The sequence below is a fragment of the Adiantum capillus-veneris genome, chromosome 14, assembly GCF_014529385.1.
Source record: "Adiantum capillus-veneris isolate H3 chromosome 14, ASM1452938v2, whole genome shotgun sequence".
NCBI lineage: Eukaryota > Viridiplantae > Streptophyta > Polypodiopsida > Polypodiales > Pteridaceae > Adiantum > Adiantum capillus-veneris.
This window is the reverse complement of record NC_140944.1, coordinates 43,595,032-43,667,120: the sequence shown is the minus strand read 5'-3', so window position 1 is coordinate 43,667,120 and position 72,089 is coordinate 43,595,032. Positions and strand designations below refer to the sequence as shown.

Genomic DNA, 72,089 nt, shown 5'->3' with positions numbered 1-72,089 from the left:
ACTCAAGTCACAAGTATGAAATCATATTTTCAAATGGCTCCGGTCTGTTTTCAAAAATTTGCAAAGATCTGTCCAAATGCAATTACGTTATCATGTATGCAAATGTGGTCCACTTCATAAACACAAAAGTGCTTGAGAAGATTCTATCGAGATGGTACCTTGAAATGAAGTGATTCTGGGATTGCCCAGATGCTGATATGGCCAAAGAATTCACGATGATATGGTTAGTCAGTGGTTGCTGAAGGCAAAAAATCGTGCTTGACTCTGCCTTGCTCGACATGTATACTAGATGTGGTGCACTTCATTAAGCACAAAAAGTGCTTGAGGAGCATCAACTTGCATTCTTGTACAGGATGTCGTCTCTTGGGTTGCACTGATTGTGTGGTGGTGCCCAAGATGCTGATATGGCCAAAATAATTCACCATGATATGTTAGTCAGTGGTGTTGAAAGAAAACGTCATGCTTGGCACTGCCTTGGTCGACATGTATGCCAAATGTGGTGCACTTCATAAAGCACAAAAAGTGCTTGAGGAGCTTCCTATCAGGGACGTCGTCTCTTGGAATGAAGATTGTGGGATATGCCCAACTTGGGCAGGGCCAAGAAGCTCTGGGCTGTTTTCGACAGGATACAAAGCAAGGGTGTCTTTGCAGATGCAATCACATATGCTTGCATCTTGAACAATGGACTCGAAAAATCAAAAAAGGAGAGCTAAGCGAGAGAACTCACACTAAGAAGTCATCATCATTTTGGACTTAGGTATAAAATTTTACCCCCTCCATATGACTTTCCTTTGGAAGGCCAAAAATAATATCTTCATAAGATATGGATGTGTTACCGAGACAGGAGCTAGCTCGGTTGGTTGAGTACTTGTCCTCCGTCACCCAGGTGATGGGTTTAAGTGCGTTCGAATGATCTAGTGAATGCTCGAAGGCGTGTTTGTACCATCGTCTACAAGAATGGTGGGTACGACTATTAAAAAAGATACAGATGTGTTAACATTATATATCAATGCGTTAAATATGAAAAAACAAGTGAAAGGGTCACGATGGCTTTCAATAACAATAAGAAAGTGATAAAATTGCTAGGTTGAATTAAACTGGTATTAGTGTTTGGGAAAGGATTGCCTTAGCTTAGTCTTGAGCCGATTGAAAGTTGAGACTAGCTAGCTGCAAACCATGATAAGCAGAAGAAAAACCGATGAAATATGTGAGAAAGTCGTCCAAAAATTTTACAAATTTCAACATTTTTGCTAATATTTCCGGTTTTCTTCTTTGTGAGGAGGAAACTCAACCAACAGCCGCATAATAAAAGAGACTTTCTCGAATGTTAATACTCACTTGAATCAAAATATAGAATGCAAGAAATGCAAAGCCATGTGAAGTTGTGAAATGAAAGGTGAAGTAAAAAGAACTAATTAATATATGTGTGTGTATAGATTTATTAGAATTATGCAAGGTGAAGCTTCACTTTAGCATTCTAAAACAATGACATGCAAAAAAAGGTAAGATTTTACGATGGCTTTTCAAAAATAAAAATACATATATATATATATATATATATATAGAGAGAGAGAGAGAGAGAGAGAGAGAGTCACAATCGCTTGTTCTTATGAAAAAAGCTCTTTACTCTTTAAAAGATTTAAAAATAAAAAGGTACACAAAATAAAAGCAATGTAGTCCATCCCAAGAAAAAAGAACGAGTATAAATTGTGTTCATGTTGAAAATAATATAAGATGAGTAAGGACAAAAAAAAATAAACAAGGCAAAGTCTTAAAAAGCATTGTAAGGCTATGAGATGAAAGGGACCCATTTGACAAACTCCATCAACATTTAAGATGAGTCTCCATCGTTGTCATTGAAAACATTGGAAGGATGCTTAACTAGACTCAACACTAAGGCTTCTTTTAGAAAGCCAAAAATCCATTAGCTATGCTTTGGACGGAGAAACGAAGAGAAAAGCACACTCCTTAGAAAATTGATAGACCCCCATACTATATAACTGTTGGTACAATTACTCAAAGGTGGAGAGTGGGCCACCGCTTTAAAGCTAGAGAGAGAAAAGTGAGCATCTTAATTTACAAGTTAGAAAAGTTAGAGAGATAAGGTAAAGGTAGAAGAGGATGGTTGGTACATGTTTAAAGAAGTAACTAAAGAGAGAGAGAGAGAGATGAGTTCTACCCTACGGTGAAAATATTAGATTTGTAACATGCTAGTGTTGAACCATGACATCATCCAAGGACCACAGTTACATCGGCTATATGGGCAACCACCCCTAACGAACTGCCGCGTGGTTTGCATTTTTACCACTATATAATGAACTATCAAGGGGTTGTTGAATTGGGTATAAAGATTTTCGTAAAAAATTGTTGCATGAATGGAAAAAGATAAGGATGTTGCTTAGGAATCACTATATTTTATGAAAGAGAACAAAAGTGGAGGTGGTTATGAGAAAGAGGACAAAGGAAGGACGACAATAAGATTATAGGTCCACGAAGATAAAGTTAACGAGTACTACAAAGTGAGGAGAAGGTAGGAAAGGAAAAGGGTGATTAGCCAAATTGTTTTTTAATTTTTAATTTTTTTCAAAACTCACCACCGTGAGTAGAATTGAATAAATCAAAAAAACTTACATGGCAAACCGTGCTCACATGTCAAGCCAAGGCATCAAGTAAACATCAGAGAGACCATAGACAAGGAGACAAAATATCAACACCGATCGAATAAGGGAGGCCATCCCCAACATCACATACCAGTTAGAGCCGATAGGGCGGGGCCCAAGGTCCACATCACCATAAGACCCCTCACAGGGGAGGAAAGCATGGGAGCCACCACAAAAACGGGGCGATGCAAGGATTACCAAAGCCCACTCGAGAAGCTTGCCACCGCAGGAGGAAGGATGGAACGCCCATCCCCATCCGCCAATGAGCCAGTCACCAAACAAAAAAGGGTGAAGAGAGGAGCCAGTACGCACTCTATAGAAAGCTGTTGCAAGAACAAGACAATACCATCATACAGGGCTAAGAGGAGAGCCCACCCCACCACGAGAAGCTTCCGGTGCCACCATGGAGGGAAGAAACTGCCACTTTCCACCCTGCATGCCGGAAAGATCTCAACACGACCACAGACGCCGTTTAAGTCAAAGCCTAGAGGGGCGTCCTTCCTATTCCCAAAAATAGAGTGGCTCAAGCGAGACGCAATCAAGGAACCTAGCAAGATGTAGAGGATGGAGCAACCCGGGCTCTTCCCCCGTTGCTCCACAAGACATGCCCACCTCTCCACTACCGAGCCCACCAACCACCCTCGAAAGCTACCCTGTTGTAGCATTGACTTGAGCCTCCCTCTCAACGGCCTTGTAGGTAGCAAACCCTAAGGAGTCTCCGCTCCGGCTCAACCTTACACCTCTCATAGTGGAGATTTCTTAATTCATTTTAAATAGCGTTTAAATTTTAAGAAATCCATAAACTATCCCTCAAATTTTTGAAAAATTCTTGATACCCTTGTGTCAATTTTGGAGGGTTTGCTCCAATTTTTCTCTTTGTCATTCGCTTCTATAATAGAGATCTATTGTTTAGTGTCCTAAACAAAAGTTTTCGCCAATGAGCTCATAGTTAGTGGCATTTTATGTCTATCTATAGTGAATCACCTTGAGAGCGTGTAATGCCATCATCAATCGTGGTTTTATTGAGGAAGATCCAATCTTTTCATGAGTCTCTTGCCAAAATTTTGAAGCTTTGGATATATATCAAGATACTATGGCTCTCTCCCTCTCTCTCTCTCTCTCTACGCTCCTGATGCATGGCAAGGAGGAGGGGCTGGAATCCCTCCCTCCATTCTCTCTCTCTCTCTCTCTCTCTCTCTCTCTCTCGCGAGAGAGAGAGAGAGAGAGAGAGAGAGAGAGAGAGAGAGAGAGAACTTGCATGAAAATCGAGAGAGAGGCAGGTGGAGCCCGCCGACCACACTAGTATATATAAGACCTTATCAAATCGTGGAACTCTTAGGGACTATTGTGAACAATCAGAGTTGGATGAAGCTTATAGATTATTGCCACTTGGAAAGTTAATAATAGAAAACCTTTTTGGCCTAAGGCCTTAGTAAAGCATGGAGCTCTCGGGAGAAACTGTGTGGACTGCTAGAAAAACCTTGTGGGTCACTGCCACATATTTGTGTTCCTCCTCTTTCTTCTTAGGGAGGGTCAATAACTTGGCATCGTCTTCTATCTATACTTCTATCTACTAACATAATATGGCGAAAAGGAGAGCCCTTTACACGTGTCGCAATTTGTGACTTGAAAGCTAAAGTCCAAAAAAAAAAAAAACCCTTTTGCACGCGATAAAGAGGGGAGAGAGGGAGAGGCTGTCAAAGGCGATCGGTCGTATTAGTACTATATCTAATGAGAAGAGAGTCTCCACGTGTCACTCATTAGTTAATTTGAATTTTTTTACTTACAAAACATATGAAGGGGTGGGACGGATGGAATGACCTTTTGACAATTTTTTGACCGTGAACGTCAAAAGACTTACTTTCATTCTTTTGCAAAAAGAGTTTTCACTCTCTACATAGACTACATAGGCTAAATGTATCATGTTAAATCAAAGCCACTAACCAGTAGAATCCCTCAAACTGACATCATTTTTTACCCGAAAAGAAATAAACTTAGCATCATCTTTTTTGTTATAGCAAAACTCACAATTGTGAGTGGATTATATTGAGCAACCCAAAAAATTACAAGGTTTTATCACGCTCATGTTAAGCCATGACAACATCCATGGATCAAAATTACAACGGCTATCAGAACAGCCACCTCAGCTACCACCCCGCCTCCACATCCTTGATACACAAAGCCCATACTCTTGTCTTTTATTTATCGATGGCCAAGGTTTGCCCCCATCCTAAACATTCCATCTGCTGACAACAAGGCACAAGTAGTCCTAGACCAATCCTCCGAGTGATGCTTGTGCCCGAGTGCCCATATGAGCACTTTGCTTTCTTGTATAATTTCTACGAAGCTTGCTACCTCAAATCCTGCATCATCTTATGTATATGTTGCCCAGCATGAGAAATATTTTTCTATTTTTGGCCTGCTAAAATCTAATGATAAGACTTGAAATTGATCACTTGTACTGCCTTTACACCCTTGTTTAGCATTCTTGTACCTTTTACTATATGCTCATTTGAAGAATTATTCATCTTCCTCTCAAAAGTCATTCATTCAAATGATGCATAGATATAACCTAGGTACAAGCATGCATCTATAGTCATCAATGGCTTGTACAACACTTAAATTTATTTTGAATTTGATTATGGTTTAAGTCAACATCAACATACATATTGCCCCCTTATATCCACTATCATGGCATGAAACTAATGCTTAATCTAATCAAGCTCACGTATCCTTTTTTTATTAAAAAAATCCTCCATATAAGTTTAGAAAATTAATCAAGTTCCTTGTTGCAAGAAAGCCAGGTCATGAAGGTCCAAATGTGGAGTTGGGTGAAGATCCAATGAGAAAGATGAAGGTGTATGTATATGACATGCCAAGCAAGTTCAACAAGAGAGTGGTACAAAAAGACATGCGGTGCCTAATGCACATGTTTTCAATTGAGATACATATGCATCTTTTCTTATTGTCTAGCACAGTACGCACACTTGACCCTGAGGAGGCCGATTGGTTCTACACCCCTGTCTACACCAATTGTGACCTCACCACAACTGGGCTTCCCTTTGTCAAATACATGCCTCGCATGATGCGTAGTGCAATCCACTACCTCTCTACCAAGTGGCCCTATTGGAATCGAACAGACGGTGTTGACCATTTCTTTGTTGTTCCCCATGACTTTGGAGCTTGCTTTCATTATCATGTAAGATGACCCTAATCTTAAAGTACTTTTGCACAATGTAATTATAATTTTGAATTTGAAGGTTCACATTAGTTATCTCCTTTACTCTAGTTCCTTTATTTTTATATTTATGCTTTGTAAAAATCTAGACACAAATATATAGATCCAAGCATACATTAGTTCACCATACGATGAGCCGCGGTGTATTTGCAAACACTAATCTAAACATCTTGTCATGCAGGAGAAGGAAGCAATCATGCGTGGTATATTTCCTCTTCTTCAACACGCAACTCTTATACAAACATTTGGGCAGGTAAATCACTCATGCTTCAAAGATGACTCCATCATTATACCTCCATATGTCCTGCCCAGGAGGATCTCAAACCACATCTTACATGCTAGCACACCTCGTTCAACTTTTGTCTACTTTCGTGGAGCCTTCTATGATGTTGATGGTCCAAAAGGGGATTACTATGCTAGGTGAAACTCTACACATGTTATCCACTAATTATTTCCTAATTGAAAGTTTGAGAAAATTTCCAAATAAAGATATAAAATGTATACTTTTTTCAAATAGAATCATGTCAACACGTGATAAAAGCAAGTGTAGTATACTAGCACTCAAGAATATAAGTATAATCTCTGTCATAAATTTCATATTGTTTATCTCACCTGTTTTATTTGTTCAATATACTTGTAGGGGGGTGAGAGCAACCATATGGGAGATATACAAGGACAATGTCCTCTTTGACATATCTTCTGAACATCCAACAACATACTATGAGGACATGCAAAGATCCATATTTTGCTTGTGTCCATTGGGGTGGGCGCCATGGAGTCCACGCATAGTTGAGGCAGTGGAATTTGGGTGCATACCTGTCGTCATTGCTGATAACATAGTGTTGCCATTTAGAAATGTTATACCATGGGATGACATGGTAGTGTTTGTTCCCGAGAAGGATGTGGATATTTTGGAATCCATATTGACAAACATATCCATGGAGGAGGTAACAATGAAGCAAAAGATGCTATCTAGCCCAAGTATAAAGCAAGCATTGCTCTTTTCAAGGAAATCAAAGTATGGGGATGCATTTCATCAAGTGTTGAGGGCTCTTGCTAGTAAGCTTCCTCATAGTAGTAGCATATACCTAAAAGAAGGCCAACCAACCACCCTAAATTGGACCAATGGGAACTCAAGTGAATTTATACCATGGCAAATTTAGTTGTAGTTGAAGGTCCAAGTTCCTTAAATGATTAAGTGATCTTGTAAAAAGTCACAACAATGAGTGTACATAGAACCTCACTTCACCACTATAGAAAATGGTCCCGGAATCCATCATATTTGCCTCTATCCTCCAAATCTTGAAAATTTTGGGCCTTTGTTGTTTTGTAACCTTTTACCTATTCTTTGAGTTCATATTTTGTTGAACCCTTCTACATTTATCAATACTTTGTATCGTATGAAGATTTAAGAAGATTTTTTGTTCTACCTCATTATTTGAGTGCACCATATTTGGCAAGCAAGGAACCGCCGCGTGTTTGAGGGGGATCTAGCTGTGGCAAGCTTTCGTGAAATCACGCAAGAGAGCAGATTGATGATCCCCATGATCGGATGCAAACAAGCCTCAGAGGACTGGTCTAGAACAATACATAACATCTTGTAATAAGTAAAGCCGAGGAGTAGGAGTGGTTTCTCTGCCAAGCAGATAACTTGTAATCCTTTGACCCTCAAGGCTCGGTCCGAGCTCGGGGATTGGTGTATATTTTTGTTCTTAATACTATCCACTCACAATTGTGAGTTTTGCAAAAAAGAAAGATTTTTTTGTTCTCTCCTTCCTTCCATTGAGTTGTCAAAGGTAATGTTCATCAACAGAGTTCAGGTTCCATTGAGTTTTCAAAGATAATGTTCATCAACAGAGTTGAGGTTCATATCTTTATACAAGATCTTGGTTTCCAGCAAGACGTGTAAATATGCCTAGTGATTTGACTTTTCCAATTATCAATTGGTTTTACACGATAAATACAAACAACACCTCAATGAAAAAATTAGATTATTGGATCCTAATGTGAGAGCTAGTGCACTTATTAGCTATTATTACCCTTTGTGATACTTCAAGAACACCATTTACACTAAGGAAATGTAAACATTGTCCCTATTATAACTAGAAGAGACCTTACAGCTATGAAAGGGGTAAATCAAGAAGAATTATTCCTTATGATGGCATCTCTCTCTCTCTCTCTCTCTCTCTCTCTCTCTCTCTCTTCTCTCTACCCTATTCCTCCCACACACCTTGGCTTGTATTGGTATGCCGAAGGTCACTCAGCGCATGCAAGTGCAATATATATTTGAAAGATAGCGAGAATGAGGACGAACCAATTAATATCTTTCTTGGGCATGATAGTGGTGAGCGTTGGTTGATGAAGATAGCTTTCTTTATTGATAGTGTGTGGCAAAGGGAGTCAATGCAAGATTGAGATAGAAGCCAGAAAAACAATGAACAATGATGGTTATTGTGGGTATGGTTTACTCCTTATAGAGAGTGGTTCTCTACTTATGATGGTAGCAAGGTTGGATGTGTAGACTCGGGTAAACTTTGCTTGTAGCATAGTTAGTGCGGTTGAGATGCATTTGAGTCTTACCAATGGTTCTCCTTTTGTTCTAAGCAATGTGAAACATGTGTCAAATCTCAGAGTGTCTATTGGGCAACTAGATGATTGTGGCTTTCATTCAAGTTTTAGCAATGGCTTGTGGAAGATTCAGAATGGATCTTTTGATCTTGGCTAGATTGTTGGAATTAGGGTTGCAAGAAAACACACACATCTTGGAGAAGACGAAGGAAGCTCAAGGTACACAACAAAGAGTGTATTACTTAGTGTGCAATGGAAAGATAAGTTAGCGCTAGAGTGATGGGTGTATATACGATGCATGGGAAAAAAACCTCCTAGTGAGGGGAAAAATGCCTCAGTAGTCCTAAGTGTGTTCATACACATCACTACCACATGTATATGGTAACAAATCCCCCTGGGAGTGATGCGTAGAGCTGGCACATAGAGTATAGAAAAGTGCCATGCCCTGAGGAGATGATTAGTCCACAAAGGGGAGTAAGCCCAAAGCTTTGCGGAAAGCTTTGAACTTCTCACGAGACAATGCCTTTGTGAAAAGATTTGCAAATTTGTCCTATGTTGGCACATAAGCCAAATTGATCTCTACTGCTGAGAGCCTCTCCCTGACATAGTGGTAATGCACCACAATGTACTTTGTGCGAGCATGAAAAACTGAGCTCCTTGCAGTTGCCAATGCGCTTTGACCATCAGTGTATATAGTGTTGGCAGTGTCCTATGCAACACCCAAATCAACCATAAGGCGTTTGAGCCATACATTCAACCGTAGTTGTGAAGACGTTTTACTCAACCACACAATTGGAAGTGGCCACAGTAGATTGCTTCTTGCTCAACTATGAGATACATGAACTGCCTAGCATGAAACAAAAACCACTCGTGGACACTCGCGTGTCAAAACAACCAACCCAATTTGAGTTTGAAAAAGCATGTAAATCTGGCGGCAACGATCTCCCCGTAGGATAAAACAAGCCAAGATATAAAGTGCCACTCAAGTAGAAAAAAATCATCTTGACAGCCTGCCAATGCTTAGACCCTAGGCTATGCATACATACAAGATTAGCTTCTACCCATTTTCTATGGCAAGAAGAAGCTTTGTCTAGCGCATTCAGATTTGTGTACTAAGTCACCAGGTGGTGTTGCTTACTTTCTCATTTTCATAGGCTATTTGCAACGCATGAGCTTTGGCCATATCCTTTGAGGCATGAAGATGAATAACTATATGTATCACTCAAAAATGGATTTTGGAGGTCCAAAATCAGTTAGAGAAGAATCTTAAGTGCTTGAGGATTGACACTTGTAGAGAATATGTCTCCCTTTAACTCCAACACTTATATGATGCCCATGGCATTAAGAGAGCTTATCAATCCTCATGCACTTGCCCAAAAAGGAACTACAAGAGGATGAATTGCATAAATTTTACAGTATCTTCGCATGCTAAGTTGAGAATAGCACTTGGGCTAAGGCTATGAAAATTGCAATGCATGTGAATAAGGGAAAACACCTTTGGCACATGCAGAAAGGTGAAAATCTTTGTTTATCAAATTTTTTTGCATGCACCAAAGGTGTTTATGGCCATAGTGATATAGGTCTGCACTAACCAGCTAATCATGTCAATGTAAGAAGCATCGCAGGCTCCATTATTGCTTCACTTGACCTACTTACTCACTTAGAACTCAATGGGGGCCCTTTTCTACTAGTACAATGATCATTAACCCAATGCTTTATGAAATCTCACTCAATGTAGCCTCAAGACTATGTGTTATCTTCGTGACATCCACAATTATTTGCTTGTGGGGTTCTTCCATTTTTGCTTGCTTTTTTGCATTTTCTTCAAGAAAGCATTGATAAGATTCTTTTATTTTCTTCTTTATCCATAGATCTTCTCACACCCTATAATAGCCAAGCTCTTTTTTAGTAAATAGTAGGTCTATCTGGCCGCTATATTTGTTTATGGCCAACCTTAACAGCTTTGCTTGTCGGGGCAAGCTTGCTCCCAGATTTGCATTTACATGAGTCAACAATAGAAGGCATTGCTTGTTATGTCTGTGTTGTAGAGAATTTAGCATCTTTAGATTGAGAAATAACATTAGCATGATGTAGTTGTTGTTGCTTGGCAAATTTTTTAAAACACTATTCAATAGTGTGACCAAGCTGTTTACAAAATTACACTTCTTGAGCTTTGTACGAAACTTATACTCTAGCTTCCATAAGAATGGCAAAATTATTTCTTCATACTTCATTTCTCTAGCAACCTTGAAGAAAAGGGCGATCTCCACAAACCTCTGCTTTTTGGCAAGTACATCCTTTTGATGTCATCGTTCAAGAGCAATTTAGAGTAGCTAGCTACTCAAATAAGAGACTTAGTACATCTAAGTGAGTTTTGAGAGTATTTGTAGATAGATAAGTGAAAATTTATAATTGCATTTAAGGAAATTTCCAATGTATCCACCAAAAGTAACCTAAAGAGTAGACCGTACTTCCTTGCCTATCTTGGTTGTGTTTTGTGAGTGTTTGTAGGTTGATAAGTGAGAATATGTAATAGTATTTTAAGAAACAGTTTAGAATTGTTAATGTGCCACCAAAAGTTATCGGACTTCCTTGGCTTTTGCGGTTAGACAATGAAGCAAGTTATTGGCTAAGTCAAGAACAACGATATGCAATGTAGATTCATTCTTGTTCACCCAATCAGAATGTTGAAGTGGATTAGTACAGACATTCTCTAGCTCTTCTTATGTAGCTTTTTTTTAGGCACCTTCCTTCATCATAAGTAATTGCATCTTGGTTTTCCACGGTTTAATCTAAAACTTTTCAATTGTATACCATATTCAAAGGAACCAATGCTGATCCTGTTGAAACTTAATCTGATTAAACTCTTTATATTGAACCTTTAAAAGTCTCTTTATCACATCAAATATCTCCCTTTATTCAAATTATATAGTGTTGAAAACATCAAACAGAGAACGTCCTCGTAAAGCTCAAGTGCTTGTAAGTATAGCTAGACACAAAACACGTGCTAATTGACATCATTAAGGCAATGCCAAAGAGTTGTCTTGATTGGCAAGCATTGGGGGGGAGAAGCACTTTATGAGTGTGGAAATAAGAGAAATGAGGGTGCTAAGGCCTGGAGGTGATGCCCCAAATCTTGAGGAGTGACAACACTAGCAATAGGGTGACTCTCTCTCTCTCTCTCTCTCTCTCTCTCTCTCTCTCTCTCAAGCACTCGAGGAAATCAATAGCTCTACGTTTTAAAGAATGTTAAAAAGGCAAGCCTTCAAAAGGCTTTGTGAAATAAAACATGGGTCGGACCCTTGATGAGAGTTAAATGAGAGTAATCTCTTAAAGGTTTGGAGGAGACGAGAGAGAGAGAGAGAGAGAGAGAGAGAGAGAGAGAGAGAGAGAGAGAGAGAGAGAGAGAGAGAGGAGAGAGAGAGAGAGAGAGAGAAGGGGGGGGAGGCTACTCTGTTGGAGGGAAAGATGGCAATGGACGGTGATGGTAGGAGTAGGGGCGGCACATGGTGGTAGCAAGATAGAACCACCAACATCTAGTGGTTGGCTAGGGTGGTGGTGGTGATGGGTGCTAAGTGGCGGCAATGGATGGTAGTTGTGGTGGGATGTTATAAAACAAGGCTCGCTCCATAATTGCCCCCTTGTGCAAGGTCCTTTCATTAGGAACTGAATGGGGTAGAGAAGGGCCTCTTTATTTGGAAGTTTAAGAAAATGTTTAAAGCTTAAGCCAAGTTTGACCAAGCCTAAAAGAGTGGGCAAAATGACCTATGTTGGGATTTTTAAAAATGCCATTTCTATAAAAACAAATTTGAAAATAGACTATTTTAATCCAAAAGAGAGGTGGTAATTGAAAAGTTTTCTAATATATATTTTTGAATTTTAAAATGTCTTTTTCCCATCCTTGTCCACTCTCTTTTACATATAAACCACTCTCTCTCACTTAGATCTCATTAAAGAAAGCACTTTTCAGCCCTCCCCCTATTAGAAAAACAGAATTTTCACATTCTCTCACTGCATTCTCTCTCTAAAATGTCAGCCAACTCTCTATCTCTCCTCTCCTTCTCTCTCTTGTCACATCCCTCTCCTAATCATTGAAGGGACATTTTTTGATGTATTCTCCTGACAAAAACTGCAGATCCTCCAAGGTTACAGATATGCTCTCTCTCCCACTCTCTCTTCCTTTATTCTCTCTCTCTCTCTCTCTCTCTCTCTCTCTCTCTCTCTCTCTCATGCTTCTCCCACTCCAACTCCAGTTGAGAGCAATGGAAAACTCTATTACCTCTGTGTGCAGCAACATTTCCCTCTCTAAAACATTCATGATCAATGGTTTGAATTCAAAGGAGATTAAGCTGCATTCCAGCTCTTTCTTCCCTCCACAACATAATCCTTTTCTCATATCTCTAAGTACTCTCCATTTCTTCTCTCCATAGCTAGCCTCCTATGCTTGTGGCAGTCACCATTTCACCTCTCTCTTGAATTTTCTTGATAAGCTAACACAAATGTCATCCAATCCCCACTTCAAGAAATTACCAATAATTCAAGACAATATCGAATTAAATACTGACTTGGAGCAGGAGTACAGTGCTGTGTGACTTGGCACATCTAATCCCAATGCTACATATCAGCTATGGAACATTGGGTGCAAGGCAATTAACTTATGGGTCGATGGCCATATTTACCTAAGCGATCCTCTAACCAATGTATCACCACCCTTTTGGAATGTCATTGAGCTAACGCGTTTTGTACAAGGTGGAAGAGATCGCCTGTTTGGCTACTACTGGAGGATACATTCATATTATTTCAATGAAAGGGAAGCAAGAAAACAACTCTTTGCTGCAAATTCATTATTGCGGGAAAAGTACGTGAAGGACACTCAGGAAGTCAGAGAGGAAGCCAATGAGAAGAAGAAGCAGTTGAATGATAAGATGGCAAAGCCTAATAAAAAATTAGAGCATCAAAAAAAGAAAGAAGAGCGTTGGCTAGACAATTACGTTCAACTACAACACAGTGCACGTAATATGCATCGGTGAATCGATCATCTCACACTTGTTCCCCTTGGCTACCACATTTGTAAACGCAAGAAATAAACAATTTTTATTCTATCTTCAAGTGGTGGAGCTCAAAAGAAACGTATCATTCAAACTAGGTGAGGGTAAGAATGCAAGCTTTCAATTTGCTACATTTCTTGTAGGCTGTTGTAATTTTATTTCAATCTGCAAGAATTTGGCTTGAATGATGATCGGAATCTATTTCGATGTTCAAGCGGCATGACGTACTCTACTATAGCACATCATCATGCCAAAGGAGTCGGTGGAGCTATTGGATGATCCATCCAATGCTAGCATTGCCAAAGTTTTACGTTAGAAGTACTTCAATGAACTAAAGAACTTTGTGTCGCCTCAGGAGATAATGGAGGTGTGTAATAGTGCAAGAATTAGTTTCAAGGCCTAGGAAGCCTTATACAGAATTCTAGTGCTAGGGCACATAGCAAAACAATTGTTTGGGTTGTTGCCAACACCTTACAATGTCAGCGTTGTGAAAAATGCACCAAGCTTGTTAGGTGGATTTCAATATTTGGAGGATGTTATGCCATTAGAAGATAGCAAATCCTTCCGCTACAACGAGTTCAGCAATGTGTATGTTTACTTGTTGAAGCTCCAGGAGTCAATGATTAGATTCTATTTGACACAGGAAGAGTGTGATGGTAAATTTATATTTTTCATGAAGCTTGATGAGTGTCAGATTGTCAAAGATCAATGGATCAAAAGGGTAAGCATAACATAGATGAACAGTGCCTTGGTGGACGTCTATGTTGAGCTAAATTCTAATGAGAAGGGAAACACGTGTTTAGGTGTTCATTTTAAAAAGAATAATTGGTGGCTAGTAGATTTTTATCTCTCGCATGACATACATGAGTCCCTGAAATGGTATTTTAATCACATGTCAATTGTTGACATCATCTGGCAACAGCAGAAAGGAAAATGATTGCAGGTTTCAGGTTTAGGTACATTCCAAGTTAAGTGGCATTTGGCAAGAAACTTGAAAACTCTCAAGTGTATGCTAGGGTGCAAGCAAGGTGCAATGACCCTCTTTCCATGCATTTATTGTTGCTACAATAAAGTCTCCATGGGAATTGAAGCCAAGGGTGCAAAGGGCAGCAAGTTAAAGGGTGATAAGGGAAAGGGTAGCAAAGGTTTAGTCAACTCTAAGAAAGGTGTTCTAGTTGTGATCAAAGTCTGCCCTCTAATCGAGACATGGATTATCAAAATTGGGATCCTATTCTACTATTCCACTAATACAAATGCATGTGTACACCCTTCATGCCCATCTACAAATTCTTGACAAATTGCTAATACTCCATATTAATTATGCTTGTAATATGGAGCATGTAAAAAGAATAGAATAGTGCATTAGAGAACTCAAGGCTATTCTATCAAGTGTTGATCTCCATGGTGGTGAATTTGAGCTGTCAAAGGATGAGAAGGCATCTGGAAGGACATGCGATAGTCCTAATAAAATATGTATGGGTGGTAGTAAAGCTATGTATTTGCTTTTTGACTATTTTGACTCACAAAGTCCCACTGAGTTCAATTGTGGAAAAAGGTTGTGACATTACCACCTACAGAGATAACGAAGCAGCCTTTGGAATTAAGAGTACCCGTGTGTGGCAGTTTATTGATGAAATTTTTCTTCTCCTTGAAAAGGGAAAGCTAACCTCTGATGAGATATCCACTTCGAAGTTTGTAATCAATACTTTCACATCATCGCAAATGGTTGATGCTTGGGGAAAAACACACATAAAACATTACATGGTGGGTTAAACACTTGGTCTCTAGAGTTAAAATGTATATGTGTTTGAATGAATTATGTTTTTTTTCAGAACATTCTTTTTGCACATGGTGCATTTTTTCTCGACACCTATGGTTCATTGGGCATCTAGAGTAGCCAAGGAATGGAACGTTCAAACTATCAAGATAAAGTAGTATACTTCAAAAATAAAATACAAGTCATGGAGGTGGAATAAAGAGGAGAAATGCCCTACATGAGATTTTCAATTGGTTCTACAGAGTTTTATCAAGGAGAGAGCGGAAGAAAACTAGAGTGCAAAAAACTCTAAAATGCAGAATAGTGAAAATAGTTAATGTGACGCAATTACAATCATATCATGCTTCGAGTGCAAACGATCGTTTTCGGCAATGGTTAGAGACAAGATGACGAAATAGCAAGCATCGGGTAGAAAAATGATAAATTTCTAACACTAACCATTTCTATTGTAAACATGCATTTTAATGCCAAGTGATTTTATGACAGTGGTGCAAGCCAAGTTGTTCGATGCCTGGAAGTGTGCAATGCCAGGCTAAGGCTTCATGCAGGTACATTGCAGAAGGCTAGAGCACGTATGAAGGCCATGGGCATGCAAGTGGCAGCAAAAATGTATGTATGATGCGGTTTTTAAGGCTAAGAAGGCTCCAGAAAGGTCCACTTGGGATGCCAAGTCAAAGTGTCTCAAGTGCATGGATATTGCCTAAGAATTTGATGCTTGAGATGCTATAGAAGCCCATCTAGATGGCTCATCAAATGGACTCATGGTGAGCAAGATACGGGTATCTAAAGTTGGAATGCGTAGCAGATCCCTGACGGATAGGGAAGACATGGACAGATGGCCATAGCTGGGGTAAGTAGATAGGATTGAAGTGCTCAAGCTATGGAGCATGTCGGTCTTTCTATATTGTCAACGAGTCTCGAATGAGCAAGTTATGGCATGTGGAAGATATACCGGGGGTTGTCGATAGACATGCCGAAAGCGATTTTTATAGATCGCCAAGGTTCTCAAGAGCTGCCTGCAATGTGGGGAGTGAGCCAAAATATATAGCTTATCAATCAGAGTCATGGGCACCTTGATTCATCCGATTCAATTTGGCAGACAATTGTGACAACGACGAATCGAGCTTTTTTCCCAATTTTACGACTCGTTGTTCAAGGCCATGGGGCGGTCATGATGCAACAAAGTTCTTGGGGTTCGATGATAGCAAAAATGAAATTCCAAAGTGGAATGGCACAATAGGTATCTGGTGAGTTTGAGTCGGTGGAAGCACTAACCATATGGGAAACGAACGCCAAAAACTCTTTTGGTTATGAATTCGGAAGGGAAGTGGTGGCTGGAGGTTTTGAATAAGCCAAAGGAGTCCAAAGTTGACTTAAGGAGAAGAGGAAGGGGAAAACACGTTTGTGAAGGCAAAGAGCACTAGTGCGCTTCTGCTTGGCCTTGTTTTAGAAAGTTGAAAAAACATGGGGAGTTCTATAAAACACACTCATTTTTTTGGGGCTCTCTCTGAAGCTTTTGTAGCCAAACATTTGGGGTTTTTTTTGGAGGCCATTCCCACGAAGGAGTGTGCCTGTGGAGGCGAGTTCATTGGTGAAGCTAGCAGAGCAACGGCGGGGGAGTCAATGAGGGCTCTCCCTCATGAAGGTTTTTACATAGTAAAGCTTCAAAGGATGTGTCTGTTCATTGAGCCGGCCATGCTTTTGCACTCGTGCTTGTGTAAAGGGTTTTCAATGAAGAAAGAGAGCATTCTTTATGCCGTGTTGGTACCGATTCTCCACTCTCCCCTTCTCTTTCTCTGCTTTCATCTTTTGCTTGCGATGTCGGTTTGTGGAAGTGTGTGGCCACCCTAACCGGCGGTTTCTTGTGTTGAGAGGGTGAATCAGAATGTTGATGTGTGTGTTGAGAGGGTAGAGATAGACAACGGTGGAACGTCAATGTGGTGTGGTGTTTTGACAACACGTGGGTGCGTCTGTTGTGCGCAAACGATGGTTTTCATGTGTGAGTGTAGAGTTTCAAAGGTGAACTCTAGTGGATTGGGATGTTGTGTATAACCTGGGCTATAGAGAGGCAATCTGTTTGTGTGTCGGGTGTGTTCCCCCATTTCCCCTCTCCATCTTCTGGTGCCCACATGAAGGAGTGCATTGGTGCTCCTGTTTGAAGACAAAGCGGTGATTTTGGTGATGCCAAAGGTGCAGCCTTTGAAGAGCAGGTGATGCTAGAGATGGCCTCGATAGGGTTTCCAATTTTCTCTGGGTCAAAGATGCAAAAACCAGCCTTCAAGATTATGGATTGTTGGTGTTGGAGAGCGGTTTATTGAGAGAAGAAGGTGCGGTGCAGGTGTTCCCACTCCTGGTTGGTGAAAAAGCGAGGCTATGGTTTGATGGCCTATGTGAAGAAGAAAAGACCGATTGAGAAGCCCTAGAAGCGGCTTTTCAAAGCAAATTCATAGCAGATGTGCAGCTAGAGGAAGTGAAGCATAAGCTGGACAGGTTGAAGTAGTGCTTGGAAGGGGATTTTCAAGCGTTCGAATGGGAGTTCAAGGTTCTTTGGGAAAAGCTAATCAAGGTAATTGCTGCTAAGAATGTTGGGTTTTTAAAGTTGAGTAACTTTTTGGATTTTCTGCATGAGTAAGTGTGCGACAAAGTGGAGATGAATGGCATGGTGTCATACAAAGAAGTGATGGCTCTAGCAAAACGGCGGACCAAGAAGATTTTGATGAAGCACAAAGCTAGAGAAGGTTTGCTAGGTGTTGTGATGCCAAAGCAGATTGAAGGGGTGGTAGCCAAGCCAAGACTGGTACAAAGGGATGTTCCTGTGCAAGACGAACCTAGGGTTCTATGGTTGCAGAGACACAGGGTGGTTCCTATGCGAAGGATGCTAGCTAGAGAGGCTCCAATTGTGGAGAATGTACAGGTGGTTCCAGATCAAGCAAAAGATGTATTTTTGATTCAAGGTATGGCTGTTGTTGAAGAGTGCTAGAGGTCAAAGGGTGTGGTTTGCAGATGAGGTCAAAGCGGTGAAGCTAGAAGAGATTCCTTAGCTCGAGACAGAGGAAGAGGTTGAGCTGAGTGATAGAAGCTCTACTGACATGAGTCGGAGACTGAGTTATCTTGGTCAAGCTATGATGAGCTTTATCTCTTGTATGTGAGTGGAGATGCCGTGAATATGTGCGAGGAGCACTATTTGGAAGTCAAATTCTAGCAATGATGAACCATCTAACAATACATCCTATATTGTAGGGTTTGTTCCAATAGATATAACAATGCTTGATGATCTATAAAGAATGTGAATTGGGTTTTCAATAAATATTGTATGTACTTTATTTATTGTATAGATCATTCCAACTCTTCTTTTTTGGTGGTGATATAGTTTCTTTTAGCATTATTTAATTTCCTACAAGCATAGTAAATGGGGAAGTACCTGTTACCTTCACTTGATTGAGCACACATGATAGCACTTCTCAACACTTTCCTTAGATGCTCTATGTGGTCCTTTTAGTAAAGAATGAATGCAGAGGTCATCCATACAATTTGAAAATATTCTTTAAATGCATGACTTATCAATCTCTAGAAAGTAGCTAGAGCATTGGTTAGGTCAAATGGCATAGCTCTATGAGCATAGATATCCCATTCCATGACTAAGGTTTTTTTTTTTGTGTTAGCCTTTGCGTCTAATTGCTAGTTGCTATGCAGATTTTAATTGTAGATTCATTAAAAAATATGCCAAAATTGATGTTCCTATGACAGACCAAGGGAAAATCATTTCATTGGGGAGAAGCTCAATAGCAAATCTTTGATGCACTTAAGATTGTTCTAACTACTACACCAATTTTAGCTATTGTGGATCCAATGAAACCTTTTGTGCTTGAGGTAGATGCTAGTAATTGAGCGATTGGCGAAGTTCTCTTGCAAGAAGAAAGGCCAATCTCATTTGAAAGCAAAAAACTAGATTCTACACAATAGAATTATTCTTCTTACAAAAGAGAACTCTATGCAATAGTTTCGGCTTTGGAAACATGGCGACATTATTTGTATGGTTCACATTTTGAACCAATTTTTGACCGTAAAGTATAAAATGGTTATACAACAATCCGACTTGAAGGGTCAAAAGGCTAGGTGGGTGAGATTCTTTAGGATTATGATGCAAAGCTCTAGTATCATAAAGGACGAAACAATGTGGTAGCTAATGCACGTAGTTCAATGTTTGATCTCAATCTCATCTATTGAGTTTTTTGAGTTCTTAAGGATACATTTGAGCATGGTCAAACATACTCCAAGTGTGGAGCCATGTAAAAAAGAGGGATCCTTCTCATTCAATGTTGGCAGTGTGTCTACTTCCTCCACACCCGGTTCTCCGCTTTTGAGTACTCTTCTTCATCATCTTGCTCATCAAAATCAACATCCAAAGATTTCTTGTTAGCCATGTCAAATCTCTTCTTATCACCCCTTCTACTGTAGAGAGTGATGGTACTGTGCCCCCAATCTTGTATGGATTTGGTTGCCTATAACCATGGTCTTCCAAGGATGCGAGGGAATGCACCAATGCATGTGGAGATAACATGGCAAGTGACCAACACTTTAACATCAAATAAATCCACCTCCAAGTCCTTTATAACTCTCAAACACTCACCCTTGATTGGTTTGCAACTTTATACAAAAACCTGAATTCCTCACCATGTTGAGTCCCAACTTTGATACACAAGCTTGAGTGATAACGCGTACTTGTGCACCTCTATCAATATATATATGCCTCTTCAATGCACTTCCTCTTATGCCATGCATCCACAGTAGGGCATATATCAGGTAGCTCATTCAAAGATAGGACTCTCACAGACCCCCTAGAAGTCTCCTTCTTCATAGGATTGACCACATACTTCCATTGCCTCTATAACTTAGGATACATCTCCATGATTTGTCCAAAGGTAACAACCTTTCTACTGACCAAATCAACCCTTAAACTATAATTTGGTTGCCCTTCTCCCAAAGGAAAATTGGGTGCATTGTAACTTTGCTTGGGTTTTCTCTTCCTCTTCTCTTTACTAGTACTTGTTTCAATCTGTTTTCCTTTTTTATGGCTAGGACTTGCATCGCTCATTTCGTGATCTCTTGTAGCCCTCTTACCTACAAGCACGAACATATCTCCCAAATCATCCTCATTCTTCTCCAAATGGATCATGCTTACCACCTTTGTTTTTCCCTTCTCTTCAGCTATCAAACCACTTAGCCCTGCTTCCCCTTTGATCTCAATACCATAATCTTGAGCTCGAGAAGGAATCTGTGAAGGAAGAGGAAACATATCACCACACATTCTCTTTGGTTTGTCACATTGAAGGCTTTTATGATCACATTCACCATAGTTGTAACATTGAAACATATCCCCTCTTCAAGCCATGCCTCTTCCTCTACCCTCTGCAAATCCCTCACTGCATCCGTAGCCACAACCATAAACATGTCTTTGACCTCTTCCACTTTCCATCATATGTACACTGAGGTTCTTCATAAGACCTACCACCTCTTGCATCTCCTTGCAAAAATCATTCATATCTTGAGAATCTTGTTGATCATGTCTTGGCTCCCTAATGAGGATGCTTAGCTGCTCTACAACTTTCCCTTCAACGTTTTCGTCTACATTGATTCCAAGTTGATTAAGTGCTCTACCTTCCACTCTTTATTCTTTGCAATTTCAACCATCTCTACAAAGGTCTTTGCCTGCTTGAGCTCCACCTTCAAGCGTAGGCCTCTTCTCAAGCTTGCAAGGAACGTGTCCTTTTTTAACATGGCTGGAGGAATTTCATCCCCCAAAGATGTACACCACTTTGTCCATAATACATTGAATACCTTCACAAAATCCTCTATGGTGTGACTTTCACCATGCACTAAGATTTTGATAGATTTTCATACCTTTTGTGGGTCTTCTACATGTTGAAAATGTGTGAAGAAAGCATGTCTTGCCATTTCATAGGTCATAACTTAAGGAGGTTGGGCTGATTGCAACTCTTTTTTGTAGCCTTCTAACCACTCTCGAGCATCTCCCTTGAAACAGAAGTAAACGATTTATAGCACCAATGCTGGGTCCTACTTGTCAGCAAGTAGGCAAGCAAACTTCATTTGCTCAACAAAACCTTTGGCACTTTCATTTGCTTTTCCTTTAAACTCTAGAAAACTAAATGCCATGTCTTCCAAAACCTGTAAATTGAAGGTAACTTGAAGCAATTCCTCAACGACGGGCACCAAAACACTATTGGGTATAAGAAAAAGGAGGACACCTCTATAGGTATATAGCCCAAAAGCGTTCAAACTTCAACCTAATCACCAAACGTATACCAAAAATACCTTCAATAAACCCCATACAAAAGACATATGCTCCCTTGGGAATTTACAAGCACACACCCACCCAAAGGACCATAGCGCATAGGAGCAAAATCCTATCAGAGCATGGATTTATAGCACACACCAACCAACACACAATTCATAGATACATGGCATCCCAATCTTTCCTCACACATTATGCAACCACTTAGCTGACATAGCCATAACCCTACAGAGAAGTAGTCGTAACTTGAAGAGCATAACTCCAATTGGGGCACTTTAAATCTTGGAGGAAATTTGTAAAAATGACTAGCAAGAATGCTGAAGATGATCAAAATTGATTCTACACTCCAATACATAAAAATTTAGTGCAAACAAAGAGCTCCCTCGATATGACTACACGTAGAGAAGGCTAGTTGAGGGCAAAAAACTGCATCCAAAAACATAGAGAAGCCAAAACGACCCAAAACCTACGAATTTTGAACTTTGGCTGAAATTTTTTATGTTTTTACATAAGTTTTACTTTTAAACAAGTGACTCTTCAAAAAACTCACTAATGGGAAAACCCGACAGTTGGCACTACACTAGCGACTTGCACTCCATGTACATGTGCTTGCTAAAGCAAGCTAAAAAACCCACAAAAATAAATCCACAGACCCTTTTGACATCGTGCATTATGTCCATATGTAAAAATTTACTGGGAACCCACGTCTTGCTTTCTATGCGGTGGAAAATCTAGATGCACATTAGACAAACCCGCACACAATCTCTAAAAAGAAGCACCTCAGGGATCTCTTGGGGATGGATTCTGAGAATCCCAAGCCTAATTTTTCTGCTACTTTCGCTTGCTGTTCCAAGCGCCTCATACTACTATAGACATAGCCAAGCTTTGATACCATGTTAAGATGTAGAGAAGGAGAGAGCTTGAGCTCTTGCAAGCGCGCACACACACACAAACACACACATACACGGAGGCAAAACCTTCTTCTTCACTAGCTCAAGTTAAGAAGCCTACAATGCATAAAATTGAAAATACAACATAAAGGGAAACTAGTATAATGGTCTAATGTGAACCACTAGTGAGTGAGATGGATGGATAAGTGTGCCTCACTTCAACAGGTAGACCGAGTTGATGTAGTTTAGTTGTGGTGACACTACAATTGGACTAGCGAAGATAAGTGTATCCGCCAAGGTGCGCCAATGATGATGATTTATGGTAATAGTTATCTAGGAGTAGTCCATGTTGAACTTGGCATATCAATAGGTCTTCTTTGACTAAATCTCTTAACATGCTCACAAACCTCTTGACTTGTTACAACAAGTCAACCTTTGTGACTTGTTGGGACTTACTTAGACCAACTGACACCTTGAACTATTACGACCAGCTAGCCTCTCGGCCTAATCTTGATTGACTAGTATACTAGTCTACGACTCACCATGCGCTGACTACACCTAGCTATGCCACTAGTTTGAGCAAGCAAGGCAAGACTTCAATTGAGGTCCCATCATGCATGCCAAAGAATGAGAGCACATGTGGTACAAAAACCTATTATGGTGCTTTGTGCGTAAAGAGTAGCCTTAGAGCAATATGCTCATAGTCTCACTCAAGCGTCCAACGACATATAGAAAAATGTGATAAACTATGAAAGAATAGAACTGGCGCATTGTAACAATGCAAACTGTGTAAAGGACAGAACTAGCACATTACGATAACACAAATTGTGTAAAGAAAAAAAATGAAACAATAGAAGACAGAAAACCCAAGGACTACCCAATCAAGCCTCAATATACTGCAAAGACCCCCAAGTACAAGACCTTGCTTGGTGGCACAGTCATCTCCATACCAGATATTGTGCTACTCAAATACAAGGGGGTGACGAGGCTAGATAATGCAAGGCCAAGTGTTGTGTGACTCTATATTTTGGCTTTATGACAGAAACTCGCAGAGCTATAATGATGATGATCTTGATGTCATAGAATCACATATGTACAATGATAAAATCGTTATCATCAGCGATGAGTGGATGAGGCAAATGGGTTCTACTATCACTAGTCCACCTCCTACCAAAGTGCTCGTACACAAGTAGCAACATTGGTAGGTCCACCAATCCAACAACATATGAAATTTCCCCTAGTCCAATGGTCTAAGCACTATTCCAAAGTAACTCTAGAAGCACCATTGTAGCTGGGGTACAAAGATTGCAATGACTAAGAACTTAATTACTATCCCCCATAACAATCCATGGCCTTCCCAAGGCCAATGCATAAGCGAGAGAAGCCACCTAAAAAGATTGTTCACGGGATACATTAGGTTCATACAGCTCGACAAGCTAGAGAAAATCATCTTAATACTAAATTTTAAGATAATGTATTATGGATGTGTGTCGTTTTGCACAAACATGGCTTGGAAAGAGGATATTAGTATAGATGGATTAGGGAAGGGATACAGAGGATGCCTAATTGAATCCAAGCGTACACACACTTCCAATGCTACAGTGGCTTTCTCAAGGAGGGAGGTGGCTCAATGGCTTGACCAAAGAACATGCGCGCACTTGCTTGGGCACGCAAATAGAAAAGAATCTAGGTGCGAATGTAAGTTTTGACGACCAACAAATCTTTTTCATGAGCATACTTGAATGAATTTGTATAAGTTATGTCTCCAAATGGTGTGAAGATCACAATGACATAACATGTTAAGGTCACAAGCCCTCTTCCATTTGACCCTTTGAATCCAACCTTGTAAACAATTGCACAAGACACTTCATATGTGGTTTCTTTTTAATTTAAAATATGTGAGTTCTCATGCAGAACACATAGAACTTGCATGGAGCACTTCCTTCAACTGAATGTTTTTTTTTTCTCCAAAAGAATTTAATGTCAAAACATTGAGTATGATTTCAATCATGCATGCTTTTCGGATGGTTTGGGCAATTTAATTTTCATGTTTTACCATTTTAGTTTGTCAATGTTATCCTTTTTTTAGTCAATATTCACAAAACAAAAAAAGAAATCTATTTTTTCAAGAAGTGGAAAAAGGACGATTTAAATTCCTTCCCCCATTTCAAGAAAATGTATAGATTTCTTCTGGTTTTCTTTAAGAAAAGCTTGCAATCTATCCAAATTTTTGGGATTTTTAATCAGTGAAATATACACTAATAGTCAGGTTTACTTTGTGAACATGTGTGTGATGTCACATGACCCCTAATCACATGCAAGACAATTGCTAATTAATGTGGGCTAAATATACTCTAGATCATTATCCTCCAAAGTACCTGAATCTAGCTTTCAGGCTTTAATTTCCATCAAGTTTGAGAAGTACCTATGCTCATTATTGTCGGCTAGCTCACAAATCATCTCTCCTCCACATCACGCCGGAACCCCTATGTGACCATTTAAAAAATGTTTTGGTTGATTTTTACACGCAATAAGTGCTAATATCTATCTCTCACAAATGTTACGGTCCCTTTTCTCAATTAGCTTTTTTTTGTTACCATTCTCATGTTCAATCAAGTAAATTTGTGCCAAGAAAAAATAAATTGCGGGAGCCTTTAAGTCTATCTTGAACACATCCCTCAAACCCCATGTTGGCTTTGGTTGGCCTCTCAGCCTGTCTAGTTTTCTGAAGTCCATGCTAACTAATGCTTCAATATTCCTACCAGGTTTATCCTTTTAAGTCGCTTTTCTTAGGTGTCATCTCGTAGGTTCATTTTACCTATGACGAGATGTTGGCTAGTTTTTCACCTACCTAGAGTCTATGCCAATCAAAACCCGCTCTATGCTAGCTCAAAATTCATTAACCAAAGCAATGATATTGTCTCCCTATTCACTTGGCTATAAAAGCCACCAATTGATTCTATGTTTCAACATGCTATCGATCTTGTGTGATCTCTCTCTCTCTCTCTCTCTCTCTCTCTATATATATATATATATATATATATATATATATATTTATTTATTTATTTCATGAAAAATATCTATGTTCATTTGACCATGGGAACAACTCCCTTAGAGAGTCATTATATACTAGGGTGGCATAACATATATAATGCATGGTGTTGTAAGATCAAAGTTTCAAGTTTAAAAAAAACAAGGTGAAAATTCACTATAGAAAGTGACACGAGTACTGTGAAACATGTGATATTATGGTTTTTTTTGGGGAAAAAAGTAACAATGAACTATTTATATTACAATATATTCCAAAAGCATAAATAATAATGATTGAAACAAGGTGAGGAGTCATGATGGCCTATTGAAGAAGGGGGAAGGAAAGATTTATCGAAAGTAGGTCTTAATCAGTGTTGTAGTTGTATTGTTTCAATATAAAATTGTATTGTCCATATAAACACAATTACAACTAGCGGTTCCAGAACGGCTTACTGATCGATTTGACGCCCACCATTGTCTTCAACAACGGATTATGCTATAAACACCCTACCTAATGTCTTGTTATTTAAGGACTTATTTTTTAATGCCTTCATAAAAAAAGCCAGGTTTAATAAACATAAGTACATATATGTGTGTGTGTGTGTGTGTGTGTGTGTGTGTGTGTATGTGTGTATGTATAAAATTTACTAGAATTATGTAAGGTGAAGCTTCACTTTAGCATTCTAAAAGAATAGAATGCAAGAGAAGTCAAGCCATGTGTGTTGGAATTAGGGTTGCAAGAAAACACACACAGCTTGGAGAAGACGAAGAAAGCTCAAGGCACACAATAGAGAGTGTATTACTTAGTGTGCAATGGAAAAATAGATAGCCCTAGAGTGACGGACGTATATACAATGCACGGGGGGGGGGGGGGGGACCTCCTAAAGAGGGAAAAAATGCCCCAATGGTCCTAGTGTATTCACACACATCACTACAACATGTAAATGGTAACAAATCCCCCCTGGAGTGATGCGATGAATGAGAGTTGGCACATCAGTGAAGGGAAGTACCATGCCCTGAGGACATGATCAGTTCACAAAGGGGAGTAAGCCCAAAGCTTTCCGGAAAGCTTCAAGCTTCTCATGAGACAATGCCTTTGTGAAAAGATCTGCAAGGTTGTCCTGTGTTGGCACATAAGCCAAGCTGATCTCTCCTGTTGAGAGCCTCTCCTTGACATAGTGGTAATGCACATCAATGTGCTTTGTGCGAGCATGAAAAACTGGGTTCCTTGCAACTGCCAATGCGCTCTGACTGTCACTGTAGATAGTGTTGGAAGTGTCCTATCCAACACCCAAATCAGCCATAAGGCATCTGAGCCATACACACTCAACTGTAGCAGTGAAGACTGCCCTATACTCAGCCTCACAACTCGAAGTGGCCACAGAAGGTTGCTTCTTGCTCAACCATGATATACATGAACTGCCAAGCATGAAACAAAAACCACTTGTGGACACTCTCGTGTCAAAACAACCAGCCCAATCTAAGTCCGAAAAAGCATCTAAGTCTGGCGGCAATGATCCCCCCTTGGGATAAAACAAGCCAAGATGTAAAGTGCCACTAAGGTAGCGGAAAATCCTTTTGTCAGTCTGCCAATGCTTAGACCCTGGGCTATGCATAAATCTGTTGACCTGTGAAACTGCAAATTGAATATCCGGCCTCGTGTTGCATACATAAATGAGGCATCAAACAGCATTTTGGTAAAGAGTGACATCTACAGGATCACTAGCATCATGAAGACTCAATTTAAAACCTGTTTCCATGGGAGTGGCAATAGGTTTGCAATCCTCAAGTCCAAACTTACATACAATGTCTCTATGTAACTTTTCTGACACAAGGCAATACCACCATCACACTGCTTAAACTGTATACCCAAGTAATGATGCAACAACCCCAAATCTTGCATCTTGAAAGTAGCATTCAAATCAGTCTTAAACTCAGCAATATGTCTCTCATTTGGTCCAGTGATTAGCAAATCATCTACATAAAGAACCACAATGAAAAGTACATCACCCTCACGCCGCTTTACATACAATGTGATTTTTGTTGGACTGTTACGAAATCCTCGTTTGACCAAATGAGTGTCATTTTTCTCATACCAAGCACAAGGAGATTGCTTTAACCCATACAAAGCCTTCTTACATCTGCACACTTTGTCCTCTTGTCCTTTCATGACAGAACCATGAGGCTGCATTACATAAACTTCCTCAAATATGTCACCATTCAAGAAAGCAGTAACAATGTCTGATTGATGTACATCCCAACCAAAATGAGCTACCAATGCACATAGAAAACACACAGTAGTCATACGACAAGTGGGAGCAAAAGTCTCTGCATAATCTATGCCTTTTTGTTGTGCATAACCCTTTGCAACAAGTCAAGCCTTATGGCGATCGATCTCACCATCCGGCTTGTGTTTCAACTTGTAAACCCACTTCGTACCAATGACCTTTTTTCCAGGAGGCAAACCACATAAAGTCCATGTGTCATTTTCTATAAGTGCATCATATTTTGATTGCATGGCAACCATCCAATTTTCTCAATTCTATGCTTCATCAAAAGATAGAGGTTCCTCAACATCATGGAAGCTAGACACAGCCAAAGCATAACAATCTGATGCATAGATGCATGGCCAGAGCCTGAATGAGTACGACTAGACAAAGGTGCATCCAATTTACTGTCACGCAATGTATGCACCAACCATTTTGGCCCTTTCCTTATCATGTACATCTGCAGTAATAGGCTGATCTATAACATTTTCGAAAACCCCCATAGGCTGTGTATTTGCCTCATTGGAATTTACATTCGAACTTCCACCACTAAAAAGAGGCAAAAGAGTGTCATAAATGTCCTGTGAGCTTACATTACTGTCTCTAGTACATGACAGCAAGGGCTGAACAGAATCTTTCACAAACACTACATCCCGTGAAACCAAAATACACTTTGTTTGTGGATGATACAACCTGTAACCTTTGCTTTCAGCACTATAACTAACAAAAATACATTTGACAGCCTTATCATCCAATTTTCTACGCTGTGTTTGTGGCACCAAAGCATATGCCAAACAACCAAAAATACGCATGTGCTCAATAGAAGGCTTTCTATCATGCCATGCTTCATATGGAGTAATAGATTGCAAAGCTTTTGTAGGACACCTGTTTAGTACATAAGTGGCACACATGATGGCCTCAAGCCAAAAAGAATGCGGCAAAGCTTGACTTTTTACCATACATCGTGCCATTTCTGTAAGTGACCGGTTTTTCCTCTCAGCAACACCATTTTGTTGAGGGGTATAAGGCACTGCACATTGGTGTTTTATTCGACGACTAGCCAGAAATGCATTAAATTCATGAGAGATATACTCTCCCCCTCGATCAGAACGGAGGGTGCCCATAGTACATTTCGATACATTTTCAGCCATAGCCAAAAATTGTTTGAAGCACATAAAAACTTTGGACTTCGCTTTAAGCGGAAATACCCATGTATGCTTGGAGTAATTATCAATGAAAGTCACAAAGTAAAGGTAATTGCCCAAGGACGGAGTTCGCATGGCCCACAAACATCATTATGCACAAGCTTCAACCTACATGTGGCCCTAACTGAACCATCCTTTGCAAACTTCAAACGCTGCATCTTACCCAAAATACAATCTTCACAAACATGTTTGACAGGTGCTTCAAGAGGCAGCAAAGAAGCAACCATATTAGATTTCTGCAAATGCAGCAAACTCGCAATATTCAAAAGTCCAAAACGTGCATGCAACAATTTTGTATTTGAAACAGCCCTTGAATTTGCAACTGCATTTGCAAAATTTTGTCCACACTTGTCATACAAAGTGAGCTTATACAGCCCATGACACAAAAGGCCAGATGCACCAATTTCATCATCAAAACTGAGATCATGAATTGTACATTTGTCATCCACAAATTTGACTACAAGTCCGTCTAGCAAGTGCAGATACAGACAAAAGATTCTTCGTGATCCCAAGTACATAAAGTGCATCACTACAAGTGTGAAAGAACTGCCATTTTCAACAGTAAGCACAATCTGTCCAACCCCCTGAGCCGGATAAGAGGCATTGTTGGCACAAGTGACTGAATTCCCATGAAGGACAGACTCGAGAGAGGTGAACAATTCACGATGTGAGGTAATATGCTTTGTAGCACCACTGTCGAAATACCACACATGTGAATCTGCAGCAACTAACATGCATGCATCATGGACAACAAGATTGTAAGTGTACTCTGCACTAAAAGCCCATTCTGCATCAACATCAGCATCACAGTCTCCTTTCAGAGAAGACTCAACAATGGATGCATTTGTAGTGGAACCAGCATTCGCAGTGGAATCACCCTCTTTCTTCTTAGCCTCTTTGGAGTTCAACTTAGGACACTGCTCATTAGCTTTACAATAATAACAACGCATCTTCTTTTTGCCCTTATCACCAGAATTTCCAGACGAATTGCTGTCAGCATAAGCATTAAGAACATGTGATTTTCCACTCGTAGAAGAACCATAACAAGTGGCTGCATTGATGTTACCACCCTTTCTTTGAGAAGCAATAAAAGCATGTTCAACTGTATGCTGTCTAGTCCTGTTTTTTTTGGAAAGTGACTCTTGCTACAGCAATGTGCACAATACATCAAACTTGACAACTTCAGGATTTCTTCGGGTCATAAGTCTCCAAGTACAACAAAAGTCTGGTAAGAATCTGGTAAGGCATCGTGAACAGTCTGCACAAGGGAATTGTCTGAAATGACTTCACCTGCAGAAATAAGTTGCTCATTGATATCCTTGACACCAGCAAGAAAGTGTCCATATCATCTTCCTCATGCATAATCTTTGACTCCATCTCTTTACGCAGCAATGCAATTTTAGCCTCATCGTGACTTGCATAAAGACCATCCAGAATATCCCAAGCCTGTTTTGCAGATTTTGCTTAACAAATGTGAGGAGTAATGGTGCGCTTCACACACACCACAATCAATGCATGAGCTTGCGCATCCTTTACATCCCAATGAGCTTGTTCTATCGTAAGCAAAACAACTCTAGCAGCAGCAATCCTTGCAGCAAGACCTGCAACATCCTCAATATCGCCTACATCCTGAGAACCAGGACATACATCAATTCCCTACACAACATTACAGACACCCTTTGACACAAGAACATGTTGCATCATGTAAGCCCACATAGGGTAATTTTCCCCATCCAATCTATCCTCAACAGCAAACATCTTGAACACATCCGTGTTGTTGTCAGCCATGGTAAATGCTGCACCTGATGTGAAAACTACCCAAAAAGAGGAGAAACAAAGCGGGAACAACACATGCTATATAGCACAAACCGTAGAAGACTGTAAGGCACCTATCATGCAGAAAAAAGCAATGATAGAAATTTTTCACAAAATGACGAAATAGCTTGTGCAATACTACCTGTAGTGGAAACGGAGGCTAAAGCTCACTATAATCGAAGAAAGTGGGCATGCGTGTGGTGGAGCTGCTGGCGACTAAGCCCGGGAGAACGCAACCTGCTCTGATACTAATAGAGAGTGTATTACTTTGTGTGAAATGGAAAAATAGATAGCTCTAGAGTGATGGGCGTATATACAATGCACGGGGGAAAAAAACCCCCTAAAGAGGGAAAAAACACCCCGGCGGTCCTAGTGTGTTCACACACATCACTACCACATGTAAATGGTAACAACGTGAGGATGCAAAATGAAAGGTGCAATAAAAGATCCATTTAATATTATAAAGTTTAAATAACATTTAAGGTAAATCTCAATCATCACCGAAAACATTGAAAGTATGCTTAACTCAACTCTCGTCTAAGGCTTCTTTTAGAAAGACAAAAATCAATGTGGTAATTTTAGTTAAAAAGTACGCTTTAAAGTGATTCTATAGATTAAAACCAATCAAATACAAATTATTTTGAGATTCAATTTACATAAATTGTATACACTGTTATGCATCTTGAGGTTTGGTTCAATAAAACTTATCAAAATATTAATTTAATTGTGACTATCTAAGCATGGAAATGAGAATATAAATGCTTTAGTAAGATTTTTTTTGTGGAGTTTGCTATGATTTATTGATCGATGTAACTTTTTGAAGTCATGCTCATCTTAATAGCTTATATTGCGTGTTAAACAAGAACTTTGAGTGTGCAGTTTTGCAATGTAAAAGAAAGTCTTTAAAGTTTTCATAAATATCACTAATTATTATCCCAAATAATTCTTAAATAGCCTAAGTGAATTAATGAGAGATGGTTTAGATACATTCATACAAGAGACAATTAGAGACACTTACTTTATTGAAGGTCTTTAAGCTAATAGGCCATGACTCTATAAATAATAAATAAGAGACTCACTTAGCTGGGATTCTTGTTAGACCTCTCAAGAACACCAATTAAATACCATAACAAGGCTTATATTTGCTAAGATTTAGAAGAAATTATATGTGAATTGTAAGAAACAATATGAAACTTCACATAGGCATTCTAAAAGAATCAGGAATGGAAAGTCAAGCCATAGTAACACTGTGAAACGAATGAAAATATTTACAAACAAAAAACAGAGAATTTTATAATTGTTTGTATGAAAAGGTAGATCTAATCACTATAAGGAAACAATAAACTTGCATAACATCCATGAAAAGGTGATGTAAGGAAACAATTGAAGGGACAACAAAGTTATTTTACAAAGACCCTTGCCATGTGGCGATCATCAAACCAAAGAATCCAACGGCTTCGGTGTTGGAACAACCTTGCACAATGAACCCTATGGCTTTCCACATGCCAAAAACAGAGAGGGGAAATAAAAAAGGAGAAGGCAATCAACTGTTGGGCCATCCAGGAACACCACTTAGATGCCCATAGCTTGCAAGAGAAAGCAGGTGCTAGGAAAGAAACTTGTATTCTATGGAGAAGGAAGTAACGATTTTAGTGGCGTCCTCAGCATTGCGAAAAGATAATTGGAGCCGAAGTTGGTTCTAAACCATCGTTCCGACAGAATCCTGGGGAGTAGAATCAGATGGGAAGGGTATCCCTTCACTAGTGTGAATGTGTACAGCTCTTGCAATGCAAAAGATAGAGCTAAACTATGGATGCATCTTAGAGATACTCCTATTGAAGGTGAGTGGTTGTTGGTTGGCGACTTCAACACGGTAGAAAAGAGCAGGGATAGAACAGGATCCTCCAGTATGTTGGATGGCTTGGAAAGGTCTAAATGGCAAAGTTTGTGCGAAAAGTGGGAAATGATTGACTTATGAGAAGTCGGCCCATGGAACAGCACGCCTGGTTTCACCTACACAAGCCTCCTGTATGCTCGCACTGCCTCCAGGCTGGACATATGCTATTGCTCACACTAAGCTGACTGGATTCTGCCATTGATGGAGATGAAGATAGTCCCAACAAAAAGCCTTTCAGATCACATACCGCTGCACATACATTTTAAGTACAGGGGAGGATCAGACCCCAAGAGGCAAGAAAAAACTGTTAGTAACAGGGGCACACCTATTCAGAGACCCTCTTTTCAGGAATCTAACCAAGAAAGCACTAGGTAAGCTTAGAAAAGATGTTGACCTCAACAAACACAATGTGTGGGACCTCTTTGCTCGGAGCATCCATAAAACAATCAAAACCTCGGGCCCCCGAATCAAGAGAGTTAGGGAGGTACACCTTATGCATCTTGCAGCGGAGGTACAATTGCTTACCTCCAAAAACTCCAATGGGCTTGCTACTGAGAATGAGCACAAACGATGGATCGAAGCCAAATCTAACCTTGCTAATGAGCAGTTAGAAGATATCAGAAAGGCAAGGCTTCTCTCCAAGGAGACTTTCCTTCAACCTGAAGCCTCTAATCAAGCTCAGTTTTTTAGGGCTTTAAAAATCAAGAAGAGCCGGGCCACGTCCGCTCGCTCTATGATGAAAAAGGGACAGCAGTTCATAACCAGGATGAGATGACTCATCTAATGTTGAGCTATCTTAGTCAAATCATTGGACGGCCAGAGATCCAATCCCAAGAAGTGGAAGAAGCCAGAGGGACCTTACTTCAGAGTGTCAAGAATAAGATTCCCACTTAGAAGCTAATAGCTTGGAAAGGGCATTTTCCGAAGACTAATGTTTACTAGCATTGCACGCCCTTGGCAAGGAAAAGTCCCCTGGTTGGGATGGGATGACGGTAGAATTTTGTAGAGAATTTTGGGATGGTCTCAAGGGCCCAATCACAAGGTTGGCCAATAAAGCCATTGTCGAAGGGTCGTTGGAGATAAGTGTAAAGAGAGGGCTTATCAAACCCACCCCAAAGCAGATCTGTTGTTCTCAACTGAAACATTGGCGCCCTACAACAATGATGTCTGTGGCCTACAAAATTATTGCTAAAGCAGTAGCCCTCATACTTGTCCCCTTACTAAACAAGATCATCTCTCCCCATTAACATGGGTTCATGAAAGGAAGGTCCATTTACGATAACACCTTGGCAGCAATGGTGGGCATCAAAACGCAATTGTCACAAAGCAAGAGTGAATTCTGCTGCAGTTGGACCTGGATTAGCCTTATGACAGAATAACATGGACATATATAGAAGCCGTCATGGAAGCTCTGGGCTTTAGGCCTCGCCTATGTCGTCTGGTACGTGTACTAGGGGCTGGAAGCCACTCAGAGCTCCTATTCAACGATAGAATTGTGGGCTCTTTTGAGGTCAAAAGGTCTATTAAGCAGGGATGCCCCTTGGACCCCCTGATTTTTGCCATAGGATCGCCATAGGATCGCATCCTTTAATCATGACGCTTGAAGCTAGTACAGGAACGATGGGAGTTGCAAGGCCTGGCTTTACCAGGAAATAGCCAACTCCTAGCAAAACTTTTTGCAGACGATTCTCTCCTCTTCTTGAAGGCGTGCCCCCAAGTCATCAGGAAAGCTCTGGAGATTGTACAAATATTCGTGGTAGCTTCGGGGTCCAAGTGTAATATAGAGAAGTCAAGGTTGATCTCCCTATCGGAAAAATGACTCATTTGACCCTTCTCATTGGTCAGGGGAGATTGTCACAAAAGGGAATATCTTCAGACATATGGGAGCACCCTTGGGGGTGGACATAACTCACAAAAAATGATTCGAGTGGGTGCTTGAAAAAATCAAAACAAAAATGAGTAGATGGGAGTATGCTCTTCTCCCATTCCAAAGTCGGATAAAAGTTATAAATGCCTTTATGATTCCTTATATTGCCTTCACTAGCCCGCTTCTCAAGATGGCTAAGTGTCACTAGAAAGAGTTCTTAAAACCAGTAGAAAGGTTTTTATGGAAAAACAACACGAAATCCTCAGGCCATGGCAATGGGCCCGTTGGGAATCAGTTGCTTGACCGGTGAATCAAGGAGGCCTTGGAATTCTCAACCAAGTGGCCCCCCATGCAGAATCTTGTTGTGCCAAATTTGTTGTTTCCTTGGCTAAACAAGATCAAGTTTGGGTTGTCATGATCAAAGATATGATAGAAGCAACTAAACTTGGCTCAAAAGGTGGTAAATAGAGAGGGGTGGAGATTCATGACAAACTATTTTCCCTGTCGTGGTCTACCCTAAGACTGGGGGGCAGCTCAGGAGAATTGATTAAAAAATGGAATAGAGCAGCAGGAGTCTTAAAGTGGGGGGAACAAACCAGATACTTCAAGAACTCCATTTTGCATTGGTCCCCCTGACTGTCCAAAGTTGTAGATCCACCACAAATTCCCTATTGGATAGAGACAGCCAGGAAGCTGAATAATAAGGGTCTGAATTGACTTGGGCACTTCTGGGATAGTGACAACAAGAGTTGGAAAACCATTGATCTTCTAGTTACCCAGTACCAACTTAATAGCTTGGAGGTCTTGCTTGTCCACAAAGTGATGAAAGAGCTTGACAATATAGTGATGCCAATCTGTGATTCGGAGTTTGACTAGAATGCCAGGAAATGGCCCGGAAGCAGTCTCTTATGGAAACCCCATCCTAAATACATTTATCATACAATGATACATAAGAAGAATTGGTCTAGCCCCCTTACAAGATATGGAAAAAACCATGGACGGAGGATAGGTGGGAGCAAGTAATGGAGAACATCTAGAAGCCTAAGGTTCTGCAGCACATGAAGGTATTTTTGTGGAAGGTAATCTGGGGTGCTCTACCGACGGGGGTGAAGATTCATGAGAGGGGGATTGGCTCAGATCAATGCTTGGGGTGTAGGTTTGCTAGTGAAGATCTAGCCCACCTCTTTATGGATTGCCCAACTATCAAAGGCCTCGCAGGGAAAATATGCAAGTGGATCCAAAGAACATAGAAAATTGGTTTTTTCAAGATTGATCTATTCCTTGGAGGGAAGAATTTAGGTAGTCCTGCCCTCCTCATCAGCACTCAAATCGCCCGGTACTTCTTCTTACATAGCATATGGCAGACAAGGAAACGCCGTGTGTTTGAAGGAGGTTTCGAGGTGGCAAGCTTCGCAAAAATTATACAAGAAATCAAAGTGCTAATATGGACACTCGAGTGCAAGCAACACTCGGAGGATTGGTCTAGGACTACTTGTGCCTTGTTGTCAACAGATGGCATGCTTAGGGCGAGGAAAAATCCTAGCCATCGGTAATTAAAAGATATCAAAAGAACATGACAATGGACTTTGTGTATCGAGGATAAGGGGGCGGGTTGGTAGGAGTGGCTGCCCTGATAGCCAATGTATTTTGGTCCCTCGATGATGTCATGGCTCAACATGAGTATAACAAGACCTTGTAATTTTTTGGGTTGATCAATATAATTCACTGACAATTGTGAATTTTGCCCCCAAAAAAAAAAAAAGAGGTACACAAATGTCAACACACTCTCACAAGGGCCTAAAAGAAATAATAATGAAAGTTTATTATCATTAGCTTGACATGTGGCACTAATGCTGTAAATTTTATCCAATGCTTTAGAGATGCACCCAAAATCCAACTCTTTGCTAAGGACTCCTTATGTAATTCAAAAGTCCAACCCTTTACTAAGGACTCCTTATGTACTCCAAAAAAACTCTCATTTGCATTGAAATTCCTTATGGCTGTGCAAAAGAATTTGCGGAGTTCTTTGGCCACAATATCGCGCAAGGAGAACATCGTGAGTCCACTATACTTCTAAAAGCTTTGGGAGCTATGCTTTTGGCCGACCAATAGGGCAAGACCATGCTTTGAGCCTGCCAAAAACATTGATTATCCTTTTGGCTTAAAAATTCTATTTTGTTTATTCATCTTGAAAAGTTATGCTATTGGGGGTAATAAATATGGCATTTTATGATTATGCAAAAATCCATCGAGATTGTCTATTTTCTAGTCATTTTATGTTGATTGGTGTAAAATTAGGTTGGTAAAATCTATTATAAATTGTTTTTAGTGGTGGCCATTTATTATGGCTCTAAAGAAAGGCAACATGTGCTCTCAAGATTTCACTTTATTGTATTTTAAAGTTGTTTAGGTGTACATTCAAGACTAAACATTGAGTTGATGGGCTTTTAAATTGTGAAAATTCTCTCGTGACTTGGACACTGTGTACCTCTCGGCAAGCCTTGGGATTAAATCAATTGGTTGTCTTTGACTTGATATAAGAACTGAAATTTCTTGTAATTATTGTTCCTAAGTAAAGATTGTAAAGGTGACACAATTCTCAGTGACATAAAAATCTAGACATTCTAATGGGTAAATGAAAAGCATCAAATAGGGAGGTTCAATTTTGGATTTCGGTGTCGTTAGATAGTATCTAATGAGATGCTCTCATCCGTTTCAGGTGAAAAAGCGGGGAGCTATAACGTGGAGAGAGAGAGAGAGAGAGAGAGATGTCATGTGCAAGTGAAGGGGATATTTTTTCTCATGTAAATAGGACCCTTTTTTTTTTTCCTTGCATCTATATACAAAAGGAATCACCCTTGTGAGAGGTTTATCTTCAAGAAGTTGAAGCTATGTCCTTGCACAACGATATCGCTTTGGTTAGTTTGGTTTTGGCTCCTTATGTCTTCTTCAATGTTGAGCATAAAGGGGAACAAGACAATTGGACAACTACAAGCATGCTACCTAATGTGGCATTTCAATCTTGTACATGTCTCCTACCCTCCACTATGTATGTGACACTTTCTAAGTCCTTTGATTGAGTCCTTCATCATAAACTTAGCATGTTCTAATTTCTATATGTATCCCTATAAAAGTGAGCGTATGCACATACACACATACATACTTGAATAGAGATATGTATTTACCTTTTGTTATACTTGTATACATACATATACACATATATTCATACATCTATGTGCGTGTATGTGTGTGTAAGTATGTCTAGACATATTCTCTCTCTCTCTCTCTCTCTCTCTCTCTCTCTCTCTCTCTCGTGCTCGTGCTCGTGCGTGTGCGTTTAGAGACATGCAAGACAAGGTAAATTATCATCAATATCCTTTGACATGAAGGATATTCAATGCCACTAAATCTCGACAAATGTAAACATGTTTGTCTCAATCACATGGACAAGGAAACTAGCTAAACCATATGGTTCGATACAATGTTCCAAAAAAGTGTGCCTCAACTTACATTCGTGTAAGATTCAAGAATGTCGCAAGAGGAAAAGGGGAAAAAAATCCACCTAGATCTTGAGGAAAATTGTGTAATAATAGTATTAGCTCAAAATTTTTCTTCTTTTGGAAGAATCATAGAGAGTGTTGTGTATGATGAGAAAAAAAGGTAATGAACCAAGTCTCTCTCTCTCTCCTCTCTCTCTCTCTTCTCTACACACAACACACACACATTAAAACTAATGACGTAGTTCTCAGTCCTGTTAAACTTTCACTGTGGCGTATCGGAGTGATGCTCTCTCTCTCTCTCTCTCTCTCTCTCTCTCTCTCTCTCTCTCTCTCTCTCGCGCGCACGCGCACACACAGTGTAGTGGGTATCCGTCTTCTTTCCTCTAGGTTTTCCGTCGCCCTTGCAGCCCAGTATGAATAAAGCCTGCATTGTTTGCTCTCTCTCTCTCTCTCTCTCTCTTCTGCGCCTGCCATAGCTCTTCTAGGGTAGTACTGACCCATGTGTGTGTGTGTGTGTGTGTGTGTGTGTGTGTGTGAGAGAGAGAGAGAGAGAGAGAGAGAGAGGGGAGGGGAGGGAGGGGGGGGGGGGTGGGTGGGGGGGAGAGAGATAGTGTGTGCGTGTTTTGATATACGTTGTAATAATTTCTTCTTCATTTGTTAACATGAGCAGGTTCTAATAGTTGTTGGAATAATTATGAGGCAATTTTTCTGCTTGGGGCATTGAAGGTGTGCAATTGATTAGCTTGAAGAGGAGGATGATGAGGGGCGAACATCAACATTAAGGACATGGAGCCACTTGCTCTCATTGACGTTGCTCCTGGGCTTTGGCGTGCGAGATCTTGTAGCCCTGCAAACTCGCTTCACTACTACAGGTACATAGTTCCTATATTGAAACCAAGAATAAGAAATGATAGTCTTTCGGTTAACACATTCTTCCTCACTGTTGTGAAACTCCCCCCCCCCCCCCCCCCTCCACCCCCCAACCAAACAAAAAAAAAAAAGAGATGGCCTGTCCAAAAATAAACAATAGTATTGTTGAAGATGGGTGTGTGTGTGTGTGTGTGTGTGTGTGTGTGTGTGAGAGAGAGAGAGAGAGAGAGAGAGAGAGAGAATGGAGAGAGTGGGCTCAAGAAATTAGTGCAATAGTAAAGAGAGTCATCTTTGTTTTTTTTAATCGAAGATTTAACATTAAAGAATAAATAATTATTTGAATATATCTACTTATGACCATCATTACCCTATCTCCAAAGCAGTGCTCGAAACGAACTTAAGTTTATTGTAATTCCACCTATAAATTTTAAATTTGAAGGTGAGAAAATCTTCAAAATCTAGAGCAATTTAGTGTAAAAACCTTCAAATTTAGTCAATTTTACCCCAAAAAAAAAAATCTCATCCGTAGGTTTCCTAAACTTTTGAGCAAAAAAAATTTGAAGCATTGCCCCAAAGCTTTAAAAAAACCAATCAAACACTAAAGTCTTTGTCACTCTCAAACCACCTCAGCAAAGCATCACATGGGCATTCTAAAACAAAGAAATGGCCCATTGAATAGTAGAGGGACCCTTTGCAAGCTAAAAAAAAAAATGCACAAACAAATTAACGTATTCTAATCTCTCTTCTTCTCTCTAAAGCATGTTTTAGCTTGCCAACAAAGGTACTGGGACTTAGCAATCCATGAACTAAAGAACACCCCTCCTTCATGATTGTACGATTAGAATGATCTCTGGCAATTTAGAGCAACTAGCATTGTTTTGATCTTTGAATGTGAATTGCAAGTTGCAACATCTAGGGTAGAGCAAGAAGTAGCAAGATTGTTTAGGACGCCATAAACTCAAGTTGAACTAATTTATTTTTACCATAATTTAATTTGGATATATATATAACAAGAATCTATACTATCTACAATGGGGGGAGGGACGACTCCTTGTCACACGTCAGTAGCTCCTCCATCCGGCGATTCCAGGAAGTATTCTTTGTGCGGAGAGAGAGAGAGAGAGAGAGAGAGAGAGAGAGAGAGAGAGAGAGAAAGAATAAGAATAAGAGAATTTTAACGTCGTAGGAAACTATCGAGAGAGAGATAGAGGGGGATTGTGACGCCTACTCAACATTGGGCAATGCCTTCTTCCTTCCATGATCTTCATCCTTGTCTTCTCCCCGTTGCCTGCTTCCTTATGTTGGTGCAACAACTCTGGCTCGCCTCATACTGAGTCTCTTCCTCTCTTAGTTGATTACCCAGCATGTCATCACCTCCTCCTCCTCCTCCATTGTTTTTATTCAATGTCCGCTCTCCACCATAGCATCCAAATAGGATGTTATCCTTCATGGCAAAGGAGCCTACAAGAGGATGCACAAAATTGCTAGTGATGCTATGGGCTAGGAAATCACAAGGATGGAAAAACAAGAAGAAGAAGTGCCGATCTAGGAGGGATTCTCATGGCTACCTAAGTAGAAAAATATGAAGTTAAACAAAGTATGAAAGAATGAGAAAAAAATATGAATGAAGCTTCATCAACTCTTTTGTGTGTGTGTGTGTGTTGGGGGGGGGGGGGGGACTTGATTTACTCTGCAGCATTGACAAGGGAGCTTCATCATCAACTGTGTGTGTGTGTGTGTGTGTGTGTGTGTGTGTGTGAGTGAGACACAGGTTGAGAGGGGAGATTGATCATCGCCTCTGCGTGAGGGCCAGAAGAGCGTGATCGTCAACTTTGTGTGCGAAAAGCTTGATCGCCAACTCAGCGCAAGGACCATAGCTTGAAAGGGGATCTTGATCGTCAACTTTCTGCAAGCACCATAGCTTGATTGCCTTAAGCGGTAAGCTTGGTATGCACGTGGATCACATGGAGTGATACCATGAGATGTCGTCTCTTGGAATGCATTGATTGCAGATATGTCCAACTTGCGTAGGGCCAAGAATCTTAGGGGTGTTTTTGGCAGATGCGAAGCAAGGGTCTCTCCAAATGCAATCCCATACACTTGCATCTTGAAGGCAAACATGCAGGGGAAGATAATAAGTCTTTCTTTTGTGAGCTCACTTAAAGACTGTGCTAAGAAGAAGGATTTGTACCAAGGCAATAAGATACATGCTGATATTTGTGATAGTGGGTTGCTTGAAAAGAACACATACTTAGGCAACACGTTAGTCTGTATGTATGTCAAGTTCAAATGGACTTGACAGAGCGCAACAAACCGCATCATCAGCCATGGTGGCAGCTAGATGGGCTCTTCTCCTCCTCACATGCTTAGCTATGCAGACCTTCCTTCTCTAGTGTTTTGCAAGGTCTCAAGTCACAAGTATGCAAATCATAATTTCCAATGGCTCCGGTCTGTTTTCAACATTTGCAAAGATCTGTCCAAATGCAATTACGTACATCATGTATGCCAAATGTGGTACACTTCATAAAAACACAAAAGTGCTTGAGAAGATTCCTATCCGAGATGTCGTACCTTGAAATGAAGTGATTCTGGGATATGCCCAAGATGCTGATATGGCCAAAAGAATTCACGATGATATGGTTAGTCAGTGGTTGCTGAAAGGAAAAATCGTGCTTGACTCTGCCTTGCTCGACATGTATACTAGATGTGGTGCACTTCATTAAGCACAAAAAGTGCTTGAGGAGCATCAACTTGCAATCTTGTCCAGGATGTCGTCTCTTGGGATGCACTGATTGTGGGTGGTGCCCAAGATGCTGATATGGCCAAAATAATTCACCATGATATGTTAGTCAGTGGTTGTTGAAAGAAAACGTCATGCTTGGCACTGCCTTGGTCGACATGTATGCCAAATGTGGTGCACTTCATAAAGCACAAAAAGTGCTTGAGGAGCTTCCTATCAGGGACGTCGTCTCTTGGAATGAAGATTGTGGGATATGCCCAACTTGGGCAGGGCCAAGAAGCTCTGGGCTGTTTTCGACAGGATACAAAGCAAGGGTGTCTTTGCAGATGCAATCACATATGCTTGCATCTTGAACAATGGACTCGAAAAATCAAAAAAGGAGAGCTAAGCGAGAGAACTCACACTAAGAAGTCATCATCATTTTGGACTTAGGTATAAAATTTTACCCCCTCCATATGACTTTCCTTTGGAAGGCCAAAAATAATATCTTCATAAGATATGGATGTGTTACCGAGACAGGAGCTAGCTCGGTTGGTTGAGTACTTGTCCTCCGTCACCCAGGTGATGGGTTTAAGTGCGTTCGAATGATCTAGTGAATGCTCGAAGGCGTGTTTGTACCATCGTCTACAAGAATGGTGGGTACGACTATTAAAAAAGATACAGATGTGTTAACATTATATATCAATGCGTTAAATATGAAAAAACAAGTGAAAGGGTCATGATGGCTTTCAATAACAATAAGAAAGTGATAAAATTGCTAGGTTGAATTAAACTGGTATTAGTGTTTGGGAAAGGATTGCCTTAGCTTAGTCTTGAGCCGATTGAAAGTTGAGACTAGCTAGCTGCAAACCATGATAAGCAGAAGAAAAACCGATGAAATATGTGAGAAAGTCGTTCAAAAATTTTACAAATTTCAACATTTTTGCTAATATTTCCGGTTTTCTTCTTTGTGAGGAGGAAACTCAACCAACAGCCGCATAATAAAAGAGACTTTCTCGAATGTTAATACTCACTTGAATCAAAATATAGAATGCAAGAAATGCAAAGCCATGTGAAGTTGTGAAATGAAAGGTGAAGTAAAAAGAACTAATTAATATATGTGTGTGTATAGATTTATTAGAGTTATGCAAGGTGAAGCTTCACTTTAGCATTCTAAAACAATGACATGCAAAAAAAAGGTAAGATTTTACGATGGCTTTTCAAAAATAAAAATACATATATATATATATATATATATATAGAGAGAGAGAGAGAGAGAGAGAGAGAGTCACAATCGCTTGTTCTTATGAAAAAAGCTCTTTACTCTTTAAAAGATTTAAAAATAAAAAGGTACACAAAATAAAAGCAATGTAGTCCATCCCAAGAAAAAAGAACGAGTATAAATTGTGTTCATGTTGAAAATAATATAAGATGAGTAAGGACAAAAAAAAATAAACAAGGCAAAGTCTTAAAAAGCATTGTAAGGCTATGAGATGAAAGGGACCCATTTGACAAACTCCATCAACATTTAAGATGAGTCTCCATCGTTGTCATTGAAAACATTGGAAGGATGCTTAACTAGACTCAACACTAAGGCTTCTTTTAGAAAGCCAAAAATCCATTAGCTATGCTTTGGACGGAGAAACGAAGAGAAAAGCACACTCCTTAGAAAATTGATAGACCCCCATACTATATAACTGTTGGTACAATTACTCAAAGGTGGAGAGTGGGCCACCGCTTTAAAGCTAGAGAGAGAAAAGTGAGCATCTTAATTTACAAGTTAGAAAAGTTAGAGAGATAAGGTAAAGGTAGAAGAGGATGGTTGGTACATGTTTAAAGAAGTAACTAAAGAGAGAGAGAGAGAGATGAGTTCTACTACGGTGAAAATATTAGATTTGTAACATGCTAGTGTTGAACCATGACATCATCCAAGGACCACAGTTACATCGGCTATATGGGCAGCCACCCCTAACGAACTGCCGCGTGGTTTGCATTTTTACCACTATATAATGAACTATCAAGGGGTTGTTGAATTGGGTATAAAGATTTTCGTAAAAAATTGTTGCATGAATGGAAAAAGATAAGGATGTTGCTTAGGAATCACTATATTTTATGAAAGAGAACAAAAGTGGAGGTGGTTATGAGAAAGAGGACAAAGGAAGGACGACAATAAGATTATAGGTCCACGAAGATAAAGTTAACGAGTACTACAAAGTGAGGAGAAGGTAGGAAAGGAAAAGGGTGATTAGCCAAATTGTTTTTTAATTTTTAATTTTTTTCAAAACTCACCACCGTGAGTAGAATTGAATAAATCAAAAAAACTTACATGGCAAGCCGTGCTCACATGTCAAGCGAAGGCATCAAGTAAACATCAGAGAGACCATAGACAAGGAGACAAAATATCAACACCGATCGAATAAGGGAGGCCATCCCCAACATCACATACCAGTTAGAGCCGATAGGGCGGGGCCCAAGGTCCACATCACCATAAGACCCCTCACAGGGGAGGAAAGCATGGGAGCCACCACACAAACGGGGCGATGCAAGGATTACCAAAGCCCACTCGAGAAGCTTGCCACCGCAGGAGGAAGGATGGAACGCCCATCCCCATCCGCCAATGAGCCAGTCACCAAACAAAAAAGGGTGAAGAGAGGAGCCAGTACGCACTCTATAGAAAGCTGTTGCAAGAACAAGACAATACCATCGTACAGGGCTAAGAGGAGAGCCCACCCCACCACGAGAAGCTTCCGGTGCCACCATGGAGGGAAGAAACTGCCACTTTCCACCCTGCATGCCGGAAAGATCTCAACACGACCACAGACGCCGTTTAAGTCAAAGCCTAGAGGGGCGTCCTTCCTATTCCCAAAAATAGAGTGGCTCAAGCGAGACGCAATCAAGGAACCTAGCAAGATGTAGAGGATGGAGCAACCCGGGCTCTTCCCCCGTTGCTCCACAAGACATGCCCACCTCTCCACTACCGAGCCCACCAACCACCCTCGAAAGCTACCCTGTTGTAGCATTGACTTGAGCCTCCCTCTCAACGGCCTTGTAGGTAGCAAACCCTAAGGAGTCTCCGCTCCGGCTCAACCTTACACCTCTCATAGTGGGGATTTCTTAATTCATTTTAAATAGCGTTTAAATTTTAAGAAATCCATAAACTATCCCTCAAATTTTTGAAAAATTCTTGATACCCTTGTGTCAATTTTGGAGGGTTTGCTCCAATTTTTCTCTTTGTCATTCGCTTCTATAATAGAGATCTATTGTTTAGTGTCCTAAACAAAAGTTTTCGCCAATGAGCTCATAGTTAGTGGCATTTTATGTCTATCTATAGTGAATCACCTTGAGAGCGTGTAATGCCATCATCAATCGTGGTTTTATTGAAGAAGATCCAATCTTTTCATGAGTCTCTTGCCAAAATTTTGAAGCTTTGGATATATATCAAGATACTATGGCTCTCTCCCTCTCTCTCTCTCTCTACGCTCCCGATGCATGGCAAGGAGGAGGGGCTGGAATCCCTCCCTCCATTCTCTCTCTCTCTCTCTCTCTCTCTCTCTCTCTCTCTCTCGCGAGAGAGAGAGAGAGAGAGAGAGAGAGAGAGAGAGAGAGAACTTGCATGAAAATCGAGAGAGAGGCAGGTGGAGCCCGCCGACCACACTAGTATATATAAGACCTTATCAAATCGTGGAACTTTTAGGGACTATTGTGAACAATCAGAGTTGGATGAAGCTTATAGATTATTGCCACTTGGAAAGTTAATAATAGAAAACCTTTTTGGCCTAAGGCCTTAGTAAAGCATGGAGCTCTTGGGAGAAACTGTGTGGACTGCTAGAAAAACCTTGTGGATCACTGCCACATATTTGTGTTCCTCCTCTTTCTTCTTAGGGAGGGTCAATAACTTGGCATCGTCTTCTATCTATACTTCTATCTACTAACATAATATGGCGAAAAGGAGAGCCCTTTACACGTGTCGCAATTTGTGACTTGAAAGCTAAAGTCCAAAACAAAAAAAAACCCTTTTGCACGCGATAAAGAGGGGAGAGAGGGAGAGGCTGTCAAAGGCGATCGGTCGTATTAGTACTATATCTAATGAGAAGAGAGTCTCCACGTGTCACTCATTAGTTAATTTGAATTTTTTTACTTACAAAACATATGAAGGGGTGGGACGGATGGAATGACCTTTTGACAATTTTTTGACCGTGAACGTCAAAAGACTTACTTTCATTCTTTTGCAAAAAGAGTTTTCACTCTCTACATAGACTACATAGGCTAAATGTATCATGTTAAATCAAAGCCACTAACCAGTAGAATCCCTCAAACTGACATCATTTTTTACCCGAAAAGAAATAAACTTAGCATCATCTTTTTTGTTATAGCAAAACTCACAATTGTGAGTGGATTATATTGAGCAACCCAAAAAATTACAAGGTTTTATCACGCTCATGTTAAGCCATGACAACATCCATGGATCAAAATTACAACGGCTATCAGAACAGCCACCTCAGCTACCACCCCGCCTCCACATCCTTGATACACAAAGCCCATACTCTTGTCTTTTATTTATCGATGGCCAAGGTTTGCCCCCATCCTAAACATTCCATCTGCTGACAACAAGGCACAAGTAGTCCTAGACCAATCCTCCGAGTGATGCTTGTGCCCGAGTGCCCATATGAGCACTTTGCTTTCTTGTATAATTTCTACGAAGCTTGCTACCTCAAATCCTGCATCATCTTATGTATATGTTGCCCAGCATGAGAAATATTTTTCTATTTTTGGCCTGCTAAAATCTAATGATAAGACTTGAAATTGATCACTTGTACTGCCTTTACACCCTTGTTTAGCATTCTTGTACCTTTTACTATATGCTCATTTGAAGAATTATTCATCTTCCTCTCAAAAGTCATTCATTCAAATGATGCATAGATATAACCTAGGTACAAGCATGCATCTATAGTCATCAATGGCTTGTACAACACTTAAATTTATTTTGAATTTGATTATGGTTTAAGTCAACATCAACATACATATTGCCCCCTTATATCCACTATCATGGCATGAAACTAATGCTTAATCTAATCAAGCTCACGTATCCTTTTTTTATTAAAAAAATCCTCCATATAAGTTTAGAAAATTAATCAAGTTCCTTGTTGCAAGAAAGCCAGGTCATGAAGGTCCAAATGTGGAGTTGGGTGAAGATCCAATGAGAAAGATGAAGGTGTATGTATATGACATGCCAAGCAAGTTCAACAAGAGAGTGGTACAAAAAGACATGCGGTGCCTAATGCACATGTTTTCAATTGAGATACATATGCATCTTTTCTTATTGTCTAGCACAGTACGCACACTTGACCCTGAGGAGGCCGATTGGTTCTACACCCCTGTCTACACCAATTGTGACCTCACCACAACTGGGCTTCCCTTTGTCAAATACATGCCTCGCATGATGCGTAGTGCAATCCACTACCTCTCTACCAAGTGGCCCTATTGGAATCGAACAGACGGTGTTGACCATTTCTTTGTTGTTCCCCATGACTTGGAGCTTGCTTTCATTATCATGTAAGATGACCCTAATCTTAAAGTACTTTTGCACAATGTAATTATAATTTTGAATTTGAAGGTTCACATTAGTTATCTCCTTTACTCTAGTTCCTTTATTTTTATATTTATGCTTTGTAAAAATCTAGACACAAATATATAGATCCAAGCATACATTAGTTCACCATACGATGAGCCGCGGTGTATTTGCAAACACTAATCTAAACATCTTGTCATGCAGGAGAAGGAAGCAATCATGCGTGGTATATTTCCTCTTCTTCAACACGCAACTCTTATACAAACATTTGGGCAGGTAAATCACTCATGCTTCAAAGATGACTCCATCATTATACCTCCATATGTCCTGCCCAGGAGGATCTCAAACCACATCTTACATGCTAGCACACCTCGTTCAACTTTTGTCTACTTTCGTGGAGCCTTCTATGATGTTGATGGTCCAAAAGGGGATTACTATGCTAGGTGAAACTCTACACATGTTATCCACTAATTATTTCCTAATTGAAAGTTTGAGAAAATTTCCAAATAAAGATATAAAATGTATACTTTTTTCAAATAGAATCATGTCAACACGTGATAAAAGCAAGTGTAGTATACTAGCACTCAAGAATATAAGTATAATCTCTGTGATAAATTTCATATTGTTTATCTCACCTGTTTTATTTGTTCAATATACTTGTAGGGGGGTGAGAGCAACCATATGGGAGATATACAAGGACAATGTCCTCTTTGACATATCTTCTGAACATCCAACAACATACTATGAGGACATGCAAAGATCCATATTTTGCTTGTGTCCATTGGGGTGGGCGCCATGGAGTCCACGCATAGTTGAGGCAGTGGAATTTGGGTGCATACCTGTCGTCATTGCTGATAACATAGTGTTGCCATTTAGAAATGTTATACCATGGGATGACATGGTAGTGTTTGTTCCCGAGAAGGATGTGGATATTTTGGAATCCATATTGACAAACATATCCATGGAGGAGGTAACAATGAAGCAAAAGATGCTATCTAGCCCAAGTATAAAGCAAGCATTGCTCTTTTCAAGGAAATCAAAGTATGGGGATGCATTTCATCAAGTGTTGAGGGCTCTTGCTAGTAAGCTTCCTCATAGTAGTAGCATATACCTAAAAGAAGGCCAACCAACCACCCTAAATTGGACCAATGGGAACTCAAGTGAATTTATACCATGGCAAATTTAGTTGTAGTTGAAGGTCCAAGTTCCTTAAATGATTAAGTGATCTTGTAAAAAGTCACAACAATGAGTGTACATAGAACCTCACTTCACCACTATAGAAAATGGTCCCGGAATCCATCATATTTGCCTCTATCCTCCAAATCTTGAAAATTTTGGGCCTTTGTTGTTTTGTAACCTTTTACCTATTCTTTGAGTTCATATTTTGTTGAACCCTTCTACATTTATCAATACTTTGTATCGTATGAAGATTTAAGAAGATTTTTTGTTCTACCTCATTATTTGAGTGCACCATATTTGGCAAGCAAGGAACCGCCGCGTGTTTGAGGGGGATCTAGCTGTGGCAAGCTTTCGTGAAATCACGCAAGAGAGCAGATTGATGATCCCCATGATCGGATGCAAACAAGCCTCAGAGGACTGGTCTAGAACAATACATAACATCTTGTAATAAGTAAAGCCGAGGAGTAGGAGTGGTTTCTCTGCCAAGCAGATAACTTGTAATCCTTTGACCCTCAAGGCTCGGTCCGAGCTCGGGGATTGGTGTATATTTTTGTTCTTAATACTATCCACTCACAATTGTGAGTTTTGCAAAAAAGAAAGATTTTTTTGTTCTCTCCTTCCTTCCATTGAGTTGTCAAAGGTAATGTTCATCAACAGAGTTCAGGTTCCATTGAGTTTTCAAAGATAATGTTCATCAACAGAGTTGAGGTTCATATCTTTATACAAGATCTTGGTTTCCAGCAAGACGTGTAAATATGCCTAGTGATTTGACTTTTCCAATTATCAATTGGTTTTACACGATAAATACAAACAACACCTCAATGAAAAAATTAGATTATTGGATCCTAATGTGAGAGCTAGTGCACTTATTAGCTATTATTACCCTTTGTGATACTTCAAGAACACCATTTACACTAAGGAAATGTAAACATTGTCCCTATTATAACTAGAAGAGACCTTACAGCTATGAAAGGGGTAAATCAAGAAGAATTATTCCTTATGATGGCATCTCTCTCTCTCTCTCTCTCTCTCTCTCTCTCTCTCTCTCTCTCTCTCTACCCTATTCCTCCCACACACCTTGGCTTGTATTGGTATGCCGAAGGTCACTCAGCGCATGCAAGTGCAATATATATTTGAAAGATAGCGAGAATGAGGACGAACCAATTAATATCTTTCTTGGGCATGATAGTGGTGAGCGTTGGTTGATGAAGATAGCTTTCTTTATTGATAGTGTGTGGCAAAGGGAGTCAATGCAAGATTGAGATAGAAGCCAGAAAAACAATGAACAATGATGGTTATTGTGGGTATGGTTTACTCCTTATAGAGAGTGGTTCTCTACTTATGATGGTAGCAAGGTTGGATGTGTAGACTCGGGTAAACTTTGCTTGTAGCATAGTTAGTGCGGTTGAGATGCATTTGAGTCTTACCAATGGTTCTCCTTTTGTTCTAAGCAATGTGAAACATGTGTCAAATCTCAGAGTGTCTATTGGGCAACTAGATGATTGTGGCTTTCATTCAAGTTTTAGCAATGGCTTGTGGAAGATTCAGAATGGATCTTTTGATCTTGGCTAGATTGTTGGAATTAGGGTTGCAAGAAAACACACACATCTTGGAGAAGACGAAGGAAGCTCAAGGTACACAACAAAGAGTGTATTACTTAGTGTGCAATGGAAAGATAAGTTAGCGCTAGAGTGATGGGTGTATATACGATGCATGGGAAAAAAACCTCCTAGTGAGGGGAAAAATGCCTCAGTAGTCCTAAGTGTGTTCATACACATCACTACCACATGTATATGGTAACAAATCCCCCCTGGGAGTGATGCGTAGAGCTGGCACATAGAGTATAGAAAAGTGCCATGCCCTGAGGAGATGATTAGTCCACAAAGGGGAGTAAGCCCAAAGCTTTGCGGAAAGCTTTGAACTTCTCACGAGACAATGCCTTTGTGAAAAGATTTGCAAATTTGTCCTATGTTGGCACATAAGCCAAATTGATCTCTACTGCTGAGAGCCTCTCCCTGACATAGTGGTAATGCACCACAATGTACTTTGTGCGAGCATGAAAAACTGAGCTCCTTGCAGTTGCCAATGCGCTTTGACCATCAGTGTATATAGTGTTGGCAGTGTCCTATGCAACACCCAAATCAACCATAAGGCGTTTGAGCCATACATTCAACCGTAGTTGTGAAGACGTTTTACTCAACCACACAATTGGAAGTGGCCACAGTAGATTGCTTCTTGCTCAACTATGAGATACATGAACTGCCTAGCATGAAACAAAAACCACTCGTGGACACTCGCGTGTCAAAACAACCAACCCAATTTGAGTTTGAAAAAGCATGTAAATCTGGCGGCAACGATCTCCCCGTAGGATAAAACAAGCCAAGATATAAAGTGCCACTCAAGTAGAAAAAAATCATCTTGACAGCCTGCCAATGCTTAGACCCTAGGCTATGCATACATACAAGATTAGCTTCTACCCATTTTCTATGGCAAGAAGAAGCTTTGTCTAGCGCATTCAGATTTGTGTACTAAGTCACCAGGTGGTGTTGCTTACTTTCTCATTTTCATAGGCTATTTGCAACGCATGAGCTTTGGCCATATCCTTTGAGGCATGAAGATGAATAACTATATGTATCACTCAAAAATGGATTTTGGAGGTCCAAAATCAGTTAGAGAAGAATCTTAAGTGCTTGAGGATTGACACTTGTAGAGAATATGTCTCCCTTTAACTCCAACACTTATATGATGCCCATGGCATTAAGAGAGCTTATCAATCCTCATGCACTTGCCCAAAAAGGAACTACAAGAGGATGAATTGCATAAATTTTACAGTATCTTCGCATGCTAAGTTGAGAATAGCACTTGGGCTAAGGCTATGAAAATTGCAATGCATGTGAATAAGGGAAAACACCTTTGGCACATGCAGAAAGGTGAAAATCTTTGTTTATCAAATTTTTTTGCATGCACCAAAGGTGTTTATGGCCATAGTGATATAGGTCTGCACTAACCAGCTAATCATGTCAATGTAAGAAGCATCGCAGGCTCCATTATTGCTTCACTTGACCTACTTACTCACTTAGAACTCAATGGGGGCCCTTTTCTACTAGTACAATGATCATTAACCCAATGCTTTATGAAATCTCACTCAATGTAGCCTCAAGACTATGTGTTATCTTCGTGACATCCACAATTATTTGCTTGTGGGGTTCTTCCATTTTTGCTTGCTTTTTTGCATTTTCTTCAAGAAAGCATTGATAAGATTCTTTTATTTTCTTCTTTATCCATAGATCTTCTCACACCCTATAATAGCCAAGCTCTTTTTTAGTAAATAGTAGGTCTATCTGGCCGCTATATTTGTTTATGGCCAACCTTAACAGCTTTGCTTGTCGGGGCAAGCTTGCTCCCAGATTTGCATTTACATGAGTCAACAATAGAAGGCATTGCTTGTTATGTCTGTGTTGTAGAGAATTTAGCATCTTTAGATTGAGAAATAACATTAGCATGATGTAGTTGTTGTTGCTTGGCAAATTTTTTAAAACACTATTCAATAGTGTGACCAAGCTGTTTACAAAATTACACTTCTTGAGCTTTGTACGAAACTTATACTCTAGCTTCCATAAGAATGGCAAAATTATTTCTTCATACTTCATTTCTCTAGCAACCTTGAAGAAAAGGGCGATCTCCACAAACCTCTGCTTTTTGGCAAGTACATCCTTTTGATGTCATCGTTCAAGAGCAATTTAGAGTAGCTAGCTACTCAAATAAGAGACTTAGTACATCTAAGTGAGTTTTGAGAGTATTTGTAGATAGATAAGTGAAAATTTATAATTGCATTTAAGGAAATTTCCAATGTATCCACCAAAAGTAACCTAAAGAGTAGACCGTACTTCCTTGCCTATCTTGGTTGTGTTTTGTGAGTGTTTGTAGGTTGATAAGTGAGAATATGTAATAGTATTTTAAGAAACAATTTAGAATTGTTAATGTGCCACCAAAAGTAATTGGACTTCCTTGGCTTTTGCGGTTAGACAATGAAGCAAGTTATTGGCTAAGTCAAGAACAACGATATGCAATGTAGATTCATTCTTGTTCACCCAATCAGAATGTTGAAGTGGATTAGTACAGACATTCTCTAGCTCTTCTTATGTAGCTTTTTTTTAGGCACCTTCCTTCATCATAAGTAATTGCATCTTGGTTTTCCACGGTTTAATCTAAAACTTTTCAATTGTATACCATATTCAAAGGAACCAATGTTGATCCTGTTGAAACTTAATCTGATTAAACTCTTTATATTGAACCTTTAAAAGTCTCTTTATCACATCAAATATCTCCCTTTATTCAAATTATATAGTGTTGAAAACATCAAACAGAGAACGTCCTCGTAAAGCTCAAGTGCTTGTAAGTATAGCTAGACACAAAACACGTGCTAATTGACATCATTAAGGCAATGCCAAAGAGTTGTCTTGATTGGCAAGCATTGGGGGGGAGAAGCACTTTATGAGTGTGGAAATAAGAGAAATGAGGGTGCTAAGGCCTGGAGGTGATGCCCCAAATCTTGAGGAGTGACAACACTAGCAATAGGGTGACTCTCTCTCTCTCTCTCTCTCTCTCTCTCTCTCTCTCTCTCTCTCTCTCTCTCTCAAGCACTCGAGGAAATCAATAGCTCTACGTTTTAAAGGAATGTTAAAAAGGCAAGCCTTCAAAAGGCTTTGTGAAATAAAACATGGGTCGGACCCTTGATGAGAGTTAAATGAGAGTAATCTCTTAAAGGTTTGGAGGAGACGAGAGAGAGAGAGAGAGAGAGAGAGAGAGAGAGAGAGAGAGAGAGAGAGAGAGAGAGAGAGAGAGAGAGAGAGAGAGAGAGAGAGAGAAGGGGGGGGAGGCTACTCTGTTGGAGGGAAAGATGGCAATGGACGGTGATGGTAGGAGTAGGGGCGGCACATGGTGGTAGCAAGATAGAACCACCAACATCTAGTGGTTGGCTAGGGTGGTGGTGGTGATGGGTGCTAAGTGGCGGCAATGGATGGTAGTTGTGGTGGGATGTTATAAAACAAGGCTCGCTCCATAATTGCCCCCTTGTGCAAGGTCCTTTCATTAGGAACTGAATGGGGTAGAGAAGGGCCTCTTTATTTGGAAGTTTAAGAAAATGTTTAAAGCTTAAGCCAAGTTTGACCAAGCCTAAAAGAGTGGGCAAAATGACCTATGTTGGGATTTTTAAAAATGCCATTTCTATAAAAACAAATTTGAAAATAGACTATTTTAATCCAAAAGAGAGGTGGTAATTGAAAAGTTTTCTAATATATATTTTTGAATTTTAAAATGTCTTTTTCCCATCCTTGTCCACTCTCTTTTACATATAAACCACTCTCTCTCACTTAGATCTCATTAAAGAAAGCACTTTTCAGCCCTCCCCCTATTAGAAAAACAGAATTTTCACATTCTCTCACTACATTCTCTCTCTAAAATGTCAGCCAACTCTCTATCTCTCCTCTCCTTCTCTCTCTTGTCACATCCCTCTCCTAATCATTGAAGGGACATTTTTTGATGTATTCTCCTGACAAAAACTGCAGATCCTCCAAGGTTACAGATATGCTCTCTCTCCCACTCTCTCTTCCTTTATTCTCTCTCTCTCTCTCTCTCTCTCTCTCTCTCTCTCTCTCTCTCTCTCTCTCATGCTTCTCCCACTCCAACTCCAGTTGAGAGCAATGGAAAACTCTATTACCTCTGTGTGCAGCAACATTTCCCTCTCTAAAACATTCATGATCAATGGTTTGAATTCAAAGGAGATTAAGCTGCATTCCAGCTCTTTCTTCCCTCCACAACATAATCCTTTTCTCATATCTCTAAGTACTCTCCATTTCTTCTCTCCATAGCTAGCCTCCTATGCTTGTGGCAGTCACCATTTCACCTCTCTCTTGAATTTTCTTGATAAGCTAACACAAATGTCATCCAATCCCCACTTCAAGAAATTACCAATAATTCAAGACAATATCGAATTAAATACTGACTTGGAGCAGGAGTACAGTGCTGTGTGACTTGGCACATCTAATCCCAATGCTACATATCAGCTATGGAACATTGGGTGCAAGGCAATTAACTTATGGGTCGATGGCCATATTTACCTAAGCGATCCTCTAACCAATGTATCACCACCCTTTTGGAATGTCATTGAGCTAACGCGTTTTGTACAAGGTGGAAGAGATCGCCTGTTTGGCTACTACTGGAGGATACATTCATATTATTTCAATGAAAGGGAAGCAAGAAAACAACTCTTTGCTGCAAATTCATTATTGCGGGAAAAGTACGTGAAGGACACTCAGGAAGTCAGAGAGGAAGCCAATGAGAAGAAGAAGCAGTTGAATGATAAGATGGCAAAGCCTAATAAAAAATTAGAGCATCAAAAAAAGAAGGAAGAGCGTTGGCTAGACAATTACGTTCAACTACAACACAGTGCACGTAATATGCATCGGTGAATCGATCATCTCACACTTGTTCCCCTTGGCTACCACATTTGTAAACGCAAGAAATAAACAATTTTTATTCTATCTTCAAGTGGTGGAGCTCAAAAGAAACGTATCATTCAAACTAGGTGAGGGTAAGAATGCAAGCTTTCAATTTGCTACATTTCTTGTAGGCTGTTGTAATTTTATTTCAATCTGCAAGAATTTGGCTTGAATGATGATCGGAATCTATTTCGATGTTCAAGCGGCATGACGTACTCTACTATAGCACATCATCATGCCAAAGGAGTCGGTGGAGCTATTGGATGATCCATCCAATGCTAGCATTGCCAAAGTTTTACGTTAGAAGTACTTCAATGAACTAAAGAACTTTGTGTCGCCTCAGGAGATAATGGAGGTGTGTAATAGTGCAAGAATTAGTTTCAAGGCCTAGGAAGCCTTATACAGAATTCTAGTGCTAGGGCACATAGCAAAACAATTGTTTGGGTTGTTGCCAACACCTTACAATGTCAGCGTTGTGAAAAATGCACCAAGCTTGTTAGGTGGATTTCAATATTTGGAGGATGTTATGCCATTAGAAGATAGCAAATCCTTCCGCTACAACGAGTTCAACAATGTGTATGTTTACTTGTTGAAGCTCCAGGAGTCAATGATTAGATTCTATTTGACACAGGAAGAGTGTGATGGTAAATTTATATTTTTCATGAAGCTTGATGAGTGTCAGATTGTCAAAGATCAATGGATCAAAAGGGTAAGCATAACATAGATGAACAGTGCCTTGGTGGACGTCTATGTTGAGCTAAATTCTAATGAGAAGGGAAACACGTGTTTAGGTGTTCATTTTCAAAAGATGGTGGCTAGTAGATTTTTATCTCTCGCATGACATACATGAGTCCCTGAAATGGTATTTTAATCACATGTCAATTGTTGACATCATCTGGCAACAGCAGAAAGGAAAATGATTGCAGGTTTCAGGTTTAGGTACATTCCAAGTTAAGTGGCATTTGGCAAGAAACTTGAAAACTCTCAAGTGTATGCTAGGGTGCAAGCAAGGTGCAATGACCCTCTTTCCATGCATTTATTGTTGCTACAATAAAGTCTCCATGGGAATTGAAGCCAAGGGTGCAAAGGGCAGCAAGTTAAAGGGTGATAAGGGAAAGGGTAGCAAAGGTTTAGTCAACTCTAAGAAAGGTGTTCTAGTTGTGATCAAAGTCTGCCCTCTAATCGAGACATGGATTATCAAAATTGGGATCCTATTCTACTATTCCACTAATACAAATGCATGTGTACACCCTTCATGCCCATCTACAAATTCTTGACAAATTGCTAATACTCCATATTAATTATGCTTGTAATATGGAGCATGTAAAAAGAATAGAATAGTGCATTAGAGAACTCAAGGCTATTCTATCAAGTGTTGATCTCCATGGTGGTGAATTTGAGCTGTCAAAGGATGAGAAGGCATCTGGAAGGACATGCGATAGTCCTAATAAAATATGTATGGGTGGTAGTAAAGCTATGTATTTGCTTTTTGACTATTTTGACTCACAAAGTCCCACTGAGTTCAATTGTGGAAAAAGGTTGTGACATTACCACCTACAGAGATAACGAAGCAGCCTTTGGAATTAAGAGTACCCGTGTGTGGCAGTTTATTGATGAAATTTTTCTTCTCCTTGAAAAGGGAAAGCTAACCTCTGATGAGATATCCACTTCGAAGTTTGTAATCAATACTTTCACATCATCGCAAATGGTTGATGCTTGGGGGAAACACACATAAAACATTACATGGTGGGTTAAACACTTGGTCTCTAGAGTTAAAATGTATATGTGTTTGAATGAATTATGTTTTTTTTCAGAACATTCTTTTTGCACATGGTGCATTTTTTCTCGACACCTATGGTTCATTGGGCATCTAGAGTAGCCAAGGAATGGAACGTTCAAACTATCAAGATAAAGTAGTATACTTCAAAAATAAAATACAAGTCATGGAGGTGGAATAAAGAGGAGAAATGCCCTACATGAGATTTTCAATTGGTTCTACAGAGTTTTATCAAGGAGAGAGCGGAAGAAAACTAGAGTGCAAAAAACTCTAAAATGCAGAATAGTGAAAATAGTTAATGTGACGCAATTACAATCATATCATGCTTCGAGTGCAAACGATCGTTTTCGGCAATGGTTAGAGACAAGATGACGAAATAGCAAGCATCGGGTAGAAAAATGATAAATTTCTAACACTAACCATTTCTATTGTAAACATGCATTTTAATGCCAAGTGATTTTATGACAGTGGTGCAAGCCAAGTTGTTCGATGCCTGGAAGTGTGCAATGCCAGGCTAAGGCTTCATGCAGGTACATTGCAGAAGGCTAGAGCACGTATGAAGGCCATGGGCATGCAAGTGGCAGCAAAAATGTATGTATGATGCGGTTTTTAAGGCTAAGAAGGCTCCAGAAAGGTCCACTTGGGATGCCAAGTCAAAGTGTCTCAAGTGCATGGATATTGCCTAAGAATTTGATGCTTGAGATGCTATAGAAGCCCATCTAGATGGCTCATCAAATGGACTCATGGTGAGCAAGATACGGGTATCTAAAGTTGGAATGCGTAGCAGATCCCTGACGGATAGGGAAGACATGGACAGATGGCCATAGCTGGGGTAAGTAGATAGGATTGAAGTGCTCAAGCTATGGAGCATGTCGGTCTTTCTATATTGTCAACGAGTCTCGAATGAGCAAGTTATGGCATGTGGAAGATATACCGGGGGTTGTCGATAGACATGCCGAAAGCGATTTTTATAGATCGCCAAGGTTCTCAAGAGCTGCCTGCAATGTGGGGAGTGAGCCAAAATATATAGCTTATCAATCAGAGTCATGGGCACCTTGATTCATCCGATTCAATTTGGCAGACAATTGTGACAACGACGAATCGAGCTTTTTTCCCAATTTTACGACTCGTTGTTCAAGGCCATGGGGCGGTCATGATGCAACAAAGTTCTTGGGGTTCGATGATAGCAAAAATGAAATTCCAAAGTGGAATGGCACAATAGGTATCTGGTGAGTTTGAGTCGGTGGAAGCACTAACCATATGGGAAACGAACGCCAAAAACTCTTTTGGTTATGAATTCGGAAGGGAAGTGGTGGCTGGAGGTTTTGAATAAGCCAAAGGAGTCCAAAGTTGACTTAAGGAGAAGAGGAAGGGGAAAACACGTTTGTGAAGGCAAAGAGCACTAGTGCGCTTCTGCTTGGCCTTGTTTTAGAAAGTTGAAAAAACATGGGGAGTTCTATAAAACACACTCATTTTTTTGGGGCTCTCTCTGAAGCTTTTGTAGCCAAACATTTGGGGTTTTTTTTGGAGGCCATTCCCACGAAGGAGTGTGCCTGTGGAGGCGAGTTCATTGGTGAAGCTAGCAGAGCAACGGCGGGGGAGTCAATGAGGGCTCTCCCTCATGAAGGTTTTTACATAGTAAAGCTTCAAAGGATGTGTCTGTTCATTGAGCCGGCCATGCTTTTGCACTCGTGCTTGTGTAAAGGGTTTTCAATGAAGAAAGAGAGCATTCTTTATGCCGTGTTGGTACCGATTCTCCACTCTCCCCCTTCTCTTTCTCTGCTTTCATCTTTTGCTTGCGATGTCGGTTTGTGGAAGTGTGTGGCCACCCTAACCGGCGGTTTCTTGTGTTGAGAGGGTGAATCAGAATGTTGATGTGTGTGTTGAGAGGGTAGAGATAGACAACGGTGGAACGTCAATGTGGTGTGGTGTTTTGACAACACGTGGGTGCGTCTGTTGTGCGCAAACGATGGTTTTCATGTGTGAGTGTAGAGTTTCAAAGGTGAACTCTAGTGGATTGGGATGTTGTGTATAACCTGGGCTATAGAGAGGCAATCTGTTTGTGTGTCGGGTGTGTTCCCCCATTCCCCCTCTCCATCTTCTGGTGCCCACATGAAGGAGTGCATTGGTGCTCCTGTTTGAAGACAAAGCGGTGATTTTGGTGATGCCAAAGGTGCAGCCTTTGAAGAGCAGGTGATGCTAGAGATGGCCTCGATAGGGTTTCCAATTTTCTCTGGGTCAAAGATGCAAAAACCAGCCTTCAAGATTATGGATTGTTGGTGTTGGAGAGCGGTTTATTGAGAGAAGAAGGTGCGGTGCAGGTGTTCCCACTCCTGGTTGGTGAAAAAGCGAGGCTATGGTTTGATGGCCTATGTGAAGAAGAAAAGACCGATTGAGAAGCCCTAGAAGCGGCTTTTCAAAGCAAATTCATAGCAGATGTGCAGCTAGAGGAAGTGAAGCATAAGCTGGACAGGTTGAAGTAGTGCTTGGAAGGGGATTTTCAAGCGTTCGAATGGGAGTTCAAGGTTCTTTGGGAAAAGCTAATCAAGGTAATTGCTGCTAAGAATGTTGGGTTTTTAAAGTTGAGTAACTTTTTGGATTTTCTGCATGAGTAAGTGTGCGACAAAGTGGAGATGAATGGCATGGTGTCATACAAAGAAGTGATGGCTCTAGCAAAACGGCGGACCAAGAAGATTTTGATGAAGCACAAAGCTAGAGAAGGTTTGCTAGGTGTTGTGATGCCAAAGCAGATTGAAGGGGTGGTAGCCAAGCCAAGACTGGTACAAAGGGATGTTCCTGTGCAAGACGAACCTAGGGTTCTATGGTTGCAGAGACACAGGGTGGTTCCTATGCGAAGGATGCTAGCTAGAGAGGCTCCAATTGTGGAGAATGTACAGGTGGTTCCAGATCAAGCAAAAGATGTATTTTTGATTCAAGGTATGGCTGTTGTTGAAGAGTGCTAGAGGTCAAAGGGTGTGGTTTGCAGATGAGGTCAAAGCGGTGAAGCTAGAAGAGATTCCTTAGCTCGAGACAGAGGAAGAGGTTGAGCTGAGTGATAGAAGCTCTACTGACATGAGTCGGGAGACTGAGTTATCTTGGTCAAGCTATGATGAGCTTTATCTCTTGTATGTGAGTGGAGATGCAGTGAATATGTGCGAGGAGCACTATTTGGAAGTCAAATTCTAGCAATGATGAACCATCTAACAATACATCCTATATTGTAGGGTTTGTTCCAATAGATATAACAATGCTTGATGATCTATAAAGAATGTGAATTGGGTTTTCAAATAAATATTGTATGTACTTTATTTATTGTATAGATCATTCCCAACTCTTCTTTTTTGGTGGTGATATAGTTTCTTTTAGCATTATTTAATTTCCTACAAGCATAGTAAATGGGGAAGTACCTGTTACCTTCACTTGATTGAGCACACATGCACCTGATAGCACTTCTCAACACTTTCCTTAGATGCTCTATGTGGTCCTTTTAGTAAAGAATGAATGCAGAGGTCATCCATACAATTTGAAAATATTCTTTAAATGCATGACTTATCAATCTCTAGAAAGTAGCTAGAGCATTGGTTAGGTCAAATGGCATAGCTCTATGAGCATAGATATCCCATTCCATGACTAAGGTTTTTTTTTTGTGTTAGCCTTTGCGTCTAATTGCTAGTTGCTATGCAGATTTTAATTGTAGATTCATTAAAAAATATGCCAAAATTGATGTTCCTATGACAGACCAAGGGAAAATCATTTCATTGGGGAGAAGCTCAATAGCAAATCTTTGATGCACTTAAGATTGTTCTAACTACTACACCAATTTTAGCTATTGTGGATCCAATGAAACCTTTTGTGCTTGAGGTAGATGCTAGTAATTGAGAGATTGGCGAAGTTCTCTTGCAAGAAGAAAGGCCAATCTCATTTGAAAGCAAAAAACTAGATTCTACACAATAGAATTATTCTTCTTACAAAAGAGAACTCTATGCAATAGTTTCGGCTTTGGAAACATGGCGACATTATTTGTATGGTTCACATTTTGAACCAATTTTTGACCGTAAAGTATAAAATGGTTATACAACAATCCGACTTGAAGGGTCAAAAGGCTAGGTGGGTTGAGATTCTTTAGGATTATGATGCAAAGCTCTAGTATCATAAAGGACGAAACAATGTGGTAGCTAATGCTCGTAGTTCAATGTTTGATATCAACTCTCATCTATTCGAGTTTTTTGAGTCTCTTAAGGATACATTTGAGCATGGTCAAACATACTCCAAGGTGTGGAGCCATGTAAAAAAGAGGGATCCTTCTCACTTCAATGTTGGCAGTGTGTCTACTTCCTCCACACCCGGTTCTCCGCTTTTGAGTACTCTTCTTCATCATCTTGCTCATCAAAATCAACATCCAAAGATTTCTTGTTAGCCATGTCAAATCTCTTCTTATCACCCCTTCTACTGTAGAGAGTGATGGTACTGTGCCCCCAATCTTGTATGGATTTGGTTGCCTATAACCATGGTCTTCCAAGGATGCGAGGGAATGCACCAATGCATGTGGAGATAACATGGCAAGTGACCAACACTTTAACATCAAATAAATCCACCTCCAAGTCCTTTATAACTCTCAAACACTCACCCTTGATTGGTTTGCAACTTTATACAAAAACCTGAATTCCTCACCATGTTGAGTCCCAACTTTGATACACAAGCTTGAGTGATAACGCGTACTTGTGCACCTCTATCAATATATATATGCCTCTTCAATGCACTTCCTCTTATGCCATGCATCCACAGTAGGGCATATATCAGGTAGCTCATTCAAAGATAGGACTCTCACAGACCCCCTAGAAGTCTCCTTCTTCATAGGATTGACCACATACTTCCATTGCCTCTATAACTTAGGATACATCTCCATGATTTGTCCAAAGGTAACAACCTTTCTACTGACCAAATCAACCCTTAAACTATAATTTGGTTGCCCTTCTCCCAAAGGAAAATTGGGTGCATTGTAACTTTGCTTGGGTTTTCTCTTCCTCTTCTCTTTACTAGTACTTGTTTCAATCTGTTTTCCTTTTTTATGGCTAGGACTTGCATCGCTCATTTCGTGATCTCTTGTAGCCCTCTTACCTACAAGCACGAACATATCTCCCAAATCATCCTCATTCTTCTCCAAATGGATCATGCTTACCACCTTTGTTTTTCCCTTCTCTTCAGCTATCAAACCACTTAGCCCTGCTTCCCCTTTGATCTCAATACCATAATCTTGAGCTCGAGAAGGAATCTGTGAAGGAAGAGGAAACATATCACCACACATTCTCTTTGGTTTGTCACATTGAAGGCTTTTATGATCACATTCACCATAGTTGTAACATTGAAACATATCCCCTCTTCAAGCCATGCCTCTTCCTCTACCCTCTGCAAATCCCTCACTGCATCCGTAGCCACAACCATAAACATGTCTTTGACCTCTTCCACTTTCCATCATATGTACACTGAGGTTCTTCATAAGACCTACCACCTCTTGCATCTCCTTGCAAAAATCATTCATATCTTGAGAATCTTGTTGATCATGTCTTGGCTCCCTAATGAGGATGCTTAGCTGCTCTACAACTTTCCCTTCAACGTTTTCGTCTACATTGATTCCAAGTTGATTAAGTGCTCTACCTTCCACTCTTTATTCTTTGCAATTTCAACCATCTCTACAAAGGTCTTTGCCTGCTTGAGCTCCACCTTCAAGCGTAGGCCTCTTCTCAAGCTTGCAAGGAACGTGTCCTTTTTTAACATGGCTGGAGGAATTTCATCCCCCAAAGATGTACACCACTTTGTCCATAATACATTGAATACCTTCACAAAATCCTCTATGGTGTGACTTTCACCATGCACTAAGATTTTGATAGATTTTCATACCTTTTGTGGGTCTTCTACATGTTGAAAATGTGTGAAGAAAGCATGTCTTGCCATTTCATAGGTCATAACTTAAGGAGGTTGGGCTGATTGCAACTCTTTTTTGTAGCCTTCTAACCACTCTCGAGCATCTCCCTTGAAACAGAAGTAAACGATTTATAGCACCAATGCTGGGTCCTACTTGTCAGCAAGTAGGCAAGCAAACTTCATTTGCTCAACAAAACCTTTGGCACTTTCATTTGCTTTTCCTTTAAACTCTAGAAAACTAAATGCCATGTCTTCCAAAACCTGTAAATTGAAGGTAACTTGAAGCAATTCCTCAACGACGGGCACCAAAACACTATTGGGTATAAGAAAAAGGAGGACACCTCTATAGGTATATAGCCCAAAAGCGTTCAAACTTCAACCTAATCACCAAACGTATACCAAAAATACCTTCAATAAACCCCATACAAAAGACATATGCTCCCTTGGGAATTTACAAGCACACACCCACCCAAAGGACCATAGCGCATAGGAGCAAAATCCTATCAGAGCATGGATTTATAGCACACACCAACCAACACACAATTCATAGATACATGGCATCCCAATCTTTCCTCACACATTATGCAACCACTTAGCTGACATAGCCATAACCCTACAGAGAAGTAGTCGTAACTTGAAGAGCATAACTCCAATTGGGGCACTTTAAATCTTGGAGGAAATTTGTAAAAATGACTAGCAAGAATGCTGAAGATGATCAAAATTGATTCTACACTCCAATACATAAAAATTTAGTGCAAACAAAGAGCTCCCTCGATATGACTACACGTAGAGAAGGCTAGTTGAGGGCAAAAAACTGCATCCAAAAACATAGAGAAGCCAAAACGACCCAAAACCTACGAATTTTGAACTTTGGCTGAAATTTTTCATGTTTTTACATAAGTTTTACTTTTAAACAAGTGACTCTTCAAAAAACTCACTAATGGGAAAACCCGACAGTTGGCACTACACTAGCGACTTGCACTCCATGTACATGTGCTTGCTAAAGCAAGCTAAAAAACCCACAAAAATAAATCCACAGACCCTTTTGACATCGTGCATTATGTCCATATGTAAAAATTTACTGGGAACCCACGTCTTGCTTTCTATGCGGTGGAAAATCTAGATGCACATTAGACAAACCCGCACACAATCTCTAAAAAGAAGCACCTCAGGGATCTCTTGGGGATGGATTCTGAGAATCCCAAGCCTAATTTTTCTGCTACTTTCGCTTGCTGTTCCAAGCGCCTCATACTACTATAGACATAGCCAAGCTTTGATACCATGTTAAGATGTAGAGAAGGAGAGAGCTTGAGCTCTTGCAAGGCGCACACACACACAAACACACACATACACGGAGGCAAAACCTTCTTCTTCACTAGCTCAAGTTAAGAAGCCTACAATGCATAAAATTGAAAATACAACATAAAGGGAAACTAGTATAATGGTCTAATGTGAACCACTAGTGAGTGAGATGGATGGATAAGTGTGCCTCACTTCAACAGGTAGACCGAGTTGATGTAGTTTAGTTGTGGTGACACTACAATTGGACTAGCGAAGATAAGTGTATCCGCAAGGTGCGCCAATGATGATGATTTATGGTAATAGTTATCTAGGAGTAGTCCATGTTGAACTTGGCATATCAATAGGTCTTCTTTGACTAAATCTCTTAACATGCTCACAAACCTCTTGACTTGTTACAACAAGTCAACCTTTGTGACTTGTTGGGACTTACTTAGACCAACTGACACCTTGAACTATTACGACCAGCTAGCCTCTCGGCCTAATCTTGATTGACTAGTATACTAGTCTACGACTCACCATGCGCTGACTACACCTAGCTATGCCACTAGTTTGAGCAAGCAAGGCAAGACTTCAATTGAGGTCCCATCATGCATGCCAAAGAATGAGAGCACATGTGGTACAAAAACCTATTATGGTGCTTTGTGCGTAAAGAGTAGCCTTAGAGCAATATGCTCATAGTCTCACTCAAGCGTCCAACGACATATAGAAAAATGTGATAAACTATGAAAGAATAGAACTGGCGCATTGTAACAATGCAAACTGTGTAAAGGACATTATTGTCGACTAGCTCACAAATCATCTCTCCTCCACATCACGCCGGAACCCCTATGTGACCATTTAAAAAATGTTTTGGTTGATTTTTACACGCAATAAGTGCTAATATCTATCTCTCACAAATGTTACGGTCCCTTTTCTCAATTAGCTTTTTTTTGTTACCATTCTCATGTTCAATCAAGTAAATTTGTGCCAAGAAAAAATAAATTGCGGGAGCCTTTAAGTCTATCTTGAACACATCCCTCAAACCCCATGTTGGCTTTGGTTGGCCTCTCAGCCTGTCTAGTTTTCTGAAGTCCATGCTAACTAATGCTTCAATATTCCTACCAGGTTTATCCTTTTAAGTCGTTTTTCTTAGGTGTCATCTCGTAGGTTCATTTTACCTATGACGAGATGTTGGCTAGTTTTTCACCTACCTAGAGTCTATGCCAATCAAAACCCGCTCTATGCTAGCTCAAAATTCATTAACCAAAGCAATGATATTGTCTCCCTATTCACTTGGCTATAAAAGCCACCAATTGATTCTATGTTTCAACATGCTATCGATCTTGTGTGATCTCTCTCTCTCTCTCTCTCTCTCTCTCTCTCTCTATATATATATATATATATATATAATTTATTTATTTATTTCATGAAAAATATCTATGTTCATTTGACCATGGGAACAACTCCCTTAGAGAGTCATTATATACTAGGGTGGCATAACATATATAATGCATGGTGTTGTAAGATCAAAGTTTCAAGTTTAAAAAAAACAAGGTGAAAATTCACTATAGAAAGTGACACGAGTACTGTGAAACATGTGATATTATGGTTTTTTTTGGGGAAAAAAGTAACAATGAACTATTTATATTACAATATATTCCAAAATCATAAATAATAATGATTGAAACAAGGTGAGGAGTCATGATGGCCTATTGAAGAAGGGGGAAGGAAAGATTTATCGAAAGTAGGTCTTAATCAGTGTTGTAGTTGTATTGTTTCAATATAAAATTGTATTGTCCATATAAACACAATTACAACTAGCGGTTCCAGAACGGCTTACTGATCGATTTGACGCCCACCATTGTCTTAAACAACGGATTATGCTATAAACACCCTACCTAATGTCTTGTTATTTAAGGACTTATTTTTTAATGCCTTCATAAAAAAAGCCAGGTTTAATAAACATAAGTACATGTGTGTGTGTGTGTGTGTGTGTGTGTGTGTGTATGTGTGTATGTATAAAATTTACTAGAATTATGTAAGGTGAAGCTTCACTTTAGCATTCTAAAAGAATAGAATGCAAGAGAAGTCAAGCCATGTGTGTTGGAATTAGGGTTGCAAGAAAACACACACAGCTTGGAGAAGACGAAGAAAGCTCAAGGCACACAATAGAGAGTGTATTACTTAGTGTGCAATGGAAAAATAGATAGCCCTAGAGTGACGGACGTATATACAATGCACGGGGGGGGGGGAGGGGGGACCTCCTAAAGAGGGAAAAAATGCCCCAATGGTCCTAGTGTATTCACACACATCACTACAACATGTAAATGGTAACAAATCCCCCCTGGAGTGATGCGATGAATGAGAGTTGGCACATCAGTGAAGGGAAGTACCATGCCCTGAGGACATGATCAATTCACAAAGGGGAGTAAGCCCAAAGCTTTCCGGAAAGCTTCAAGCTTCTCATGAGACAATGCCTTTGTGAAAAGATCTGCAAGGTTGTCCTGTGTTGGCACATAAGCCAAGCTGATCTCTCCTGTTGAGAGCCTCTCCTTGACATAGTGGTAATGCACATCAATGTGCTTTGTGCGAGCATGAAAAACTGGGTTCCTTGCAACTGCCAATGCGCTCTGACTGTCACTGTAGATAGTGTTGGAAGTGTCCTATCCAACACCCAAATCAGCCATAAGGCATCTGAGCCATACACACTCAACTGTAGCAGTGAAGACTGCCCTATACTCAGCCTCACAACTCGAAGTGGCCACAGAAGGTTGCTTCTTGCTCAACCATGATATACATGAACTGCCAAGCATGAAACAAAAACCACTTGTGGACACTCTCGTGTCAAAACAACCAGCCCAATCTAAGTCCGAAAAAGCATCTAAGTCTGGCGGCAATGATCCCCCCTTGGGATAAAACAAGCCAAGATGTAAAGTGCCACTAAGGTAGCGGAAAATCCTTTTGTCAGTCTGCCAATGCTTAGACCCTGGGCTATGCATAAATCTGTTGACCTGTGAAACTGCAAATTGAATATCCGGCCTCGTGTTGCATACATAAATGAGGCATCAAACAGCATTTTGGTAAAGAGTGACATCTACAGGATCACTAGCATCATGAAGACTCAATTTAAAACCTGTTTCCATGGGAGTGGCAATAGGTTTGCAATCCTCAAGTCCAAACTTACATACAATGTCTCTATGTAACTTTTCTGACACAAGGCAATACCACCATCACACTGCTTAAACTGTATACCCAAGTAATGATGCAACAACCCCAAATCTTGCATCTTGAAAGTAGCATTCAAATCAGTCTTAAACTCAGCAATATGTCTCTCATTTGGTCCAGTGATTAGCAAATCATCTACATAAAGAACCACAATGAAAAGTACATCACCCTCACGCCGCTTTACATACAATGTGATTTTTGTTGGACTATTACGAAATCCTTGTTTGACCAAATGAGTGTCATTTTTTCTCATACCAAGCACAAGGAGATTGCTTTAACCCATACAAAGCCTTCTTACATCTGCACACTTTGTCCTCTTGTCCTTTCATGACAGAACCATGAGGCTGCATTACATAAACTTCCTCAAATATGTCACCATTCAAGAAAGCAGTAACAATGTCTGATTGATGTACATCCCAACCAAAATGAGCTACCAATGCACATAGAAAACACACAGTAGTCATACGACAAGTGGGAGCAAAAGTCTCTGCATAATCTATGCCTTTTTGTTGTGCATAACCCTTTGCAACAAGTCAAGCCTTATGGCGATCGATCTCACCATCCGGCTTGTGTTTCAACTTGTAAACCCACTTCGTACCAATGACCTTTTTTCCAGGAGGCAAACCACATAAAGTCCATGTGTCATTTTCTATAAGTGCATCATATTTTGATTGCATGGCAACCATCCAATTTTCTCAATTCTATGCTTCATCAAAAGATAGAGGTTCCTCAACATCATGGAAGCTAGACACAGCCAAAGCATAACAATCTGATGCATAGGATGCATGGCCAGAGCCTGAATGAGTACGACTAGACAAAGGTGCATCCAATTTACTGTCACGCAATGTATGCACCAACCATTTTGGCCCTTTCCTTATCATGTACATCTGCAGTAATAGGCTGATCTATAACATTTTCGAAAACCCCCATAGGCTGTGTATTTGCCTCATTGGAATTTACATTCAAACTTCCACCACTAAAAAGAGGCAAAAGAGTGTCATAAATGTCCTGTGAGCTTACATTACTGTCTCTAGTACATGACAGCAAGGGCTGAACAGAATCTTTCACAAACACTACATCCCGTGAAACCAAAATACACTTTGTTTGTGGATGATACAACCTGTAACCTTTGCTTTCAGCACTATAACTAACAAAAATACATTTGACAGCCTTATCATCCAATTTTCTACGCTGTGTTTGTGGCACCAAAGCATATGCCAAACAACCAAAAATACGCATGTGCTCAATAGAAGGCTTTCTATCATGCCATGCTTCATATGGAGTAATAGATTGCAAAGCTTTTGTAGGACACCTGTTTAGTACATAAGTGGCACACATGATGGCCTCAAGCCAAAAAGAATGCGGCAAAGCTTGACTTTTTACCATACATCGTGCCATTTCTGTAAGTGACCGGTTTTTCCTCTCAGCAACACCATTTTGTTGAGGGGTATAAGGCACTGCACATTGGTGTTTTATTCGACGACTAGCCAGAAATGCATTAAATTCATGAGAGATATACTCTCCCCCTCGATCAGAACGGAGGGTGCCCATAGTACATTTCGATACATTTTCAGCCATAGCCAAAAATTGTTTGAAGCACATAAAAACTTTGGACTTCGCTTTAAGCGGAAATACCCATGTATGCTTGGAGTAATTATCAATGAAAGTCACAAAGTAAAGGTAATTGCCCAAGGACGGAGTTCGCATGGCCCACAAACATCATTATGCACAAGCTTCAACCTACATGTGGCCCTAACTGAACCATCCTTTGCAAACTTCAAACGCTGCATCTTACCCAAAATACAATCTTCACAAACATGTTTGACAGGTGCTTCAAGAGGCAGCAAAGAAGCAACCATATTAGATTTCTGCAAATGCAGCAAACTCGCAATATTCAAAAGTCCAAAACGTGCATGCAACAATTTTGTATTTGAAACAGCCCTTGAATTTGCAACTGCATTTGCAAAATTTTGTCCACACTTGTCATACAAAGTGAGCTTATACAGCCCATGACACAAAAGGCCAGATGCACCAATTTCATCATCAAAACTGAGATCATGAATTGTACATTTGTCATCCACAAATTTGACTACAAGTCCGTCTAGCAAGTGCAGATACAGACAAAAGATTCTTCGTGATCCCAAGTACATAAAGTGCATCACTACAAGTGTGAAAGAACTGCCATTTTCAACAGTAAGCACAATCTGTCCAACCCCCTGAGCCGGATAAGAGGCATTGTTGGCACAAGTGACTGAATTCCCATGAAGGACAGACTCGAGAGAGGTGAACAATTCACGATGTGAGGTAATATGCTTTGTAGCACCACTGTCGAAATACCACACATGTGAATCTGCAGCAACTAACATGCATGCATCATGGACAACAAGATTGTAAGTGTACTCTGCACTAAAAGCCCATTCTGCATCAACATCAGCATCACAGTCTCCTTTCAGAGAAGACTCAACAATGGATGCATTTGTAGTGGAACCAGCATTCGCAGTGGAATCACCCTCTTTCATCTTAGCCTCTTTGGAGTTCAACTTAGGACACTGCTCATTAGCTTTATAATAATAACAACGCATCTTCTTTTTGCCCTTATCACCAGAATTTCCAGACGAATTGCTGTCAGCATAAGCATTAAGGACATGTGATTTTCCACTCGTAGAAGAACCATAACAAGTGGCTGCATTGATGTTACCACCCTTTCTTTGAGAAGCAATAAAAGCATGTTCAACTGTATGCTGTCTAGTCCTGTTTTTTTTGGAAAGTGACTCTTGCTACAGCAATGTGCACAATACATCAAACTTGACAACTTCAGGATTTCTTCGGGTCATAAGTCTCCAAGTACAACAAAAGTCTGGTAAGGCATCGTGAACAGTCTGCACAAGGGAATTGTCTGAAATGACTTCACCTGCAGAAATAAGTTGCTCATTGATATCCTTGACACCAGCAAGAAAGTGTCCATATCATCTTCCTCATGCATAATCTTTGACTCCATCTCTTTACGCAGCAATGCAATTTTAGCCTCATCGTGACTTGCATAAAGACCATCCAGAATATCCCAAGCCTGTTTTGCAGATTTTGCTTAACAAATGTGAGGAGTAATGGTGCACTTCACACACACCACAATCAATGCATGAGCTTGCGCATCCTTTACATCCCAATGAGCTTGTTCTATCGTAAGCAAAACAACTCTAGCAGCAGCAATCCTTGCAGCAAGACCTACAACATCCTCAATATCGCCTACATCCTGAGAACCAGGACATACATCAATTCCCTACACAACATTACAGACACCCTTTGACACAAGAACATGTTGCATCATGTAAGCCCACATAGGGTAATTTTCCCCATCCAATCTGTCCTCAACAGCAAACATCTTGAACACATCCGTGTTGTTGTCAGCCATGGTAAATGCTGCACCTGATGTGAAAACTACCCAAAAAGAGGAGAAACAAAGCGGGAACAACACATGCTATATAGCACAAACCGTAGAAGACTGTAAGGCACCTATCATGCAGAAAAAAGCAATGATAGAAATTTTTCACAAAATGACGAAATAGCCTGTGCAATACTACCTGTAGTGGAAACGGAGGCTAAAGCTCACTATAATCGAAGAAAGTGGGCATGCGTGTGCTGGAGCTGCTGGCGACTAAGCCCGGGAGAACGCAACCTGCTCTGATACTAATAGAGAGTGTATTACTTTGTGTGAAATGGAAAAATAGATAGCTCTAGAGTGATGGGCGTATATACAATGCACGGGGGAAAAAAACCCCCTAAAGAGGGAAAAAACACCCCGGCGGTCCTAGTGTGTTCACACACATCACTACCACATGTAAATGGTAACAACGTGAGGATGCAAAATGAAAGGTGCAATAAAAGATCCATTTAATATTATAAAGTTTAAATAACATTTAAGGTAAATCTCAATCATCACCGAAAACATTGAAAGTATGCTTAACTCAACTCTCGTCTAAGGCTTCTTTTAGAAAGACAAAAATCAATGTGGTAATTTTAGTTAAAAAGTACGCTTTAAAGTGATTCTATAGATTAAAACCAATCAAATACAAATTATTTTGAGATTCAATTTACATAAATTGTATACACTGTTATGCATCTTGAGGTTTGGTTCAATAAAACTTATCAAAATATTAATTTAATTGTGACTATCTAAGCATGGAAATGAGAATATAAATGCTTTAGTAAGATTTTTTTTGTGGAGTTTGCTATGATTTATTGATCGATGTAACTTTTTGAAGTCATGCTCATCTTAATAGCTTATATTGCGTGTTAAACAAGAACTTTGAGTGTGCAGTTTTGCAATGTAAAAGAAAGTCTTTAAAGTTTTCATAAATATCACTAATTATTATCCCAAATAATTCTTAAATAGCCTAAGTGAATTAATGAGAGATGGTTTAGATACATTCATACAAGAGACAATTAGAGACACTTACTTTATTGAAGGTCTTTAAGCTAATAGGCCATGACTCTATAAATAATAAATAAGAGACTCACTTAGCTGGGATTCTTGTTAGACCTCTCAAGAACACCAATTAAATACCATAACAAGGCTTATATTTGCTAAGATTTAGAAGAAATTATATGTGAATTGTAAGAAACAATATGAAACTTCACATAGGCATTCTAAAAGAATCAGGAATGGAAAGTCAAGCCATAGTAACACTGTGAAACGAATGAAAATATTTACAAACAAAAAACAGAGAATTTTATAATTGTTTGTATGAAAAGGTAGATCTAATCACTATAAGGAAACAATAAACTTGCATAACATCCATGAAAAGGTGATGTAAGGAAACAATTGAAGGGACAACAAAGTTATTTTACAAAGACCCTTGCCATGTGGCGATCATCAAACCAAAGAATCCAACGGCTTCGGTGTTGGAACAACCTTGCACAATGAACCCTATGGCTTTCCACATGCCAAAAACAGAGAGGGGAAATAAAAAAGGAG

General features: G+C 40.0%; 1 protein-coding gene and 1 pseudogene across 3 annotated transcripts in view; both read left to right on the top strand.

Annotated features, from left to right (window-relative positions):
- The window catches only part of LOC147442292 (putative beta-1,4-xylosyltransferase IRX10L), a 10,209-nt gene extending 2,877 nt beyond the window's left edge, over window positions 1-7,332 (top strand). For 2 of the 3 annotated variants that reach the window (XM_086528524.1, XM_086528523.1), the window contains exons 3-5: window positions 5,465-5,859; window positions 6,080-6,318; window positions 6,539-7,332. In XM_086528524.1, coding sequence (XP_086384650.1) covers window positions 5,465-5,859; window positions 6,080-6,318; window positions 6,539-7,061 — 1,157 coding nt within the window. In that variant the 3' untranslated portion in view covers window positions 7,062-7,332. Of the gene's footprint in view, window positions 1-5,460; window positions 5,860-6,079; window positions 6,319-6,538 lie in introns of all 3 variants that reach the window. The other variant, XM_086528525.1, reaches the window with a different exon arrangement.
- A 31,496-nt stretch (window positions 7,333-38,828) lies between these two features.
- On the top strand, window positions 38,829-48,690 carry LOC147442291 (putative beta-1,4-xylosyltransferase IRX10L; annotated as a pseudogene).
- Window positions 48,691-72,089: the final 23,399 nt, after the last annotated feature.